Below are 71,075 nucleotides of genomic sequence, written 5' to 3'. Positions count from 1 at the left end.
CTACTCATTTTTCTTCCAATGACTTGAGTTTGTAGTCGAGTCCTTTCATGGGTTTGACTCCTATTGCTTTTGCACCCTATAAAGGTTAACTCCTTTCTCTATTTAAAAACTTTTTGTTAGGTGGATTTGAATCTCTTTTTTTTTTTTTTTTCACGCAGATGGGTCGAATCCTCATATGTAGCCAATTCCTATTGCGTGTACTTTAGTACAAAGGGTCAAATCCTTTTTTTCTCTTTTATTTCTGAAGTTTTTGTAGTTCTGATTGTCTTATGGGTTCAACTCCTATGCCTGGGGCTGGGGTTGACCTTTTTATTTTTAGGAATTTTCCATTATTAGGATTTGTCTCCTATTTCATGGTGGGATCCACTCCAAGTGAGGGTTTGACTCCTTTTTTATTTATTTTAAAACTCATTGTAATTGAGGTTCAATTCCTTTTTCTTTTCCTTCATGTTGGAGGGCTTGAATGCTCTCTATGGATTCAACTCTCTTTTCAAAAAAGTCTGAAATCCCTCTTCAAAAATTTCACTCAAGACTAATGTAAATGGTAGAGTTTATTATCATCAAAATTTAGGTACTTAGAGGTATCTTGAGTCTTTCAAATAAATCTTAGCTGATAATAGTACTCTCTTCAGCACATGTTGAGGGATAAATACATTACTCACGGTGTGCTAAACTATGGGAAACCACTACCTCCAAATATAAAAGCCCTTAACTTACACAATTAATAGCCCAAAATAAGGAAAAGGAAAACACTAATCTTCACCAAGAGATTGTTTGTGCTACTATAGGAAAAACAAAATGATGGGAAGATCATTTTCCTTTGACCAATTTTCCATTGAAATTTTTTCTTATTGAAAACAATTCCCATTGACAAGTTTTTATACCTTTCTACCGCCATATTAGAAATGATAATGAAAGTGTTTGTGTTTACATTGACATAAAATATAGTTTTTAATAAATAAAAATAAGGTTGCAGTATGAGGTAAGTGATTAGGAACCACTTTAGTACTTCTTGGTTTATTTTTCCTATAGTTTCCCATTAGTGAAATAGGAAACTCATTCTATCAATTTTTTAATTTCTTAAAGACAAGAAAAATCAAGAAGAATCAAGTGAAAAAGTTTGTCGTCCCTAAAATGGTAGAAACACCAAATTTTTAAAACACCCTTAGACAACTGTTCCAATCCCCAACATAAGAAAAAAAAAATATCGAATGGAGTTGAAAGGGGAAGGGAAAGTTGGACCAATAAAGCTTGCACAAGTGGCAGTCGTACACTTGGGTTGATGTAGAACTCAACATGTTGCTTTGTATCACCACAACAAGCTCAAAACTATTAAAAAGTAAAGACACTTCAAAACCTTACAAAAACATAACAACATACCAAAATAATGTAATAAATGCTCCAATTGCATAAACGCTTCATTACAAAATCCCCATAGCATTATGCATAGTTACTTAAGATAGGATAACATTTGGGAGTGAGAGGGAGAACGGAGCCATGCTTGTTGTTAGGTTTGTGGGGGAGGTGTGTGGGGGTATTGAATAGGTGTGTGAACATTTGTTCTTTACTTTAACTCCTTTGGCTTAATTCTTATGTGAGTGTTTTGGTTATTTTAATTAATTCAAAGTAGAAGGTTGGTTTTATAGTTTACACGTATTCATGGACAATGATCAAGGTACAAGTTGAAGCAATTACATACAAACTACACATTTAGGTGGTTCATAATCCTTCTGTAGATTGCTAGTCCACCCCCATGATGTTTTAGCACCTTGAGGCTCCAATAAGCTTGGGTTAAGCTTGGGTTGCCCTCTGATATTTATGTGAAATTGCCTCTAAGGCTAATTAAAATGGTACCCTCATATGGACCTATGCCACTCAATTTCCTATAACAATCAACTTACACATCACACTTTTAATTAGATTTACAATAGCTAACTAGGTTGCCTAACCTAGACCCACAAAGGGGTATTCCAATAGCTCATTAGACTACACAAGCCTAGACCCACATAGGTATTTTTAGTAGCTCACTAGGCACACTAGCCTAGGTCCACAAAGGGATTTTCAACATCACCTATCTACACAAGGTCTTCTTGCTCACCAATGGCAAACACAACTTCCTATTTTCTACTCCTCCGACGCAACAAATTCTCTCAAACACTTTGGGTTGAGGATTATCTTGCCTACTCAAGGCATGCCACAAATTGCAAGGATTACTTGCTTGTAATACAATAAAATTGCCTCAATGCTGATTTAAGAATCCAAGTATAAACAAATAGGTGCACCAATGTTAATTACCTACTCAATTTAATCAACAACTCAAAATAGTCCTTAATGTGATTTGAAAATATAAATAGCTCATAATAGTCCTTAATGACTTGATTAAAAATATAGGCTGAATGTAAATCTTAGATTGGTTTTTCAAATTAGGGAATGCACACAAAAGCAACTCAATGTAATAATTGATTTCAAAGTATAGTCCACAAATAGTAATATGAACTTTAGTAAATGGTTTCAAAGTCTACTAGTACCGATTCACAGTACTTGACCATGTATCATTAATATATTTCAAAGTTATGCATGTAGATATTTGGGTTTAAAATCTTATCCCCAAATTTCAATAATTTTCAAAGGCCCTTTCAAATGCCTCAATAAATCAATTTATTAGCATGTATCGATACCATTTGAAATTAAAAGAGGTTCCAAAATTGATTCTAAGTGGTTGCCAATCACACAACTACTTAAAATGCAATTATTGAATCAAATATTATATTAAAAACACTTGGTACATTTTAAACACACTTATATTTAAGTATTCAATCACGATTTAAGAGAATAACCACTGTAATAATTAGCTCAATGAAAAAAATTATCAAATTTGACTTCAATTAAAGCTTTGGAGAAGGAAAAAAACCTTTCAAATTGTGAGTGTTTAATCCTCTCAGAGTTGTATACAAAGATTTCTACCTCAACCTATAGTGAGAAAAGGTCTTCATCGACCACCATTTTGCCCCATGCATGGGGAATTGGATCAAGATCAAATGCTTCTTAAGCTTCTTGATTTGGCTATGCCATGCTCATTGATTATTCTAGCCCAACGAAGCCTTCCAACTTTTGTTGAGAAAGGTAGTTGACTGAGACTTGACAAATGCCTAATAAAGCTAGTTTGGGCATTTAACCAAAACAAGTGAAAACAAGGTGTAAAAAATAATTAATAAATGCTTTTTTACTACTAAATATGTTGGTAGGTCACTCAAAAATTTTGAAAGCCTACCATATTTGAATTTGGTATGACATTCAAAAACTTTAAATTTCTATAGCATGAGGTTCTACTCCTTTTTCCTTCAGATAGGGGTGTGTGTGTGTGTGGGTGTGGGTGTGTGTGTGTGTGTGTGTGTGTGTGTGTGTGTGTGTGGGGGGGGGGGGGGGGGGGGGCGCTCAAATGGACATTGGGTTTGTCTCCTTAGATTTCTCCTTCCTATAGTGGTCAAATCCAACATTTTTCCAAAAAAAATAAAATAATTGTAACTAGGGTTCACATCTATTTTTTGTTGATTTCTAAGGACAATGGATCTCAAAGGAATGAGAGAAGAGAATAAACCAAGGGAGAGAAGGAATAGGAAACGAGAGAAAGGAGTATGGACGAATTTGAGCTAAAAGAAAGAGGCATGAATGCTCTACCTCTTGCCTTGAGGTTGTATTTATAGTTATCTGAAAATGTATTTAGTTTGAAAGTATTTGTAGATGGTAGCATAACATTTCTTATTGGGACTGCAAGCAATGTCAAGAGGGAGAAGGACGTCGGCCAAACTGCAGCTGCCCATAGAACAAAGCCAAGTTTATACAAAACCAGTAGGGATGATGAAAATGCTTTGCACTACTGACTGATGGACTAGAATTAATTAATGTGTCCCAAACCAGTTCCAAATAAAAATGTATCCTTGTCTTCTTATATTGCGTAATCATTCATTTTAGCAGAAACTGCATTTCCTCACATTTTCCACTAGTCCAGTCTATGAACTTTTCTTGACAAAATTAAATTTCATAGAAAAAAGTTTCCAATTTCACATATAGAGAAAGATAAAAAGGACCAAAGAGATTTGAAAGAAAAAAACTAATTGCCTGGGCCTTTCTTGCTGGGACCTGAAGCAATCTCGATGAGCAGACCCCGAGAGAGGAGGATACCCGAGTGGTTGATAGGAAGGAATCGTGTATCCACCTCCCCTCCAGCAGACTGGCCAGAGGACTCTGTATCCTTCACGCCCTGAGCTCTCGAATGCACTGAAGGAAGCAAAGTTGACAACACCAAAATGGTGACTAACGCCATTAAAGACAATGTTAAGCCCTTTCTGGTTGCCATCTTCCTCACTCTCAGCAGACAGCACCTTCTGCTTTGCTCTCTCTCACCAACAAAATAAGATAATCCAGTATCTTCTTCTGCTTCTGCTTCTGCTTTGCTCTCTCTCTCTCTCTCTCTCTCTCTCTCTCTCGTGTATATATGGTTGTGGGTCTCTCTTTGTGAGTGTTTTGGTCAGCCTGTTGAAGCATAATTTTTCACATGGTCTTCAGTCTCTGAGAGAGTTTGTTTGAATGCCTTTTGCTTATCCGATGGTGGCAGTATAGTTTAGTTTTTAATTCAATGATTCGCATAAAATATTCTTGGAGTTTTAGGCTTGAGTTCTTTTATTATACTTTCCAATGTTTTGCCTCTACTTGTAAATACAAGCACCGGCCAACTTTCTGTTTTTATCTACTCCAAAGTCTCGTTTCCTGATTGGATTGAAAGAAAATGTCTTCATACTTTAATGAATTCTTAAAATTCAAATCATGTGATTTACGTGAACTGCATTAGTGGCAGCTCCTTCGACAACTAAAGAATGCCAGAAATATATCTTATGTAGAAATAAAGAACCTAATTTATTATAGAAAGATGTGCTTTACCACCTAGGAGAGATTTTTGCTTTGATTTGCCATGAGAGCTGCCTTTGGCGAGGGTTTGATTTGGTTCAGGCTCTTGCTCTGATTTTGGTTGTCAACTAGATGGAAATGTTTCAAACACTTTCCTTCCTTGGGTTAGAGTTGAGAAGATTTAAAAATCTTTGAAATCACCACAAATTAAATGGTGAGATTTACATTTATTTATACAGAATTTACAAAAGAATTTACAATGGTTTTTCTACTACATCTCGCGATTTGGTCTTCGACTGCTGTTATGGTGTATCCTTCACAGCTCCCCCAAAAGTTGAGCGTTGGATTGGAACAAACGTGAAGTTTGGAACAAAAAAAATTTCAAAAAGTGGGTGTGGAGTACTTTTGGTGAAAATATCTACAACCTGCAAGTGAGATGACACATACTGCGTGTGAATTTTGTCAGCAACAACAAGTTCTCGAAAGAAATAACAATCTAATTCAACATGCTTGGCTCGCTTATGAAAAACTAGATTGGAGCTCTGGAATATTGCACTTTTGCTGTCACATAAGAGAAGAGGTTGATGTGGCATAGGAACATGTAGATCGCAAAGGAGATACGTAAGCCAAAGAAGTTTAGATGCAGTGTGCGCAAGAACACGATATTCAAATTCACTGTTGGAACGTGATACCGTAAGTTGCTTTTTAGCACTCCAAGAAATCAAACTTTCTCCAAGATAAAAGAAGTAACCAAAGGTAGAGCAACGAGTGTCAGAACAACCTGCCCAGTCAGCATTAGAGTAAGTAATTAAAGCACCAGGAGTAGCAGATGGACGAAAGCTAAGGCCAAAGAATGGTGTGTTTGACATAGCGAGGCATAGACTTAACAACAAGAAAATGATCTTCAATGGGAGCAAGCAAAAATTGGCCAACAGAGTTGATCGCATGGGCAATATCAAGGCATGTGATGGTCAAGTATTGAAATGCGCCAACGAGAGACCTGTAAACAGTAGGATCCAAAAATAGATAACCACCAATGGACAAATATTGGGAAATGACCATAGGCATATGGACATGTTTGCTATCAAGTAACTCAGCTATAGTCAAGATATCCCGCGCATATTTGAGTTGACTTATAAATAGTCCATCGGTAGTTGGCAAAGCCTTAAGGCCAAGAAAGTAACTAAGAAGACCCAATCCTTAATGGCATACTCAGAATTGATCTTACGAGTGAAGTTGGTGATAAGAGCGGAGTTGTTGCCAGTAACAATGATGTCATCAACATAAAGGAGCAGATAAATAATGTCTGAATACTTATGAAAAAACAAATAAAGAAATATCAGCACGGCTACAAGATAAACCAAGTTGAGTGATAAAAGACCTGAAGTATTGGAACCAAGCACGAGGAGCTTGCTTGAGACCATAGAGAGCTTGCTGCAACTGACAAACGTGATAAAGATTTTTCCATATAAACATTTTCAGTGAGAGTATTGTTGAGGAATGCATTCTTGACATTAAGTTGAGTGATAGAATAACTGAATCACTGGAACAAGGCACAAGGAGCTTGCTTGCAATCATAAAAAGCTTTCTGCAACTGACAAACGTGATGAGAAAAATGAGGGTCAATTTACCCAGAAGGTTGTTTCATATAAATATTTTCAGTGAGAGCACTATTAAGGAACACATTCTTGACATCAAGTTGGCAAATAGGCCATTTGTTAGTCATAGCAACAGAGATCACAACTCTAACAATGGTAGCCTTAACAATAGGATTAAAGGTTTCAGTGTAGTCAAGAAGGTACCTAAGTGTAACCCTTGGTAAAGAGGTGTGCTTTGAGACGCTCAATGGATCCATTAGGTAGATATTTGGTCTAAAACACCCATTTGGAGCCCACGATGTTGGTGTTGGTAGGTCGAGGGACTAAAATCAAGGTTCGATTATTTTACAGAGTTTGAAGTTCTTCATCCATGGCAGCAAGCCAAGCAAGATTCTTAGTGGAGGATTTGAATCCTTTAGGCCCAGTAGAGACAAGAAGAGCAGAGAGAAGTCCAGACGATCCCACAATACCAAGGTTGGTCGGATGGAGAGTTTTAAAAATATCAGCTTTAGCTCGTGTAAGCATAGGGTGAGAACCCAATGGTAGTGCAGAAGCAGGTGTAGGAGGAGTGATTCATGTCTCACTAGGTTCTAAACTGGAAGCCTAGTGCAGCGAGGAGGAATCTACGAAAGAATCAGTGGCTTGCATGAAATCATCGACTGAATCAGTATAAATAGCACATGGGATAAATCCGGATCGAGTAATGGGGAGATAATGGTGTGCAGAAGAAGGAGGTGGTTTTGTATAGAGAAGACTAGGTTCCAGAAAAAGTTGAAAAAATGGAGATATGAAGGGGTTTGAGCCTGAGATGTTTTGATGAAAGGAAAATTTTGTTCACCAAATTGAGCATGGAGTTTCTTTTTCAAATCTTTGTGAACCAAGTTGGACATAGGATTGAACCACAAACCGACCAGGGTTCACGTCTGTGGGTTGGCGAAGCCTTGGCACAGAGGAACTTAGCCCTCAGACTCATAAATGTGGGAGAATGATTCTGGTGGTCTCTCCTCCCAAAGTCGAGGAGGTGGGCAAGCCATTCTAATTAAAGTGCGTTGAGGTTAGTGGTGTCAGCAGAAGAGAAGGTAGCATTGCAGGATGCCATGATGATGTAGTTGTTAAGTTGTGGAGCCTAATCATTGCCCTACGCGGATCGATATATTAATTATTGTTTCATTAAGGGTAATTTAAAAATTTTACTCTTGTATCGCAGTTGCCCTATTTTTCTCTTTATAATTGAGGGGTGTCATTATTAGGGTTTAATCATCATTCGAGAAGCATCTTGAGTTGTAGCCCGAGAGGTTAGAGAAAACACCTGTAAGTGTGTGTGATTTCCCTTGTAAACTATTTCATCTTTATAGTGGATTACTGTAGCGGCGAACGACAAGACGTAGTCTCATGTTGAGGCGAACCTGTATAAATCTTGTTACATTTTTGTGCTTGTTTCTCCTCTCCTCCGCGATTATTATTGTTGTTATCATTTAGTTTGGAATTAGGGCGTCTAATTCCTAACAAGTAGTATAAGAGTTTTGGTTCATGATTGAGAGCAATGACTAACGGAGAAGGATGGGCACTTGGAATCAACAAGTTCGATGGTATAGACTTTGCGTTATGGAGGATGCAAATTGAAGACTATCTAAACAATAAAAAGTTGCACACACCACTTTTGGATATGAAGCCAAAAGGTATGAAAGATTATGGGTCGAATCTCCTTGATAGACAGGTGTTGGGAGTAGTCTGGTTAACACTGCCAAAGACTGTTACTCACAATGTGGTGTCAGAGAAAACTATAGCGGGGGTGATGAAGATTATATCCGACATGTATGAGAAGCCTTCTGCAAATAATAAAGTACATCTCATGAAAAAACTCTTCAATTTAAAGAAGGCAGAAAATACAATATTGGCGTCGCATTTGAATGAATTTAACACGATTGTCAATCAATTGACCTCCATTCAAATTAAATTTGATGATGAGGTTCATGCTTTAATTATTTTGGTGTCTATGCCAAATTGTTAGGAGCCTATGAGGGTTGTGGCCAGCAACTCTATAGGCAACGAGAAGTTGATTTTTAATGATGTTTGGGATGTCATTCTCGTGGAGGAAGTTCATAGAAAGAACTCCGTAGAATCATCGACTTCTAATTCTGCCCTAAGTGTCGATACTAGGGGTAGGAACTTCGAGAGGAATTCCAAAAAGAAAAATGGTAGAAGCAAGTCCAAATTCGAAAGGAATGTGGAATGTTGGAATTGTGGCAAGTCTAGTCACATAAAAAAGAACTGCAGAGCACCAAAGAAGGATGAAAAGAAAAGTGATGTTGTAAATGCGGTGACTGAAGAGGTACAAGATGTTTTACTCTTGTTAATTGATAGTCCTATTGACTAATGGGTGTTAGATTCAGGAGCTTCTTTTCACACCACCGCACACCATGAGATCACCGAGAATTAGGTTGTTGGAGATCACAGGAAGGTGTATCTTGCTGATGAAAAACCTTTGGATATTGTCAATTTGAGGATGTCAAATGGGACAGTGTGGAAAATTCACAAGGTGAGACATGTACCAAAACTGATCTGTAATCTGATCTCAGTAGGGCAGCTTGATGATGAAGGTCATAATGTGATTTTTAAGGGTGTTGCCTGGAAAGTCACAAAGGGAGCTATGGTTGTTGCACGAAGAGTTAAAACTGAAACTTTTTATATCACTTCAAATTGCGGAGACTCGGTTGCAATTGTTGATGTTGTTACTTATGAAAAAGAGAGATACTTCATTAACTTTATTAACTTATTATAATCAGAGTACATAAACTTCTATTTATAATAGAGGAAGGTAGTAGAACCAAATTACAATAAAACTACCTTTGTCCCAATTACACCAAAACTGTAACACTTAAAGATAAGTCCTAACATAATTAAATAACTCAATATAGATAAAAGACAAACATAACTCAAATTATAACTCTTCTAGGACGTGACCATAAGTTAAAGATGTAATTGTGAGTCCTTCTTGATCTTCCAACTTATGTGATAAGGATGCCAATTTGTGGTAATCATGGTGGGTCCTACTTCTTATATGCTTGGGCCCATTTTGTGGGCCTTCCTTGGTCGTGTGGCCCATCTTATAATATTCTTAGATATGTGGGTCTTCCTTGGTTGTGTGGGCTTGGGCCCTATCTTCCAACATTACTGATTCTGACTTGTCCCATTATAGGCTCAGTCACATGAGTGAGAAGAGAATGAAAGTGCTTTAGTCCGAAGGAAAACTACTAGGGTTGAAAATTGTAAATAATAGTTTGTGTGAAGGTTGTATTTTTTGGCAAGAAAAAAAGGTTAGCTTTTCTAAGGCTGGAAAGAAGCAAAAAATAACAAAATTGGAGTTGGTTCACACTAAAGTGTGGGGGCCTTCAGTTATTACCTCCCTTGGTGGTTCAAATTATTATGTGACATTCATTGATGATGCAAGTAAAAAGGTATGGGTTTATTTCTTGAAAAATAAATCTGATGCCTTTGATACCTTCAAGAGATGGAGAGCAATGGTTGAGAATGAGACAAATTTGAAGGTGAAGTTATTGCAGTCAAATAATGGGAGAGAATACATAGATGATGATTTTTAGCGCTACTGTACTGATAATGGAATCAAGATGAAGAAGACCGTTCTTAGAAAACCTCAACAAAATGGTCTCATTGAGAGAATGAACATGACCTTGAACGAGCGTGCTAGAGCATGAGTTTACATGCGGGATTGCCAAAGACATTTTTTTCTAAGGCTATTAGCACCATTGCCTATTTGATCAACAGAGGTCCCTCAACACCATTGGATTACAAGATACCAAAAGAGGTTTGGAGCAGCAAAGAGGTAAATCTTTATTTCTTGAAAGTTTTTGGTTGTGTTTCTTATATTCATATTGATTCTGCTATTAGAAATAAACTTGATGCTAATTGTTCTAAGGCTATTAGCACCATTGCCTATTTGATCAATAGAGGTCCCTCAACACCATTGGGTTACAAAATACCAAAAGAGGTCTGGAGCGGCAAAGAGGTAAATCTTTATTTCTTGAAAATTTTTTGTTGTGTTTCTTATATTCATATTGATTTTTCTATTAGAAATAAACTTGATGCTAAATCTGTATGGTGGTACCAAGTTTGGTTATCGCTTTTGGGATGACCAAAGTCGTAAGCTTATTAGGAGCAAGGACATGATCTTCAATGAAGGTGTCATGTATAAAGACAGGTTGAGAACAAAGTCTGAGAGCACAAGTGATGAAGTGATTCAGTTGAGAGATCTTCTAGTTATTGAGATGGAGAATATTGCTCAGGAAGGCATGGAAAACATACCTCCAGAAGTCAGAACTTTCCTATGACAGAACTCAGGAGATCTATCAAAACTAAAGACCACCACAAAGGTACCCCCTGATCTGAATTATATTTTATTGACTGATAAAGGTGAACCAAAGAGTTTTGAGGAAGCTATACAAGTTGATGAATCAACCAAGTGGGAGTTGGCCATGAGGGATGAGATGGATTCCCTGTTATCCAATCATAGATGGCAATTGACCATGAGGGATGAGATGGATTCCCTGTTATCCAATCATAGATGGCAATTGACCGAGTTACCAAAAGAGAAGGCCTTGCTGAATAAATGGGTCAACCAAATAAAAGATGAACATGATGGCAGCAAGCAGTACAAGGCGAGATTGGTGGTAAAATGCTTTCAACAAAAAGAAGGTATTGACTACACTGAGATTTTCTCTCCAATAGTGAAGTTGACTACTATTAGAACAGTGCTTGGACTAGTGGCAAATGAAGACTTGTACTTAAAGCAGTTGGATGTAAAGACAACCTTTCTTCATGGTGATTTGAAGGAAAAAATTTACATGATATAACCACAGGGTTTCAAAGCACATGAAAAGTAGAAAATGGTGTGCAAACTTCAAAAGAGCTTGTATGGTCATAAATAGGTTCCAAGACAATGGTATAAGAAATTTGACACCTTTAAGAGTAGTAATAGTTTATTGAGGTGTCAAACAAATCATTGTTGTTATGTGAAGAAGCTTGATGACTCCTCCATCATTTTATTGCTATATGTTGATAGTAGGTGTTTGCAAATAGATAAGTTGAAAAGAGAGTTGTCCAAGAAGTTTGCAATGAAGGATTTAAGTGTTGCAAACCAAATCCTTGGAATAATGATTATTAGAGATATAGATATCTTAAAACTCTCACAAGAAGAATATGTGAAGAAGATGTTGAGCAGGTTCAACATGAATGATGCAAAACCAGTGAATACTCCTTTGGCTAGTCACTTTAGGCTATCTAAAGAGCAGTCACCTTCTATAGAGCAAGAGTGAGCCAACATGGCCAATATGCCTTATGCTTCTGCTATTGGCAGTCTCATGTATGCCATGGTGTGCACTAGACCAGACATAGTTCATGCAGTGGGAGTTGTAAGCAAATATATGAATAATCCGTGTAAACAATATTGAGAGCAGTGAAGTGGATTCTCGAGTATTTGAGAGGCACTGCAGACTCAACCTTATGTTTTAAAAAGTCAGACTTAGGATTACAGGGTTATGTAGATGCTGACATAGCTAGAGACATTGATGGCAGGAAGAGTACTACTGGATATTTATACACATTGGGTGATACAAAAGTTAGTTAGGTCTCTAAGTTGCAGAAGATAGTTATTATTTCCACTACTGAACTTGAATATGTCGTTGTGACCGAAGCCACCAAAGAGATGGTATGGTTGCAGTCCTTCTGGGAAGAATATGTTGTATTGTGATAGTCAGAGTGTTATTCATTTAGCAAAGAATCTCATTTATCATGCCAGAACAAAGTACATATAGGTGCATTATCACTTCATCAGATCGGCTCTGGAGGATGGAGTCATAGGACTTGAGAAGATTCAAGGAAGTTAGAATCCGGTCGATATGTCGACAAAGACTGTTACTATTGAGAAATTGAAGTTGTCTTCAACTTCAGTTGGACTTCTCTCTGAGGATTGAGAAGTTGTTACCGCTACAGAGGAAATATTGATGATGGATTAGTCTCCAAGTGGGAGATTGTTAAGTTGTGGAGCCTAATCGGTACATGGATCGATATATTAATTATTGTTTCATTAAGGAAAATTTAGGAATTTTACTCTTCTATCGTGGTTGCCCTAATTTTCTCTTTATAATTGAGGGACGCTGTTATTAGGGTTTTATCATCATCTGAGGAGCATCTTGAGTTACAGCCCGAGAGGTTAAAGAAAAACACATGTAAGTGTGTGCGATTTCCCGAGAGGTTAAAGAAAAACTCATGTAAGTGTGTGCAATTTCTCTTGTAAACTATTTCATCTTTATAGTGGATTACTGCAACAGCGAAAGACAGGAGGTAGCCTCACCTTGAGGCGAACTTGTATAAATCTTGTTGTATTTTCGTGCTTGCTTTTGCTCTCTTCCGCGATTATTATTATTGCTCTTGTTTAGTTTGGAATTAGGGCATTTAATTCCTAATAGTAGTCAGCAGAGAAAGGGGGAACGCCGGGTGGCCTTCGTGTCAAGACGGATCACCGAACCAATGCTAGCGACTATAATGGTGTAGGGGCCAAAGGCCGATGCCTAGAGTTATTGTGGAAGGGGTTGGCCATTAGCCGCACAGTTCTCGTCAATGATCGAGAAGGTGGTGTTGTGCTGCGTCGGCCTATGCCTGGAGGAGAAGGTCCTAGTGAGGTGGAAGGGATTGACGAGGCTGTTTTGATGCCATGTTAAGTTGGGTCTATGGCCTATCCCAAAATGGGTAGCCAACTTAGGAAACCTCTTTCCCAAATAATAAATTTAAGATCTTTGTACTCACTAATCCATGTGGGATTATTCCTTAACACTTCCCCTCATGTGCAGACCCTCTTTTGTGGCTCTATATGTGGATAATTTATGTGAAAACCCACATATGAGTACCTGTTCTGATACCCTGAAAATATTTCAATAATCTTCAAAATAACCACAAATTAAATGGTGAGATTTACATTTATTTATACTAACTTTACAACAGAATTTGCAACAGTTTTTCTACATCTCGTAATTTTGTCTTTGGCCTCTGTTTTCTATAATGGTAACTAGTCTTCGATTGTTGTTACAGGGTATCACTCACAAGAGTAAGCATACAATCAACAGTTGCACCACAAATTTTTATAACAATTCTCAACTAATATTTCAAATTACTCCACTTCTAGGAGGCCCTTGCCCTAGTTTTGAAAGCTCCACTATAATTTGTCAAGTGACATTTATAGCAAAGAACCTTAAGAGGTTCAATTATAGCACCAAAGCCAAACATCTTGGGGCTTATGATAAAAAATTCCTAGGTATTAGTACTTAAACCCAATCAAAGGATTTTTCACTAGTTTCCGATCAGCTTAAACATGTCTTGATCAATTTATATGCAAGGGTGGCTCGTTTTTTTCTAGTTGAAGCATACTTAAGCTTCTCCATAAGACAATATAATAATCAAGCTCATGAAAATGATTACACTCAATCTTAAGATGAATCTACAAGAAATTCAGTGGCTCTTACTATATTAGATTTTAAAAAAAAATGTATTCAAGAACTATGCTCAAACTAGGCTATATAGGAAGTTTTCTAAATCAAATAATTGATGAGAAAATGAAGGGCTTTATAGATGTGACAATTTTTTATAAAACTTCCACTAATCAAAAACTAAGTATTCAAAATGATATTCAAATTAATGCACAAAAATACTTAACTTTGAGTGAAACACTCTGTCAAACGCACCTCTTCTTAAGCTCTTAATGGCACTAGCACTTAAAAAAACACTAAGGGAGCAAATTGGGAGCTATGAAATTTATGTAGGCTAGGATACCTTGAACTTGAAGTTTAGGACAAGTTTGATATATATAGCTCTTTTCTCAACGTTCTAAAAACTAGTTGTTGTGAATGAATAAGGTTGTTTTTGGTATTTTAAAAAATAGGTGAAAACATGCTCCAAAAAATTTAAAATAATAATCAATAAATTCTATTTTTGTTGTTGCACATGTTCTTAGGTCACTTACAAAATTTGGAGACCTACAACATCTAGATTTTGATCTAACATTATGAAACTTTGACTTTCTATGTCATGGGCTCAAATCCATTTCTTTCAACAATATGAATTTGTAGTAGAATCCTCCCCTGGATTCGACTCCTTTGGGTCGGTTGGGTTAGAAAATGTGATTGACTCATCTTGTCTGATTTACTTTTCTTACCTCTTTTGGGTTGGCTGTTATACAAGATTATTTTTTCTCTTTTTTTTGGTCAACCGATGTTGCTAACCTCTACAGCCAATATGATTAGTATGTTTATTCAAGCTTAATGAACCCAATATGATTAGTATTATTTTGGAAAAATGGACATGTACAATCAATAGAAGTGCTTCCAATTTCAATTTCGAACAACTGATTAGTATAAGCTTACATGTATCTGTATATTTATTCAAGCCAACTCAAGCTTAATGAACCCATCTCAACCTTGGCTTAATCCAATTTCGATGGTCAAATTGGTAATTCTGGCCGGAATTGTCAATAGGAACTTCAAATATGATATTCAAACCCAGAGATTGATACTATAACTGAGACCTGTTTAAAATATATTAGCTTCTAAACTTGATTAGGTGACTAGAATTTTACATAAACATAGTCGAGTTCCAAAAGACTTGGGCAATTGGAGACTACTGTCACCTCATGAAAGATGCATTCGGTCAGATAAGAGTTATCTGTTTGCCCTGGTTTTTCTCCTACACAATCCATCGAACGTGAACGTCAGAAGGAAGTGAAGTCAAAAAAATGTGCCTAAGGAAGAAGACTGGGCTGTATTTGTAGATATTAATTAGATTTTCCTAAGACTGCAAATGAAGGTAACAAAGAGAATCAAGGAGCACATTTTGTCACTTTGATAGTAAAAGATCTTCATAATTTTCAGTCGTTCTTGAACGAAGTGAGATCATATAAACATATTTCCAGGAACTTCCTCTCATGCATATCTGAGATTGCTTTGTGGGCATTGCGTATTTGGAGAAAAGCTTACAAAGTGATTCTGGAGAATCACATTTCAGAACGAAACCAAAGCAAAGGCCGATTTGATGAAGTGATGAAGACAAAAACTTGTAAGTAGTTGTTCCCGACTTGTTCCTCATTTACAGAGAAAACTGAAAAACAAAAGGAAGCGAGTAAAAAATACATCCGCCGATCAAAGGTTCGGAAATGGCTAATGTCCAGGGCCTTTCTTGCTCGGCCCTGAAGCCAATTTAACGAGAAAACTCTGAAAAAACGGACTGTTGTCGCTGGGGGAGATGACTAGTGGCTGGACTCTGATACAACCATCAAAGCCATCTGACCTGCACCCGTTCTCATCTCTCGCCATTAGATGCCGCGCACGAACCAAAGGAAGACAAGACCACGTTACCAAAACGAGAAAAATCAACCAACGCTTCATCGAATCTGAGCTCTTCCCGCAACTCCTGAAAGAAAACTTTTCTCGTCTGAGCTCTTCTGAGCAGCCCGGTTTCTGGTACATCCAAGCCCAGGCTGGCCACATATTTATACAGAAAAGCCAATTGGGGAGGCGACGGTGAGAAGAGGCATTTTCTATTTCCCTAAAGAGTGCTTTGACTGATGCTTTCGTATTGTTTATAAAAGCAGGCATGGTCGAAAGCGAAGGGAGAGTTTCAAAACTTTCATTTCTTTCTGCTCTTTTGACTTTAAAGCTTTTCAAGCCCAAAAAACAAGAATCCCCACCATTTGCAGAAGAAAAACACGAGGGGAGAGGCAAAAAAGTGTTTAGAGACAGCATGTCTTTGCTGAATAGCGTACCTGTTGAATCTACGCGATCTTCTTTCTTTTGTTTCATTTGCTTCGGTAAGCAGAGAGACTACACCGACCAGTCAGTCCACCATTGCTTGTCTGTAAATATGGGAAAGACCGAGGGGATAGAAAGTACAGACGGGCTCTCTTCCTCCCCTTTTTTACCCAGAAATTGGTTTAAGAGAAATGCCTTATTCTGTTTCATATTAAGAGAAATGCAAGCCTATTATTTAAAAGTAATTTCTCAACCTCTCTGAAGTATTTTACAAACTACGGAAGAGTTGCATGGACCATGCAGACATTAGTAAATCATGGCTGTGTGATTATGGACGCCCTCCTGCCCACATGAGATCATCGCCATTATAGCTCAAAAGAAGGAATAGATAACAAAAGTTTTAAGATTGCTGAGGGAGGATCAGATGCAGATACAGATCCCACATTTATTGCATCAAATCATTCTGATGGTGAATAAATATTATACCTGGGTCCTCTCCCATCCTTGGGTATTTTCGAGTTAGACCAAATCCAGATGATGAAAAGCAAATAAAATAGTTAGGTGTGTGATTAAACGAAGAAGGTAACGGAAGTCTGCGGATACCCTGGGATTGAATTTTGTCACATGAAGCTTAAGCAATTATGAGAATTGAATATCAGTCAGAAAAACAACTGGGCAAAACAGTTTTTCCTCAGCCGCAAATTTTCAAGCACCTCGAGAGCCTGAAACTTACATGGGAACACCTCGTGGGAGGCAAAGCTGCGGCTAAAATATTGAACATGGAGTTCACGCTCTGACTTGAATATTTCCGTGTCTTCTTCCACAGAGATATGGCGAATCAGAATAGTCTTCCCACTTGAAAGACGGACTTTTAGGTGAAGAAAACTGAGTATTTTGTTTCAGAGATTCCAACAACTTCAAAGTCGTCAAATAGCAGATATCTTTTGCAGAGTTCGATCGTTCTAAACACAAAAAAAAATTGGTTGGTAGCCGAGAATGTTAAAATGGATTTTGTTGAGATCAAGCAATCTTGACATTGCTTTTTTCCTTCAAATAATATTTTTGGTCAAAATGATTGAAGTATTGGTGAATCAAAGAACGAAGTTCTTGATGTTTGTGTTCAATCTTCTGTTCCAGTACCAAACCCTGATAAAGGAAAAAATTAATATTTTTGACTGCAAATGTAGATTTGACTTGGGTTTTTGGAGCTGCTTCCCATCATGGGACGGAATTAGATCATTTAATTATGCAAGCTCAACAAGAATGAATAAGGTTGGCAGATTTATTGTTATATATCTGAACCCTTCAGGAGGAAATTAATTTGCATGACCAAACACTACTGTATCTCATAAAACATCAACGGTCAGGTTTCAATTTCGCTTAAAACATCTCTTACTCCCTCCCTCCTCCTCCACATACACCTTCCTGCCCTTTGTCAAATCGTTCCTCTGTGTTCGCCGAGCCCTTCCTCACCGCTTGCCATCTTTTGTCGAGTTGAGCTCCCATTTACAGTTGTCATTCCTCCCCATGTGTTTGTGCTATCTCCTTCCTCCTGTTTGTCGAATCATTCCTATTTGAATCTCAATGCGCCGCATTTGAATCTGAAGCAATAGTAGAGAAGACTAGCTAGTTCGAATTTGCATATGCCCAATCTCAGGCATAGACGAGCCAGTCCAACGACACACACGAGCCACTGAGGGAGGTTTATTAGTAGTGGACCCACTAATTATAGTTAAAATTATTTTTAATTTTTAGTTTATTTTTCCTGATTTTACTAGATTTGATCATATAGTGATTTTATCTAGTTTGAATTTTAAATTTTAATTTTATTTTTAGTTTATCTTTCTTGATTATATTGGATATGATCATATAGTGATCTTATCTATTTTGAATTTTGAATTTGAATTTTAGTTAGTTATAGGCTGTAACAGAATGTTGAAGGTAGTTTTGAAGATTAATTAATAAAATTCATGCTTCTGGTCCTCCCTCCTTTGTCTTCTCTATTCTTTTCTTCTAAATTATAGTTCTCAATTCTCCTATTTCTCATTTCTAATTCTTCTTTCTTCTTCTCTATTTCTCTCCCTTTTTCCTCTCTAATCCAATAGCTAATCGACATCACATAAGTCAATTAAAAATCCACGCCTTGTCTTGCATCAATTTGGTATCCGAGCAAAAATCTCGCCTCTTCCTTTCTCCTCTTTGTCTTTTTTGTCGTCTCTCTTCCGACGGCTCAACTGTACCCCGCCCCTTCCTCAACTGCCATTGAAACGTGTTCCCCTCAAATCAGAGCATTGTCCCCTTCTTTGCTTTGTCCTTCTGTCAAGTCACCTCCCACCGAGACTCGATCCACCATCACTGACCCAACCACCAATCCCATCGACTAGACTGTCTAACCACCTCCTGACTCCAACACTCCCCTTGTCATCCAAACTTGTGGGACAGTCCAAGCTTCGAACTTGATGCCAGAATCGTAGCAGAACAAGAAAAAAAAAAATCAAAAACTTGTGTGTCAACCCGATTTTCTACCTCCAGCCATTGTCGTCCATCGTCGGTCACTCAGTAACTTCCGCCCGCCGACACTACAACTCGCTACCGTCAAAAAAAGAAGATGGAGCAAAAAAAGGAAACATCTTCATTGTCTACTCAAGCATCTTGCCATAAAAAAATTGTTCCCCAAAGCATCTTGTTGTCGTCGAAACTACCATTCGCACCTTCCAGTCCTCTAGAAACCGCCACCACCGACTGCTAGCTGACCCTGTCGTCGCCTTATTCCTCCCTCCAATTTGTTAAGAGAGAAATTAAATTCAAAATTAAATTATGTAATATAATCAAAATATTGATTTTTCATGATTTCCAAAAATAAAGAGAAAATTTTGATTGTTTTTTATTTCTTAAATTAAGGATATTTTTATCGTTAATTCAAGTATAGAATAATCCTTCATTGACCTATAACAAGGCTTTTATTAATTATAAAATTCATTTTGATTCAATAAAATTTCTCTCTTTCTCACTTCGTCCTAGGCCTAGGGCTAAACCACGTAAAATTGTTGTTGCTTTTTATTCCTTTCATCTTCAATTTTATTTTCTTTAAGGAGTATGGACACTACATTTCTCCACATTGGTATGATATTGTCTACTTTGGGTATAAGCTCTTATGGATTTGCTCTTGGGCTTTACCCCCAAAAGGCCTCATTCCAATGGAGATAGTGTCCACACTTATATATCCATGATCCTCCCCACTTCTAGCCAATGTGGGACTTTTGTCATATACTCAACAATCCTCGCCTCAAACAAAGGACCACTGAGCCTCCCCTCAAACAATCATCCATCCGTCCATTCTCTATCAACCAGGATTCTCCATTTCAATGCGTTAGAAGCACACACCTTACGTGGAGTGCCACCATTCTCGAGAGCTTGATCTATCCAGATCAACTCCTCTTCACCTTGTTGGGACCAGGACACGTCTATGAAAAATTCGGAGCACACCACCTATCCAATAGAGCTCATCCACGGATCCCATCGCGATCTAATCGAAGCCCACCACCTTTGTTCTACATTCAGAGGATTCATTCACCATGGCTAACTCCGGGGCATAGCTCTGATACCATTTGTAAGAACTATGGACACTACCTTTCTCGACATTGGTATGATATTGTCCACTTTGGGCCTAAGCCATCATGGATTTGCTCTAGGAAAGGCCTCATACCAATAGAGATAGTGTCCACACTTATATATCTATGATCTTCCCCACTTGTAGCCAATGTGGGACTTTGGTCGTATACCCAACATTTCCACATAGAAATTTCTCATGGTATCAGAGCCGAATGTTTGATTTTAGGTATTTTTTTTGCAATTAATTTTTGCATAATTTTTTTTTATTATTTATTTTGTTTTTTCATTTAAATTGACTTATCCATTAGATAGATCGGCTTACTACCAATATTTTGCCTCTTTCATCAAAATCCATTAAGAAATGGATTTTAATTTCCTATTTTTCATCGACAATCACCGTGTTTTAGAACCACTTTTTTTGTTGTAATATAGTTTTTTATTTAAATTGAAGCATTAGTTTGAAAGAGGACTCAAATCTGGGTTTTTTTTCTCTTGTTTCGTCGAAATCCATCAAGAAATGATGGTGCAATTGTGATTTCAAATCTCTGGTTCATTTTGCGTCGAGAGAAAGGCGACGAGTTAGCGTGGCTCGCCCTAATAGGGATGTTGGTTTGCTCATCCGGTTTCAAAAATTGGCTCCAACGTTGGAACCATGTGCAAACCTGATAGATTGGTACGAAATCCGCAATGCTTAACCAAGTCTCTATCCGAGACGCGAGTTCGATTCCGACTCGGGGATTCATTGCACAATCTGATGCATAGTTTTGGGATTCATGTTGGAAAACCGACAAAGAATCCGCCTAAACACACTGCATCTGCTTCAGTATCTGCATTGCATTCTGCTTCTTATATCCATATCCGGCGCGCGATCAGAATAGAAGATCCGACCCGTTCTGCTTTCTATTTACTATTTTATGTTGGTTTTCTCATTTTTTTAACCAATTTTGGGTTCAAACAAAAAACTGATATTTTTCATTCAAAATTTCTGAAATTTTCACTATAATTTTACTAAAAAAATACTTTATTTTAAATAAAGGGGAAGAATTGATAAGGGATTCACTTATTGAATCAGTAGGGAGACATTTTTTTTCTTTTTGGTATTAGGAATAGGGGTTGTGTGACGGATACAATCTCATATCCTAAACTATTTTCAAATATCATATTAATATTATTTTTCATACACCATCTACCACTACTTGATCTCATTTTTATCACATTATTTGCTTGTATAATTTTTCTTTTTATAGCATGGATTTAGGACATGCTAATCAGATGGCCCCCTCCATAGCCATTACCATGTCATCAAGATTTTCGCCATCCCATATGACACTTCATTGCACCATCAATTACACCAAGTACAAAGAAAACCTCCTTCACAAGATGGATGTTCAATCCTGCAAGACAACAAGTTGTATTTCCTCTTACCCCCAATACAACTTGAGGGGGAATGTTAAAAGAGAAATTAAATTCAAAACTAAATTATGTAAAAATTTAGAAAATTAATGGCAAATCAATCAAGAAATTGATTTGTCGCGATTTCCTAAAATCAAGAGAAAATCTTAATTGATTTTGATTTCTTAAATTAAGAAAATTTGAATCCTTAATTAATGAATAAAATAATCCTTCATTATCCTATAAATAGATTTGTGCTAATTGTAAAATTCATTCTGATTCAATAAATTTCTCCCTTTCTCTCTCCATAAGTGGATTAGGTTCCTAGGATTGAACCACATAAAATTAGTTTGTTTTTTGTTTCTTTCATCTTTAATTTCATTTTTTATAGAAAATTTTCACAATCATCGTCATAGCACCACTTCACAGAATAAACACAGAGGCCCACGCTACCATCGTCGTCGACCTCGCCACCACCGTCGTTGACCTTTGATGCCACCACTGGAAGCCCCTCCCCTCACATCCACCACCTGCCTCCCTTCATCCCCAAATTTTGTCTAAACCTAAGTTCTGGAAATTAAACCCCGATGTCCCAACCAAAAAAGCCAACGCATGCGTGGTACTCGTACATGTGTGATTCACACGTGCGAAAAAAAAATCCCTCCCCCTTTTTAAAAATTTTGTTTGTATTTGAATAAATTTGGGACCCCGTTTGTTGAGGTATTATCCAAACCCCCCACACCGAACTCAACGGGGTCAAGTTCTCCAACAACAGGAGAATTGGGGTCTAGAAAAGAATATGTAGAATTTTTAACACCAATAGATTTGAAATTCCTTTCCTTCTTCTTCTTTTTTTTAAAAAAAATCCCTTGAGTCTAACATGGCTAAATACCTTGTAATTGTCAACTGTCCTTTGAAGCATCACAAAGACAAGGCATTGGTATTGTATTATAATCTCCTAGAAGTACTCAAATGTATTAGGTAAAGGTTTTTATGTTGCAATAAATTGAGAAACATTTCCACCTGAATCAAATCAGGATCCAAAATAAACTAAGCCAAAAGAGAAACAAATCATAACACCTTAATCAAGCTTGCATTGATTTATCCGGTCCCCAAAGGTACATAATCCTAAGAAAATTTGAGAACAATTCTTGTATCATCAACTGAGAATGAAAAAAAATAAGACAATTAATTAATTAAATACTTCTGCATCTGATTGTTAATAGTGATGACAATAATAACAAAATAATACAATAGAAGCAACCAAAACAACAATAAAAGAAATCAAAAGAAAAATGGTTGGATGAAAGATCAGGGTTGCAACTGTCAACTACAAGAATTAGGTTGGAACAAAAGGTACATGGAAAGACATCTATGTAGCGATTTTCAGCCTATTGGCATCTGCAACAATCACCCTGAAATCTGAATTTGTGGATGTAAATATTGAAATGAATTGGTTTACATATATACCCAATTAGAGATCCCACTATGGAATAAGAAATTTGAGCTTGCTATGGTTTTATCGACTGACTTGCCACTACAATATCTTGAGATTGTTGGGAAATGTTCTTCCTCCTCCAGCATCAAGGGAAGGTTTATCTCATCGGAATATGAAGCCATAACTAAGAAAGATGAATAGAGGAATATCTAATGGGAGTTTGATCATTACTTGAGCAAGGAAACCAATGGTCAATATCCCAAGCAAGGGGGGAACCCATATCTTCATGGAAATAAAGAACAATTTCATATGGATCTCCTCGAAATAAATCATTTAATGTCAAATTCGATTTTATGGAGAATTTGATGACCAATGTAAGCGCTCACCCTAGATGGTTGAGTTGCTTCCACAAAAGGTTGACACAAAGCCTGAGATTCATCGAGGGTTGTTTGTTATGATCAATAATGGGGAATACCTCATTCAAATCCATTGCCATCAAACTTTGAAGAAAAAACCACAACAACAAACATCAAACTTTGAACTTAGGAGATCCCCTAGAATTTTTAAACACTTCATTTATCTTTGTGACCATTTCTTATGTTAGTAGCATTTGACCCATATCTTGAAAGAGCATTGTTTTATGAGACCCTCTCTTCTCCAGAAAACATGAAGCGAACCTATCTAATTCAGTAAATATGTTTACCAGTAATTGGAAAAGTGAGAAGAAAGGTGTTGAAGGTGGGAGGATAAGGAGTTCAATTGCAAATCCATTTCAACTAGTACTGGAAATCAATTAGAAGAAAAGGGAAAAGCACAAAGTTCTTGAATTTAAAAGAATTTTCCTTTACTTCCCCACTGAACTCTAATACCAAAATCTGATTCCTCCAAATTTAGCTTCTTATATCATATTTATCTAAAAGGAGACAAGCAAGTCCAAATTAGCTAAAAGACCTAGTTGAGAACAATCTTATCTACATCCTTACGAAAACCCAATTATGAAGAAAAGCCAAGTTAAAAAATAATTGACAGAGTTCAATTCTCATTTAATCCATTGGCATCATGAAATAGATGCACGAAGACAAAAAATACCCTAGAAAAGAAAACCATTCACGACATTTCTCTCAAACCAAACCAACCAAGGAAATTCATAGTTGTAAAGAAAAATATTTCCCCTATGGGAACTAGCATTTCCCCCTAAGGGTACTAGGAAGCAAAAGATGAAAATTTAGAAAAATGAAAGGTGAAAAGACGATAAACAGATCCTACATCTTGAGGAAATGAGTGGTGATGGCAAAGAAGAGGAAGAGGAGATTGGACGACAGCAAGGCTCGATGGAAGGGCAGACTGGAAGACGGCGAGACTCGGTGGAAGGGAATGAAGCGAGGCGAGGCTACGGGGCTTAGGGACAACGAGGAGACATCGATGGCGAGGCGATGGCATGCGAATGGGAACGAGGTGAGTAAGGGGTTAGGGTAAAACCATTCGATGGTTGTTTTAATGTCCACAAATCTGTTATGGCCTCAGTCTATGGCATAAGGTCTATTCAAACACAATGAACATAAGTTCTATAATAGTTTCCTCAGAGAACATGAAACATATATTGCATCTCAATTATGTGATTTGAAAATATGAGTGCTTGGATTCTTCAAATCCTTTACAATTCGGTCTCATCTTCAAAATAGATGGGTGTAGGGTAAAATTGTTAGATATTGAAATGAATCGCATTAAAGGATGAACTGACCTTTACAATTAAGTAAGGGTGGTGTTTAGACAATTTAGAATAGAGAAGATAAGCTTTATATGATAAGATAAATACACCATGGGATAAATCCAATGAGATTTTATCCGATAACTAAATGGATTATGTTTATCCCTTATCTTGCCTCCTCAAGATAGGTCAATCTTGTCTCATAGTAACTGAAACTGTGAACTTGGCATTGGCTATGTAAGATCGACTGGGAAGAGCAGCAATACTGGTAGAGGCTGGTAGGGGTGTTATAAAACCGAGCCAGTTCACAAGCGGCTCGAGCTCAGTTCGATTCGGTTTATCTGGATCTTGAATCAAGCTGGAGATCCAGATTGGGCTCGTTTAAGTTAATGACCCGAGCTCAAATGAACCATGGTTCGGTTCAGAAGCTCACAAGTCTGCTCGTTAACTTAACGAGGGCCCGAGTGACTTCATCTAGTTTCATTCTTCGGAATCGGGAATACGGGGTAGTCGGGATTCGACAGCAACGAGTTCCGAGAGAGTGGAAATGGAGATTTGGGGCTCGGGAAGATCAGAAGAAATCGACTACTGGCGAGAAAAATCGGAGTGCAATCTGCTTCTTTAGGTAAGTTTTGGTTTTTTTATTCAATTTCGTCTTCTTATTCTTCGTTGTTCCTCTCTGTTTTCTTCCTCTTCGATTTCTTCCTCCAATCTTCTTCCTCACTAACAATTACCTCGATGGAAGAGGAGGAAATTTCCTGGAGAACGATAAAAGCGATCACAATTGGCAAAACCCATCTTCCCATTTTCTTGACAAAAGACCGAAGCCAGAGAAGATAGAAAGATCGACTTTTTAGTTTGAATTTTTTTCTTGAGAACTCAATTAAAAGGGTCTAACAAATAAAAAAGAAGTGGACTGGTCTCTATGACCGTGAGTTTGTCCCAAGGCTAGGAGAGAACAACAGTCCACACTTTAGTCCAAACAAGTCAATCCTACCCAGGGCTGAGATGATGCAGGCGAGTGAGGGCTGACGGCCCGCGGTAGTGGGGAAGGTGGACTGCGACGACGGAGGTGAAGTTCAATGGCGATGGTAGAGGATGGTCTTCGGCAATGGCATCAAGAGAGCTGAGTGAAGGGCGGAGGCTCTAGCTGGGGGCGATGACTGTGACAGTGATCTTGGCGGAGGTAGACTCGGGATGGAGGTGACAGTGATGTCTAGTGATGGGAGAGGAGTTACTTTGGAGGTGCCATGGGAGAAGGTTGGGTGACTTTGGAAACAATAGAAGTATGATGAAGAAGAGGGTACCAACGGTGACAACGACAAGAGAGAGGAGTCAAAAGAACGAGGGGCTTTGCGGTGATGGCTCGGTGCAGGACAAGTCTGCGGCGTCGAGTGATGGACGGAGGTCGGGCCCAGTGCAACGGTGGAAGAGGGTGAGGCAGAGAATGGGAAGAGAAAGCTTTTTTTTTTCAATATCAGCGAAGAGCTGGGTAGACAGAATTGAGAGTGAATCATTCGAGTAGTTCAACTTGGGAGAGTGTGGCAGAGAGTGAATTACGAGTGAAGAGACAGTGGAAGCGGGAAAAAAAGGGAGGACGACAAATACTAAGGGATCAATCTACTTTGATACCATGTTAGATATTGAAATGAATCACATTAGAGGACGAATTGAACCACACATTTACAATTGAATAAGAATGGTATTTATATAATTTAGAATAGAGAAAATAAGTTTTACATGATAAGATACATACAATATGGGATCAATCTAATATATTCTTATCCTGAGGGAATTATGTTTATCCTTTATCAAAAACCTCTTCAGGTACTTTTCGAACCCAAAGTGTCTCATCCCAGACATAGAGTAGTAGTTGAGTGAAGGAACATTAGCCTCCATTACTGCATCTACAAAGTGGTTGTGGTTAGTGTTAGCATTCCAAAAGTGGCTCTCCTCATGGTTGGTCCCAAATTATTGACTATTTCATCAAGTTTTTGGATATTAAAATGCTTTCACTTGATCCATTATGCAATCTAGAGTGTATGCTGATCGTATAATTTTCTTTCAATTATAGTGTCTGTGCATCCAATAACTTGGAAGCTAGTTCAAATAGTTTCCCATTTTGGTGGGTTTTTGGTGAGTCACGGAGAGAATTTCCTTAGCTTAGATGTCTAAACACATCATTAAGACCTGCACGATTTGGGTTGTTTCCAAACCTCAATGTGCTCTCACCTTTTGCCATTCCATTGGGATTGTGATAGGAGGCTGCAGAGTACATAAATTGTGGATTATATTGAATTTGGCGATGCTCAATCGAATTAAGGAGCAATTTTACTCGCACACATGACACTGTGACAAAGTTCATGTTTTGTCCACAAATCTGACGGGTGGATGACCCTTCCTGTTCCATGTTCATCCCATAAAGGCGCTGCTATCTTCCTGTCTCTGATGATTTTCTCTACATTTCTGAAACTTGACGGGGAAGGAAGGCCAAGAGACCAGAGTGCCACTACGATGGCAGTCGAATCCGACCAAGAAAGCCTCAATGATACCAAGCCTGTCAAGGATTCCAACTTGAGTTTCTCCTTCAGCATCTGGCCTCCCAGCCAGCGCACCCGCGACGCCGTCGTCAACCGCCTCGTCGAGACCCTTTCCGCCCCTTCCGTCCTCTCCAAGCGCTACGGTTCCCTTCCTCCCGACGAGGCCGCCGCCGCTGCCCGGATCATCGAGGACGAGGCGTTTGCTGCTGCTGCGTCGCGCTTCGACAGTACCCGCGCCGGCGGCACCCCTGATTCGGATGACGCGGGGATCGAGGTTTTGCAGTTTTACTCCAAGGAGATCAGTAAGAGAATGTTGGATGCGGTCAAAGCCAGGGCTAATGCCTCGTCTCCAGCGGACAATGTGCAGACTCCGCCTGCCGCGGCTACCAGTGAGGAAATCTCGTCTCTCGAATCCGAATCATCTCAAGCGTAATACTGCTTTTCTTGATGTTCTTATGGACCTTGGCTTATGGTTTATCTAATCTTTGTTTGTATTTGTGGAATATGTCTGTAATACTCTCGGATCGTGATAGTGATTTTTTATATCGTTATTTCTAGGTAATACTAGTGCTCCATCTCCTTTTGGGTTTCGATTTGCTTTCTCTGATTTGATGCATCGGCTATGTTGATTTTGCGTGTTGCTCTGAAAATATGCAGAAAATTAAAATATTAACTGGAACTTTTGTTTTCTCTCCTTGTTCTTCTGAATGTGCTCCTTTTCCTCCTCCTTCATTTGAATATCTTAAATTACATTAGTAGTTCTAGGTTTAGATCTTTTTTTTTTTTTTTGTGATTTTGAGATCTTTTAGATAGATGTGGCCGAGCCAATGAAATAAGAGATAATTTTAGTTTATCAGAAATGATTTGCATTATAAGGAAAACAGAGAAATATACATAAATAAGTGTCTGGGAGGCAAGTGTTTTTGCTTTGACCTTACCAATTTTATTATTTCTCTTCCTCTTTAATTGGATGCTCTCTCTATAAAGTTCATTTTCTTGCACAGTGACTCAATGAATTTCTAGGATGGATTTTCTTTTCCACTGATACCATCCATAGTTGATAACCAACTGCACCATTACTTTGAATTTTCATAAGGAAACTGGATGGTACTGTTGCAGTTCTTTAAGTTAACTTCTTTGAGAACCCTGAGTAGCCTTCCATACCAGGAACTTGAAATGAGTGAAGATCAAAGTGGTGCTTCTCTTTAACAAGAGTTGCAGCAATGTGGTCAATGGGTTAGGTGGATGAGAAAATCTCTCATAGCAGGTTCCCTTTTTCTTCCTTTCAAAGACTCCTTGCAGGACTTCAGTTTTTTATGTATCAATGAAAATACAATATGCTGGTGAGAAATTGGGACCAACAACGTTAACGTTTCGGATTACCAGCTTTGCAGCTTTTGATTCATGTTAGTTATCTAGGTTAGATATTGTGACCTTGTAGACTGAGGCATTCAGTTACATAACAGTAGACTGAGGCATTCAGTTACATAACAGAAGGCTTGATTTAACTTCACAACCTCAATATCTACTCATATTATGGTCTCTAAAAATGTCAAGGACAGGTTTCAGCCTTGAAGGGTCTGGGACTTCCTGGTGAGCGTAAACACAGTCACTTTTCTTGTTCTTCCCTTCTCTATTTCTTTGATCAAGACATGCCCACAAGTTTGTTGCATTTTTGTCAGTGTTTCCCATTTAACTTTCTCCAGTTTCTCTTTAAGCACCTCCAAGCGTCTATACCGAGCGTCTAATCCAAATTTAATGCAGCAACTAGGCTTCTATTTATGTCGTAATTCCAATCCCAGTTGGAATTCCTAGAATTTTTTATTTTTACATTGAAAGAACTTGGTTGCTCCTGTACAAAAGTCTGTGAACTCATTCTTGGAAACAAGGGGTGCATCGTCCAAATTTAAGCAGGAATGTCTCCAACCTTAATCATTTCTTTCCATGACATTTTTTAATACCATATACATATCTTTATATCTCATTCTAAAAAATAAAAATCCACCGAGTTTCTCATTTAGGTAGAAAGGATACAAGAAAAAAATTCCCCTACACCTTATTTGGTCATTTACTTATGTACCCCAAGGCAGACCTCCTTACTTGGGGGATAGTTTCTAGAATCTCTGTAAGCCCTCACTTTCTATTCTCTAGTTTCTGTTGTCTCCAGAAGCCCTCCCTGTCTTTGCTCTGCACCAGAGTATCCTCAAGAGCTTTCCTTCTCATGCACTGTATTGGAATTTTAGTTGTCATCAGTACAAATGTTTTTGTCCCATGTCAATAATCTTCTGCATCTCCTCAGATAAATTTGACCCCTCTGATCTGCTCTAAATGCTTAAGCTAGAGGTGGTATATCATTAGATGGAGGAATGAGAAACCCCTTTCTGTTTTCTTGAGCTAAGAACAGGGGAAAGAGGAGAGAGTTTAGGTGGATTTACCTGATTATGTCAATGAAGTTGATTAGGCAACAGCAGAATGGTTCCCAATATCCTATTGCACTGCAATAGTTCATTGCCTCTAAAGAACTGCAGAAGGACTCTTATGATGGCATTTGGCATCTTTATCTTTGGCACAGTGCATTTCGTCTCCATAAGCTGCTGACACAAAGTATGTGGATTGCATTCTGCAGCAAGAGGTGCCTGGAGAGTGATCACTTGAATCCTAGAGGCCTTTAGTTGTGGAAGCCCCTCAAAATCCTCGTATATGTTAGTGGCAAAAAGGTGTACACCTGAAAGCGCATTAACTCTGTCATCTTTGTTTCTTCTCCCTTGCAAGGATGATAGGCTTATTTTATTTGATCATCTTCGTCATTAGATTTTATCGGAGTTACTTGTTTCATTTTGCATCCCCACTTCCCAAAACAAAAGAATCATTCTCTAAACCATGTCTTTGTGCTGATTCTTCCTTTTAAAAGTACATTACATCAAACTCCGTTTGGAAGCTTAGAGGAGCAGACAAGATCATTAAGCCTTTGTGTACTGGATGCAACTCTTTCGTGTTTGTGCTCTTTTGAGAGCCGTGATGTCTACTTTACGAGCACTTCAAAGTTTAGATACCCATAGGACTTTGGAAATCTTCTCTTCCAAGAATTTTTTTGTGACAGAACTCATATTTCCAGCCGACAGGAAATATAAAAAACACACCGGGTGAAAGGATTAGGCACCCACTATCAAATTCAGTATTATTATAATTGAAGTTGGTGGTAGAAATTCATCAACATCTTGTCTATTCTTTCCATAAGAGACAGATTACAACCCATCTTCCAAATAAAAAATTGGAGAGAGAACCAGATGGAATACAGGGAAAAGGAGAGAAGTTTCTCCTCACTGCCTCCAGAAACGTTGAAAATATCAGGGGTATGAGCCCTCGCTCCGAGCAGGTTTTGAAGAAACGAAAACGGCCTGAAACGATTTACATATGCAGCTCATTTTGTTCAGATTGCAAGAACATGATCTACGTACTTGGATAGTCGTAAATCCAGTTATCAATATACCTCTTCTTCATCGATTCTCGGGATCCAATCGTTGGTTGCAGGGTTGCTTTTCATTACCAAAACAGTCCTTCCACGCCATCCATCGATTCCCTGTAGCCGAAAAGAGGAACTACCTTCATCTTCTTTGGCTTCAACCGCTCCCTTTATGAACCCACTTCCCGTCTGCGCAGAAAAAAACACAGTAGGATGAACCCTGAAGTAGAGAAGGCGATCCGGAAACTCAGGGAATCTGATACGTACTCACCGTGTGATGTTGCTTATCGATGGAATTCAGCTCTTGGTAGTATTGGGTCTCGACGAACTCTTCTAGTGCAGGATTGGAAGTCCCGTCCCAAAATACCGCCGCCTGGGGATGGTAGATTTTAAGAAATAACCCATAATGAAAAAGCCAATGGATAGTTGAAAAGACGAGAAGATACTCACTTGGGTTTGAGATTCAAGGGCCTGGAGCTTATGAAACTCGGGGATGTCTTCGTCGTGAAGGAGGGATGAGGCATCGCCCTCCTCTGTGAGGGTGGCTTCGCTTCTGTTCGGCTTCTTTGGTCGTTTTGGGGCGAGAGAATCGAAATGAAGCCGTACCTCCTCTGCTATCTTCTGCTGCTGCTCAGCGTCCAGGATCTCATCGCTGCGGCTTGGTTTAGGTCTCGCAGATTCGTCGCCCATGGAGAAACCCCGATCGATTTTCTTCTGCTTGACGCTTCTTCGTCTAGGCTTGATGTACGGCGGCCATTCGCCAATATCAGAGACGTTCTATTATTTATAGTCAAAAGTGTCGTCTGTTATTATGATTCAATGATTCAAACCTAATTTTTTTACAAGAAAAATTCATTATTGTTACAACTCTTAGTTGGCAAACGTATTTATCTTACATTTACAAGACCTAATGTTATTCATCAATTCATGCATCAGCCTCGTCAGTCCCATTGGCTAGCCTTAGAAAGAATCTAATACATTTGAAGAAACGGCCAAATGAAATGAAGAAACAATCTGAAACTCCGTAAACGAAAAAAAAAAAATGAGATCGGGCACGAACTGAGAGATTGAGCGGAAGCAATTAAATGATGAGTGAATTGGATCAATCTTTAGTTACTGAATCCTAGTTTTCTCTTCAGAGAAATCAAACGGAAAAATGGTAATTCATAGCAGAAACCTCACTATGAACAGAGGGGTTTTTGTTTCTTAATGATAACGCGTTACGGTGAAAAGAACAATAATTCAATCCCACAGAAGAAGCTTCAAATGTCATAAAGAAAAGATTCCTTGATTGAGAAAGAAAAATTCTCCGTCCAAGTCACCCCTATTTCTCTTTTATCTACTCCTCGAACGAATCCCGTTCCAATTTTCTCCTCTGCAATTCTTCTTGAGTAGATCGAAACCACAAATCAGAACGAACCCTAAAAAACAATCAAGGTTCAGAGAAAAGCTGCAAATTGCCCTGAGAGAAGAGAACTGAGCTCATCTTCAGGTTTTCTCGGTTTCCAGTTTTCATACGTGACAAAACGTGATCTAGAAGACGAAAAAAGTACCGTGGGCTCCATTAACAAAAAACGCGAACGGATTCCGATGCAGATGTCCGGCACCGGGACGATTTGTCGCCGCCAACACATCTCATTCCCCTCCTTCCAGCAAAGATTCATCCCATTCACGCGCCAGCGCCAGTCGCGACTAGGATTTGCCACACTGAGCGGACAACGCCCGAGGAGTCGCTCTCGCTCTCGCTCTCGCTTTGCCTCGGTTCCCGACCGTCGTTTTCTCCGCCCCTTCCCGAAACTGAAGATTCATTGCTCGATTCGGTTTATTACTCGGATCCTTAAACGGATCCGTAGCGCTTCTAAGTCGGTTGATTATTGGTAACTTGAACTGGCGTATGTGGAGAATAGGAATCGGTGATAGAGGAGGTGGGGAAGAGGAAGCAGCCGGACCCACATGCCCGGTTATTCTCTCCGCATGCATCCGATTTTTGTCTGGGAGTCTAGTGGGGCCTACCCGGCACATGAAACCGGAAACCGCGTTCAAAAACGGAAAGCGGTTTTCCTCGCTTCGGTGGCCGTGTCGGAAACCAGAAATGAGAAGAGGCGCGAGCGATCAATTTGCGGATAACAAAAAGGCCAAACAAAACTAAAGTGTCTAGCGACTGCGCTTCCCCATTTTAAGCCAGAACCTCCTCTTTCTCGTTCTCTCTTCGCTTTCAGGTGCTCTCAGGGGTTTCGTTTTATTCGCCTCTCGCGAAGAGCCACGCTGGATACGCTGTTTCTAGCGGGAGGAGTGGAGAAACAGTGAAGGAGATTCTAATCTCTGATCTGCTTTTCCTTCTGGTTTCCGAGTTTGAGTAGTTTAATGGCGACGCGGGAAGACTTCGCCAGGGACAGGGGGTTTGTGCAGTTATTGGAGTCCGGCGACGTAGGATTTGGAATGGCCGCGGAAGATTTTATGCATACTTCTTCTTTCTCGGCCGAGGACCCGCAGAGGTTGTTGAGTTTTGGTGAGGGGGGGAGCGGGAGCGAGATCGTTTTGCCGGAAACGGTTGGTGCGCCGCAGAAATCTGGAGTTACGGGCAGCGATTCGTCGTCGACTTCGTCGAGCAGCGGGAGGAGTTTCTCCCAGTTGAGGGTGAGTTGAAGTGAATTAATAGAAAGAGAATTTTTATTGCATGCAGTAGAAATGCTTGTGTTGATGCTTTGTACTTTTATGAGTAGAAACCAGGGAAAGGGGGTGATGGGAAGGTGGTACCAAAATTACGAAGCGCGTCGGAAGCTGCTACTGTTTCGATATCAGGCAACACTGCTGCGATTCGGAAAACGAATAAAAAGCCTAAAAGTGAACCCCAATTAAAGGTCTGTATGGCAAAAGATGAAGCAACCGAGAAAAAATTCTTCTCCCTTGTTTTGATTTTGTCCAATATCATTTCTTTCATTTTTTTCGACGATGTTTCTATGGCGTCTGCACAAATTTGACAGGTGAGGAAAGAGAAGCTTGGAGAAAGAATTACCGCGCTGCAGCTGCTGGTTTCTCCCTTTGGCAAGGTTTGGTCTGGATGAAGAAACCAAAATATCCAGAAACGAAAAAATTCTTTGAAAAAACTGAAAAGCATTTGGCTTTTTTGTCTGGTTTTTAAAGTTTAAAACAAGAATTGCTTGTCTGTGCTCACTTCAGTAACGCCTGGGTCTCCGTTTATGTTTGACTTTGACTGCTGCAGACTGACACCGCTTCCGTTCTTCACGAAGCGATGGGATACATCAGATTTCTCCACGAACAGGTTCAGGTATTACTTATCCGAACATCAAAAGAGAAAGAGGCTCCGAATTCACTATTCAGATTATTTTCTGTTTTTCTCATCTTTCTTCCCCAATTTCTATTCCTTGAAAATGATTTTCTTAACAGGTACTGAGCTGTCCGTACCTGCAACGACTGCCATCATCTGGATCATTGCCGGTGAGACGACTTTCCTCCTCTGTCTTGATTCTCGCGCTCTGTATTCCATTGTCACGGTGTTTTATCCAACTCTTCAGGGAGGAGGAAACGACGAGGTGCCCGGGTACGACCTGAGGAGTCGGGGCCTCTGCCTGGTCCCGGTCGCCTTCACCGAGAACGTAGCGAACAGCAACGGCGCCGATTTCTGGTCCCCTGCCATGGGAAGCCACTCATCAAACTGCTAAGTCTCGTGCTTCCTTCCCCTCCTCTTCAATCTTTCTCTCTTCTTTTCGAGTTCTTGGTTCCTGCAGCCGGATCCTTTTTTTGTTCATCCAAATACCCAAAAAGGAATGTCAAAAGAAGTAAACAAGAAATGATACAGAAAACCAAGAGAACTCGTGTACATTTTTTTTCGTTCAGAATTTTGTGGAGGTTCTTCTTCTTCCTGTTATATACAGTTACCTCAGGTTCCGGTCGTAGAACTGTAACATCGACATTCATGCATAGAGGCTGGATTTGGGTTCTGACGGGCGGTGATGATGCCTACATCTGAACGATGCTGTGCAGTTTTTGTCCCTTGTTAGTGGCTGAACACAAAACCCGGAGATACCCAGAAGTTTGACTGTCGATATGGGAGGTGATGGAGAGAGAGATAGGAGATTTCGTCATATTGGGCTCAGGTAATAATGATATGGCCACCTAGTCTTGGTGAGCCCTCGTCGCTGATCCATCAGGCCTCTGTAGGGTACACGTCCTTGAAGATGCTATTGGGGAAAGGGCAAGCGTCTTCCGACCCTTTTCAACCAAAGGCTGGGAATGGTGCTCTGCGTCTCGTATGGTGGGGGGGTGCCTTCCTCGTCCCTCTCCTTAGGCTGGGAATGGTGCGTCTCGTATGGTGGGACTAGATTTCCGATGAAGATATACTTATAAATAATGTAATTCTTAGGTTTAGTGAGAAACAAATTGAGAGGGGAGTGAATAAGTTTGTTAATTTTTTTCTTAATTTTAGCTTTTTTTTCTTAATTCTTATGTGGAGGTAGTTACATACAAAGTAAACATAGGGATTTTAGGTGGTTCACAATCTTTTTTGCAGATTATTTGTCCGTCCCTCAACGTAAATAGTCACTAACATTTACAACAAATAGCCTCTAATGCCAATACGAAAAACCATTTGGTGCGAAAGATGTGAAATGTTATCTCAACCATTCGATCTTGATTAATTACTATTTCAGTCGTCCAATCATGAGCGGACGGCTTAGACCTTTCGCATGTTTCACACAAAATGGTTTTTTGTATTGGATCTACCATGTATATATATGTAGCTCACCATTACAATCTCCTTCTTATTACCGTTATGATTATTTTCTCTTCCTTTCATTCTCACATAAGTTTTCTTGTCGATTACATTTCTCTTACCATGATTTTTTACTCTCATTTACCCCTTCGGACCAACTTCTTGTGTGTTTCTTCAGTTAGTTCTTTTTTTATAAATATGAGTATTGTTAATTCTATGAAGACCTTTTTTCTATTAGTACCTCAATTTTTGTTGTCGTCTTTTGAGTGACAAACATTACCCATTTTAGTAATTATCATCACTTTTGTTCGAAATCCTACAAGGTTGGTTTCAACTTTATATATATCTCCTATCTATTTTGAGAGTCTTTGTCTGGTTGATTGTTTATCATCGGGACACCATAATGGCAGAAATCATTACTACAACTATTTATTTTGTTTCAAGCTTGGATTACTACTGATACCTCCCAGGTTGAGGGGGAGATAGAAGGAGAAGTATGAAGGATTCTACAAGATAAACCAAGCCTTGTCATTTTCATTAAATTAATTTGATGCACGTTTTCATAAATTTTAATACGCATAAGAATTCGTGTGCTACAGTGGTTTCACCTCCTTCCGATTTTTTTTATTTTTACATGTCAGAGTTTCATTTGAAAGTTCAGTGCTACAATGGTTGCACTTTCCCCCGGAATTGAAGTGTGGGTGTTGCTATCACTTGAGAGAAGAAATACACTCTACAATGAAGAATTCTATGGATTTTAGTAATCAAACTTTATGTGACCAGAATATCTACACAAATATGAAGAATTTCTTCTTGAAGACTACGGATTTTTTTATTATTGCAAACTGAAGTTATAAACTCTAGTTTGAGGAGTATTCAAGAACATGTACGAGATAGTCTTACATGACCCTCACTAAAGAGGTTCAGTTTAAAAGTGTTTTAGTTATGTTAGTATTTTATTTATATTTAGTTCTTCAATTGTTCTAGGGCTTAACTTTTAGTGTTTGACTTTGGGTGTAAATGGAATATGTGTAGTTTAATTATTTTATGATTCTACTTGTTTTCTCTAGTATAAATTGGAGGTTGAGTGTATTCAGTTATAATCAAGTTAATGAATTATTTCTCTTTTTCATAAATTAAAAAAAAATACAAAAGACTAGCACACTTAAATGGAATCAACCCCTTGTAGTTGGTGAAAAGGGAAATTGAGTAGACACCGACTTACAATAAGTTTTGGTTTAAAAGTTGTAGTCTACCCCATTATTTTGAAACATGAAGGGCGAGCACACTTAGATGAAGTCAACCCCTTACAATTGGTAAGAAAGAGAATGAAATTGACACTGACTTATAGTAAACAATAGACAAAAGGTGGAGTCAATTCTCGTACAAAAGATTCAAATGGATTTAAGTGCTTAGAGATGAAATTCACCTCATATGTGATTGTTGAAATCAATTAGATTCAATTTCAAAATCGATAGTTGGAGCAAATGGATTCAACCCTCATGCAATGGAATCAACCCCATAGTGAAGATTTTCAAATTGTCAGAATGTCAGGTGATGATTCAAAAGGCTATAGGTTTCCATATTTGCAAGTGTCCTACCAACATATTCAACAAGAAAAATAGGATTTATTGATGATTATTGTGAATTTTTTGGAGCATATTTTTGCCTATTTGACAAAATACCAAAATAAACCTTTCTACTATAATGGCTAGTTTTTTGAATGTTTGCTCACGCAAATTTCCAAGCTCCTAGTACTCTCACGAGATTTCTCAAAGTATTAGTGTCATCAAAAGCCAGAAAAGGTGTTTCAAGAGAAGTTTGTCATTGAGAGCTAAGTATTTATGTGTATTGTGTTTTAAATTTGTTTTAAAAACTTGTTCGACTTGTGGCAAGTGATTTCATTAGTGATCTAGATTTTCATATCATTTTACCAGAATTTAAAAACTTCTCCCATATTGCCTGCCTTTCTTTAGCATTCAAGATCTTTGATTTTTTAAAAACATAGTGTTCTTGAAATTTCTTGTGGATTCACCATAAGAGTTGTGTAATCAATTTGTGATACATTTTTATATTTTCCTTGCAAGTAACTCTTTCAAATACTTAAACTTCAATTGAATGTTGTAAAATCCCTTAATTGGAATCTAGGTACTTGTACCTATGCGTTGCTAACTATAAGTCCCAAAATGTTTCGATTGGTGGTGTAAATTGAGTCTCTTGAGGGCTCTATGTTATTGATGTCATTTGGCTGACTATAGTGAAACTCTTCATTCCTAGGTCAGGGCTCCCTGGGAGTGAATTTGCAATTTGAAATATCTATTGTGAACCACTATAAAAAATCTTGATATTGTGGTTAATTATCTTGTTTTATATTTTAATTATTATTTGTGCAATCAAGTAACAAAGTGGTCATAAAATATGATAAATCTATTCACCTACTCCTCTAGGTTTGTCTTTGTGGGAACATGACAAACCAAGGTCCAAATTTTGTAAAAAAATATCGATGAATTTTATTTTTGCTACTAAGCATCTTAGTGGGTCACTTACAAGATATGAAGACATAGAACTCTCAGATCTAGGTCTGACATTCAGAATTTTGAATTTTTGTTGCATGGGGTTGACTCCTTTCCTTGTGGTCAACTCCTTTTGTCATTTTCTTCATGATTCTGCTTCTATGGGGAACAATTCCTTTTTCTCTAACAAAATATTCTATTTTTCATAATCGACTCTTTGTGTTCTTTCATCTTGACAAAGGGGTTGACTCCTATGCTAAGGGGTGGACTCCTTTTTTTCTTTTCAAAACTTTCTACTTTTCATAATTGATTCCTTTTTCTCCATCTTAATAAAGGAGTGGACTCCTGTGCTCAAAGGTTGACAACTTTGATGGGATCAACTCCTTTTCACCTTCAAAACTCTTTGTTCTCTATACTTAGCTCCCTTTATCTCTCTACCTTAAAAAGGAGACCTTAAAAAGGGGCCAACTACTTTTCCTCCTTTTTTACTATATGTTTAAGTATGCCTTTTTTTTTTACTTCAGGGTTTCATTTTTTCACTAATGTGCTTGACTTATATTCATGGACTTAAACTCTTTTAGCTCTTGGCCGTTCAATTCTTCTATCTTCTAACTAAAGTAGTTGACTTCTTGCTATGTGATCGACTCTTTTTTTCCCTATTTTACTCCTCTTGGCTCTTCTCGGTTGGCTATTTATGTAAAAAAAAAATTCCTTTCTTGTGTTTTGTCAACGATGTTTCTAGGTTACTTGGATGGTGTGTTTTCTTGCATGAGTTGTTTGCTTCCTTTTTGTATGGACCATTGGGATAGGTCATGGTTAGTCGAAAAAATATGCGAATAGAAATTTCCTCTGAGGTTTTTTTTAACTACACAACATACTTAATACACATCATTAGTAACTTCAGTGTTTATTATCATAAAAATTATCTCATGGAGATCTTGAGACCAACAAACATTACTCCTAGCACAAACTATACTTATAAACATGCTTTTATTTTATATGAACTTATCTACTTATAATGATCTCTTCTTAATTTTAGTGATAACACATCTCAAGAGAAAAACTAGTGATTAGGATGGTGGTAATGGATCCGATTAAAATTTGGGTAATCAGAACATGTTCTTAATATGTTCACTCGAACTAAACTCATTCATTAATTTATTCAATAACATAGATTCCACATGTTCTAATTGCGTCTAGGTTAACCTGCCAACAAAAGTAAACTTTTTAAAATTCATAAAATCTAAAAAAATTATAAAAATGTGAAGTTAGGGTATAGTTCTTTAATAGTTTTTATTACATAGATTCTATGATGCAAATTTAATTAATATATACATGATAATTTAGTGTTTATGTAGCAAAGTTGTTATTATTTAATCAACAAAAATGATATAAGTAACATGGCAAAGACATGTCAAATAAACTTGTCAATTTACAAGTTTGTATAGTTAGTTGTTATGACTTGCCTCATAAACCTAGCTTAACCATGGACTGCATTGGTGGGCTTTATTATGTCATAAATTAATAGCACTTTAAAGTTTAGATCTTGACAGTTTTTTTCCCTAGCCATTGTTATTAAACTTGACTTGAGTATTGACTCGCAAAGTAATTGGGACCAATATGATGTCATTGATCAATCAGGTTTGACTACCAATAGTGTTAATGGTGTCATCATCTAATATCATAATTAATTTAATATTTTAAAAATAGATTCATCAACGAAGAGTCTTTTTGTTGATGTACATGTGGGAGAGGAGTAAAGGCTCACTCTTTATTCTTTTATTTGATTATATGGAAGAGGCCCTCCGTAAGATCCAATGAGGAATTAACCTAGGGGTGACTAGATTTGTTAAATTTTGCTGCTAATTTTAACTTCTTTTGGTTAATCCTTGTTTATGTGTATTTATCTTTTCAATTAATCAAAGTGCAAGGCGAATCTTATAATTTAAGTTTGTGTACAATAATCAAAGTATAAGCAACAGTAATCACATATCAAGTACACACAAGATTTTTAGGTGGTTCATAATCCTTTTGGAGATTGCTAGTCTACCCCCAAGATGTTTTTAGCACCTTGATGCCCCTCTAAGTTTAGGTTGACCTACAACATCTACAACAAATTACATACTAAGGCCAATTATAGTGGGGACTTATACCACTCCATTGACCTCAACAATCAATTTACATAACACACCCTCACTTAGGTTTAAAACAATCAACTAGGAACACTAGCCTAGACCGACAAAGGGATTTTTTAGCAGTTCACTTGGGTAGACAAGCCTAGGCCTAAACAGGGATTTTTTAGAAGTTCACTAGGGTAGACAAGCCTAGACCCACACAGGGATTTTTACCAACTCAATAGGTACACTAGCCTAGACCCACAAGGGATTTTTAGCACCACATGTCTACACAAAGTCTTATGGCATACCCAATCTCTACTTTTGAACCACAATAGCTTCTCTAAAATTCTTTGGAGAGTAAAGGGTCTTGCCTACTCAAGGTTTGACTCAAATTGCAAGGATTACTTGCTTATAATGTAGTCGCCTTTTAATAGGATGATTTGATAATTCAAATACAAACAAATAGGTATACCAATCCTTAGTACCTACCAATGTAATCAACAACTTAAACTAGTCCTTAATGTGATATTCCTTAATATAGGCAGTTGAAGACACTCCTTAATGATTCAACTTGAAAATGTTGGCTCAATGTAAATCTAGGATTTATTTTTTGAAACGGAGAATGCACATAAAATAATGTAATGTGACATTTGATTCGAAAGTGTAGCCCATGAGTAATAATCTGAACTTTAACAAATGATCTCACTATGGGCCAAGTTCAACGTACTTGATCAAGTATAGTTAATTTGTCTCAAATTTTTAGCATGCAATTGAAATCTTATCTCCAAACTTCAATATTATGTGAAACCAATTTCAAATTGCTCCACCAAATTAAAATAGTTGCATATATGAAATGATTTTAAAGTAAAAGATCAAGTAAGTTTCATTTCAAATAGAAGTCAATCACACAAACACTTAAAATGCAATTGTTGAATCAAATATGATTTCTAAATCACAAGGCACATATTTAGCAAACATGTATCTTTGTATTCAATCAAGATTTGAAAGAACAAATGTTGGAATACTTAGCTCAATGGAGAGAAATATCAATTTTGATTTTCTTTGGAGCTTGGGAGAAGGAAAAATCTTCTCAAATCATGTTTGAAGGCTTAGAAGGCTTGGAAAATTCTTTGACCAACAAAGAAATTTGTTTGGGCCAAGATTGGCTTAAATAAAAGGCTCTTCAATGTTTCAAAAACTAGCAATTAAAGCTAGAAAATCATGTTTTGTCATCTAGCAAAACTGGGTCAAAAGTAGGTAAAAAAATCTGTATTAAATCCTAATTTTATTTTGAATACAAAGGTAGGTCACTTGTAAAATTTGGAGACCTATAGCTTCTAAAATTGAGCATGAAAGATTACATATTTAATTTTTTATACAAAGGGTTTGAATCCTGTGCTAAGGATCTGAATCCTATGCTAATGGTTCGAATCCTGCTCATGGGTTTGAACCCACTTTTAATTCCAATTTTGTTTAAGTTCACATTCTTTTTATTTTCTTTGCTTTGTTGGGGATTCTCATCTTGTAACTTGGGTTACTCCTAGTAGGTTTCACACCTCCCAGCATCGGTTCTACACCTCTTTTTCTGTCGAACTTTCTATTTCTCCATATGCTACTCTTTTACTCTCTTTGTCATGACAAGTGTTCGAATCCTTCCATAGTGGTAGATTCATTTTGCTAATTTTTCACCATATATTTGACTCCTTTTGTCTTTTCACTTCAAGACTTCATCTTTTTCACTGATGTGCTTGACTTTTATGTATGAGTTTGACTCCATCGATCTTTGATCATTTGATGGTCTTCCTTTACTTTATTTACTTTTCTTCCCTTTTCTTGGTCGGTATGCTTCCTTCTCTTGTAAAAAACATTCTTCCTGTTGTTTGGGCAAATAATGCTACAAGGCTTTTGGGCTAGTGTACTTTTTGACATGAGCTACTTATTCCATTTCAATGTATGAGGACTAAACTATGTATTATACTTTAACACACACCATTAGTACTTAGGTATTTGTTATCATCAAAATTATCTCAATGGGGATCTTGAAACCAACATTTTTATCCTCCCCTTCGTGGTGCTTAAGGTCCACAGGATATAGGGGAGAGTATAAATAGAAAGGGAAGTCATAGAGCTATGCCCCTCTCCCACACTATTTTTTTTCATCATCAAAGAAGTTGAGGGATACCTTTTCCTATTATTGTCAAAGAAAAAGGGGGAGGAAAAGGGCCACATCGACCTTCCCCTTTTCGATGCCGCCCCATCCTCCTCCACTCTTTCCCTTTTTCTTGGCATTGTTTGAAAGGGGGCCTCCACATCCTTCATTATTTTTCTATCGAATGAGAGGACTCTCGAGGTGCTCATTCAATTTACCATTTGAACCACTATTATGTTGACCCAATTTTGGCTCTTATATTGTTCTAACCAAATGGAAGGACTTGGAGCATGTCCTAATTCAGTCGACCAGTCCAATCTAGTCTAATAACATTATCCCCAGTATTTGAATTTCAAAATGGTAGTTTCTTACAAGCTTTATTGAGAACTAGTTTGGCTTAGTAGTTGATATGTGACCACATCAGCTTGTTCAACCAAGTTTTTGGGTGAATGCCAAGTTCATCCATGTTAGACCTAAGTCGGAATGATCGATTCACCACTAGTCAGTAGATTCAAATCAGTCTATCTTGGTTTTTGAAATATTGATACCAGAACCATCAGGTAATTATCATTAAAAAAATAGAACAAAATGGCATAAAAATTCTAATCCAATTATATATTTAGATAATTTTATCTGATTACCCATTTATCATTTATAAAAAAAATAGAAATGACTAAGGGTTATTCCATACCCAGTTGCCAATATTTTCCGATTATATATAAGCTAGGTAGCTCAGTAAAGTTTTGAGTCAACATATGTATATTTATGACATTTTATCATTGTAGCTAGTGACTTATTTCATTATTCTCATATACATTATAGTGTCATTATTATAGGTTTTTCAATTATGATTATACAACTTTTTATCTTTTATAATTTTATGGATTTTAAAGTATTTTTTGTTATTATTTCGTTTGTTCCTATTTTCCTGTTTGATAAATGTGTAAATAAACAATATACAATATATAAAAGTATAAGATAATTATTCTCAGTCACCTGTCCCTCACACAGGACATGGAGCTCCCATTAAGAATTTGAAGCCCACATTTTATTAAGGGGGGGGGGGGGGGGGGGGGGGGGGGGGGGGGGGGGGTGGTGGTTAGTCAACAAAATGAAAATTTGATCTTCATCTTCATCTTATGCATCGACATGATCTTCATCTTTGAAATGGGTGTTAGTGTGGACAGCTTCATCTTCAAAATCTTTGAAATAGGGTGTTAGTGTGGACAACTTCATCTTCATCTTCATCTTAGAAATTTAAAATAATTGATTTTATTAATTATAAAAATGAACTAATTAAACCAAAGTGTTTGGGTTAACAATATTTTAATTACCACTATTAAATCACTAATACAATAGAGTAAATAAAAAAATATGATTAATGAATAAAAAATATTATATTAATAACATAAGATAGATTTGCATTGTATTAATTAATAAAATATTTTGACAAAATTAAAATTAATTAATTAATCAAATGCATACTTTAATTATATTTTATTTACCAGAGACTTAAATATGAAGTTTAATATGGTAATAAAATTTTAAAAAATAATAAATAAATACATATACAACTTTGAAAATAACCTAAAAAAAATTATTCAAATAACGAGTTCGTGCCTTTAATATTACAATCAACGAGTTACAAGTTTAGTACATATAAATTATGCATGTTCAAAAGTAATAAGAGTAAACCATCATTTATCGTTCCACATGGATGTCGATATGGTATCTCGAAATTGTGCGGCTTTTGTGGATTCTAATGCACTCTGCCTCCGAATGCTTGTTACTTGGCTACCCACATCCTCAAGATCATCGCAATTATCACTGTCTGTATCATCCATTGCACCTAATTGGACCGCATCACCTCCTCCACCGAGCTTGCCACCCGAATTATCATCTTCATCTTCAAATATATCATCCTAATCTTCTGCTCGTATATAATTGTGCAATATGCAACAAGCATGTACAATTTTCACCTGGATCTTAAAAGAAAATGGAGGAGTGCCTTTTAACATTTGAAATCGAGCTTTTAAAGCACCAAAAGTTCGCTCAATAATATTCCATAAAGATGAATGTCTTCGGTTCAATAATTCTTTTTCATTTCTAGGAATATTATCTCCAAATTCTTGTGGATGATATCGGGTTCCTAGATATGGAGCCAAAAATCCCGAAAGATTTGCATAACCAGCATCGACTAGATAACATTGTCCTCTAATAAAAATTATATACCACATAAAATAATTGAACATAAAATAGATAAAAAATTACTGAAAAATATATTACTTACCTTCAGGTACAAAAATTTATCTCGACGAGTCAATGCATCCTTCAGTACACGGGAATCGGCTGCTGACCCCTCCCATCCAGCAAGTACATAAGTGAATTTCATATCAAATGAACATGCTGCTATCACATTTTGTGAGAGATAACCTTTTCTATTCCAAAACCTTGGTTGATCTTCAAGTGGAATGTTGGCTTTGATATGAGTTCCATCAATAGCTCCAATACAATCTTAATTATACATTTTCAATTAATATTTACTAACTTTGTATATTAATGTAAAATTATTTAGTTATAGGAAGTGATGTTACCTTGAAGTAGGGATAAAACATTGAATTTGTTAAAATCTTCGAGTGAGTGCGTTCCGAAGGCCGTTTGATGTAATCAGAGTGAAGTTTGAGGATTGCATCCAACACCTTATTGAAATACTTACTTATCGTCCAGTTTGATCTATCAAACATCTCTGCTGTGACACTATACACTTATCCTTGACCAACAGTTTGGAGGAAATATGCAAGTTGTTCTTCAACTGAGATGGTCTTTGTGGCTGATAAAAACCCTTTACTAGTAAGTATATCTGCGAATTTGTGAAATACCAGTTGGTTCATCCTGTACACTTTCCGAAATTTAACTGGAGATTTGTCTAGTGCCTTTTGCAAATACAATGGACCATTCATCCCACAAGAACGTGGTACACGTCTGTTGCAATGGTACAGATAGTATCTTTCCATGGCGATCAACAAAGTTGTGAATGCAACCATAGTTGCAACCTTTTCATCGTCTGTCATAGTATCCATGGAAATCCACAAATTCAATCGCCTAAAATTCATAAACACATGTAAACATCAATCTTCAATCATAACCTATTTGCAATCACACCTATAAACAACCATATTCATCCACATTCCCACATCCTACATTCATCCACATTCACACATCCTACATTCAATCACATCCTACATTCATCCACATTCCCACATCCTACATTCAATCACATCCTACATTCATCCACATTCCGCATCCTACATTCATCCACATTCCACATCCATACTCAAAACACCATATTCATCTATGCAATATATAAACACAACAACATATCAAATTTAAATACAAACCATACTAATAAGTCTTACAACGTCATAATTCAAATATCATGTCTACTACATAATAATATTCCAAAAAAACAGTGTATTTATAACGCATTACAATTAGTTTTCAAAACAAAATTTAAGCCACTCGACCCGCTCTTCCACTGTCATTTCCATAAACATGACCTGCTTAGTTGGTGTATCCAACCATGAAGGAGCGCGATACTTCAATTCTGTAGGCAAGTCCGGGATTTCCCTGAGGGCTTTGACACAATCTCTTACAATATCGTCTTTCATCATGAAATTCTCAAATGTCTTAGCAATTCGATCTATTGCATCAAAGATTCTGCTACTAGTGTCATTATCGGGCATTTCGATTCTCTTTCTACGATGACTTGAAGATGACCGTTTACTTCTTTCAGATTGATTACTTAGAGACTCATCCATGCTTAATAATGGTGATGGAGTATCCCTAACTATATCAACATCCTCTGGCTCATCCATCGGGACATGTTCCGATTCACGGATCACCTCATCGCCCTGATCTACAAAGGTTGCAGCTCCTGACCCTACCGCTATTGTGTTTCCCACCACCACAGCTAATTTGTCGTACAGGGGGCAGCCTTCACGTCTGTACTTCTCAGCATCTTTATGCTCCTACAAGAATAAAACATCATTTAGACGTCTTGGAATAGAGTTATACTAACGCCAAAAACATAAAAAATATTTTATAGTACATCATATAGTCGAGCCATACAAATTTACTGACCTTTATGTAATCAAGCCATACAGAATTACATGCAGTAACTCGTTGTGTGGTTGCATCCCAACCAAACCCACAAGTGTTGATACAGCTCGTTACCGTTTGATATGTTTTCTTCCATGCTCTTGTTCGATTCTTCACCTGCTCAACAGTTTTTTTCATGATTATGTCTTCATTGAACTTATTTACATAGTCCATGTATACCTCATGCTTCCACACCCCGTTAGGCAACTTGTTCCCTAGATTGACCTGCTCGACTAAGAGATCGAGCATTTTGCTATCATCATCGAATGTCCAAATATCATATGTTCGACCACTTGGTTGTCTTCTTGCAGGCATGTATAATCTAAATCTGAGATGGTCCTCACGAAAAAAACTTTATTAAACAACTTTTACTCGTCACGAAAACACAAACCATAAAAAAAAATACCAACACAAACCATAAAAAAATACCATGTGGTGGATATGTATAATACCCGAATCTCCTCACCACATGGCAAAAACATTCCATAGCACTTCAAAAATTCTCAACAACATTCTCACACATTTCAAAATTAATTAAATTATTTTCACTAATGCATATGCACTAAACAATGAAAACACACACACATCAAGTCCAAATTCACCGAAGACCCTGGTAGAGCCCCATATAACTTCGCAGTTTCTATGAACTGTACCTCGTCAGTGATGGGGGTCGGGTTTCATTGGCTAATGGACGCCCGTGTAGGCGACTCAACCATGTTAGAATTGGACTAAAAACCCCTAAACACTAATTCTAGCACTTAATACCTTAAAAGCCCAAAACCCTAAACCCTAATTCCAAACCCAAAACGTAAAAAACCCTAGAGCTTAAAAACACAAAACCCCCAAAACCTTAAAAACCATAAACCCCCTAAACCTAAAAAATCCAAATCCCTAAAATACCCTAAACCCTTAACCTAAACCCTAAACCCTAAACCCGAAACACAAACCATAAAAAAAAAAACTAAACCATCAAACCCTAAACCCTATCACCTACTAAACTCTAAACCCTAAACACTAATTCCATGACTTAATACATTAAAAGCCCTAAACCCTAAACCCTACACCCTAATTCCAAACCCTAAACCCAAAAAACCTTATAGCTTAAAAACCCTAAACCCCCTAAACCTTAAAAACCCTAATCCCTAAAATACCCTAAATCTTTAACCATAAACCCTAAACCCTAATTACTGGACCCTTAAATACCGAGCAGCAAACCCTAAAAATAATCCATACACGAATCAAGAATTTAGACTATAAACTGTAACCCTAAATCCCAAAATAATGCACAAATAACCCCCAATTACGCACTGAAAATAAATTTAAATCAAATAAAACACTAATTTAATGAAAAAAATTAGGGTTTAGGATTACCTTCTAAAATTTGGGAAAATCCGAAGCCGAAGGGTGAAATCAATGCCTAATCAAAGTAGATATTAAGCAAGCAATGCCCAAATGTCCAAAATCGAAGAAAATCAAAATGAAATTGGGGAAATCGAACGAAATCGGAAGGTATTTTCGGGGGAAAGGAGACTAGCCAGAGAGAGAAGGGAGTGGGAGGCCGAAAGGGAGAAGAGAGGGAGAAGACATAGAAGAAAGGGAGGTCGGGAGGGAATAGAGAGAGAGAAGCGAGAGAGAGCGAGTCCGAGAGAAGAGAGGGAGTCACGGAGACGAGAGAGGGGGTGCGAGAGAGAGGACGAGGCCGAGAGAAGACCGAGAGTTGAGGCCGAAGACAAAGGACGAGATCAACGTCGGGGCGCAGGGAGACGAGAGAGGGAAGGGAGTGCGGGAGAGAGGAAGAAAAAATGATAAATGACGACGCGCGATGGGGGGTGCGAGGAGAGAGAGGGAAAAATGTGAGCGTCGCCTGTCCTTCAATTCAAAGAAGATCAAAAAGGGTCTTCTTCCACATGATCGAAATTAAACCGTGGAGATGAAGGACCCCTTCTTCCCCTGCATCGAGATGAAGTTTCAACTGCGCTCCACTAACGACTTCAAGTGTTGAAGGGGGTTATGTGGTTGAAGATCATCTCGTCCTTCAAGTTGACTAACCCCCCCTAAGAGCTAGAGAATCTTTTTACAGTTGAAGTGGGTCTTTCTTGAAGAGCTGCGTTAGTAACCATTATTGCACTTAGTATTTTTCTGAATATTGACAGCAAATTAGTATGGCATGACTTCAATTATCTTTCTACTCTAAATAAATAGCATTAACTGAGTGAGAGATGATCTCCATTAAAACTACACCTGGAATACTAGGAACAACCAGGAATACAAAAGAAAGAGAAGAACTAGAAACAAAAATCTTGAAAAGAAATTTTCTATTTTTAAAATAAATGAAAAAATCCCCACAAAAAAATAGTTTTAAATATCTTCTTTGTCGTAGTAAAAATGGCACGAAAATATTACTGTTCTTTCTTTCTTCCTTCTTTTTATCTATTTTCTATCCTTTTAACATTTTTCTATTTGTGATGATAGTAAAAATGTCGCGAAAGTATTACCGTTCTTTTTTCTTTCTTTCTTTCTTCGTTCTTGGTTCTAATTGTGATTTGAGCAGCGTTACACTTGTGATTACAATTTTTCCAAGAAAAATGTATTCTTCTCTTACAGACGGCATTCATGCAAGGTAGTGAAATGGTTGCAAATGCTTATAAACCGAGAATATATCGATGTAAGGCAGTGGACATCCTGGATTTTTTTGACATGTAAAATAAACATAGTTTATCTCTAGATCTTCAGCAACAAACATAGATTCCACTCCAATGGGTAAAATTATTCTTAAACAGAAGCCGCAAAACCTGATTTCAGTTGCCCTAAAAGCATTCTGATATCTGAAATCTGAAAAGACTTGAAAAGATAAACATGAATGGAGACTGAGACCCATAATACCAAGGGATGATAGAATGGGTTCGGTTCCATAGGGCTGAAAGATCAGATCATCCATGGCTGGTTGAGGGCACAGGAACCGGTGCCGTACCCTGGGTAAGGCGGACCCAGTGGTGTAGCATCGTTAAAGCTCGGGTTAATCCCCCCAAGAGCGTTCAGATCGAAGCCACTAACTCCGATGGCAGGTGGAGGCTGTAGAGGGGGAAGGTGAAGGAAAAGGAAAGTTTCACGTTGGTCTTTCACCTGCTCCCGGAGACGAGCCAAGTCAGCTTTGTGCTGCTCGAGCTCCTGCAAGTTCATCTCTTCGATCTTCGTCTTCCACCAGAAAATCGTATTCTTTTCCTTCATGGCTACCTCCTGCAACCTCTTCCTCTTCAGCTTCTCCTCCTCCACTCGAGCCATCGTCTGCGCGTGCTTGTGATGAAGCTCCTGCAGCAGCATTTGGCGCTGGGCAGGATCGGTTGGAACTTTGGTAATCCGTGACGAGGGCCTCGGACGGAAGGTCGGCTGGTACCCGAGAAACCGATCGAGGACGCTGTCGACGGTCGGGTGGCCGAACGAGTAGGCCTTTCCGCTAGGAGAGAAGACGATGATGGCAATCTCGACTCCACAGAGAATGCTGAGTTCGCTTGCCTTCTTGAAAATACCGTTACGTCTCTTGGAGAAGCACACATGGAGCGCGTCCTCCTTCTCGATCTTTTGAATCAGAATCTTCTTGCGACCAGTGGAAGTTTTGGTTGCCATTGTCGCTGAAGAGAAGGAAGCAACGGAAAAGCTAGCAATGGCGATGGAAGACCACCACGGGAGGGGGTTTTAATGGAGGTCTCTGGAGTGAAAAATAGCTGTACTGGTACCTTGGCGTTAATGGTAGAATCCCTATTGGCCCCACTACGTGTGCTAAATCAAATGATGACAGAGACTAAATGGGGGATTCTCGGTCCCACCTGCAGTTTTCCCTTTGACCAACTTTGAAAATGGTTAAGTAGGATTTGCTGGACTTCTCTCATTGTCTTTCACGTAAAAATTCAGGCCCACTCAGGAGTGTTTGAAGTTTAACGGCTAATTATAAAAAATACAAGTTGATCAAGCATCAGAGCTTAATCTTCAAATGCAGGCCCCACCTTAATTTTCATTTCTATCTATGGATACAAGACTCAAATATCAATTTTACAAGCTATAAATATATTGTCACCTTATATCTAGCAAAAGCATCCATTTGACACTCTAAACTTTCTTTGAAGTAGAGATAAGGTTAAACTCCAACTTCACTTACAACTTCAATAGCCCCTTCAAACCAATTTTAGAGAACTTATTATTCATACCTCTACCAAGAACGAATTTGAGCAATAGAAAACAAAAGCATCTAACACCTTTCCTCTACACCAGTTCTTCCCATCATTTTTTTTTTTTGCCCAGGCTTGCAGTGGCAAGTGTTAGATTCAGACGGTTAGTCGCTTTGATAGAACATAAAATACCTAATAAATTACTAGATGGACTCATTGAGTAAATTTGTTATCTATGAAACGACTAGGAGCAACTGTCTCAATAAATGCTCAAGAATAATGAGCACCTAGGGCGTTAAACGCAAGATTTTGATTTTCATACTACTTGTAGGATCTAAGTACAATCACTTAATTACGACATTGTCTGAAGTAATCATTGTGTAATCCGTGCACTATCCAATGAAATGGATGTAATCCATCTGTTGTTCCAGAGATTCCGCCCCTAGGTTATTTCTAATTATGAGGACAACAACGGAACTTTCTACTTTTCCTACTTGTGTATTGTTATTCCCAACCCAATGGAAACATGTCCTACTTATTTGTAAGGATGTGATCAAAACTAAAAACTTACCTTTTTTTTTCAAAGTAGTTAAAGCTGGAATGTAAGGTTCCACTTTGAATTGCTACTTTAAGCTCTCTCAAACATTTAGGCACCGCATCTTCAATAGTAATTTTTTGTAGGATCCATCAACATACAATTGTCATCATCTAAATGCATTAATAAGAGAATAATTTATTCTCTCAATTATCATGTCACCGTGAGAAAGAGAGTGGTGAAATTCTCCCTGCAATGTGATTTCAATTATTTCTCCCTGATTTAATTGAACATGGGCCCCATATGAGGTTTGTCATTCATTAGTTTGATCCAAAATTTTCACTCTACAGATCCTCTCCTCATGATTAAGCGAACATATTTGCATGGACTTCTTTCTTTCTCTTTCACGTAAACTTCAAGCTACAATGATAGTTTGAAGTTCAAGTGTGATGATAAATAGAAATTGATTGGCGTCAAATCTTAAGCTTCAAATGAAGGCATGAAAGAGTCATTGGGATCTAAAACCTAGCTTAAGTTTCATTTCATGTACTTGTGAACTTTTTTGGCAAATTTGTCTAGATATCTTTATGAATTTTTTATTTAATTTTTTAAAATATTTCTTATTTATTTTTCTTATTTAATTACTAATGAAAAATGGGAAAGCACAAAGGAGTCGTTTACTGTCAATAATTGTAGTACTCTTGCTAATAGATTACACCATCATAGGAAAGAAAAATATTGGAAAATTAATTTTCCTTTGACCTATTTTTTAGATTGGTTTTCTTGTGCTTGTTCCTTCTCAGTTTATTTTTCTCCAGATTTTTAATTAGTATAAATATTTATTTTTCTATCTCCTCTTAACTATATGTGGAAGAAGAGGAATTAGGGGGGGAAATTATCCCCTAAAATTGGCAAGAATTTTGGTTAAAGTATAGTTTTTTACTTGCAATTTTTTCCTATTTATTGGGTCAAATGCCCTAAATGAAATTACTTTTAATATCCATTCAAACACAAAAAAAAAAAAAATTAATGAGAAAAAATACTTCTTGTTGCACTTTTTTTAATGAATAATCCACTATGTAGTTAGTTTTGATTTTCAACTATTTGTTCTTTGTCAAGTTTATTAGGATCATTGTAGGTTTTTATTTGTGGATATACAACTCAAACATTATTTTGAAGGAAATCCAAACTAGAAAGTATAAATTATTGTCACCTTGTATCTCCCAATGAAGTCGTCATTGACATGCCTTGGATGAGAGATAAGGTCATACTATGATTTATGTTATTAAGTCTTTGAATAATTTTCTTTGTTTATAGAGCATTCAGTATTTTTCTGAATCTAAACTTTCTTTGCACTAGAGATAAGGTTATACTCCACTTTCAATTCTTAGTTAGAATCTAACTTCACCTACAACTTCAATAGTCCCTTGAAACATATTTTAGAGAACTTATTATTCACACCTCTACCAAGAACAAACTTGAACAATAGAAAACAAAAGCATCTAACGCTCTTCCACTATGCCAGTTTCTTCCCATCATTTTGTTTTTGCTCAGGCTTGCAGTGTCAAGTGTTAGATTGAGACACTTAATCGCTTTGATAGAATATAAAATACCTAATAAATTACTAGTTGGACTCATTTAGGGAATTTGTGAACTATGAAAGGAAAGATACGGACTAGTAGCAATTGTTTCAATAAATGCTCAAAAGTAATGAGCATCTAGGGCGCTAAACACAAGATTTTGATTTTCATACCACTTGTAGGATCTAAGTACAACCACTTAATTATGACATTGTCTGAAGTAATCATTGTGTAATCCATGCGCTATCCAATGTAATGGATGTAATTCATCTGTTGTTCCAGAGATTCCGCCCCTAGGTTATTTCTAATTATGAGGACAACAACAAAACTTTCTACTTTTTTCCACTTGTGTATTGTTCGCAACCCAATGAAAACATGTCCAACTTATTTGTAAGGATGTGATCAAAACTAAAACTTATCTTTTTTTTCGAAGTAGTTAAAGCAGGAATGTCAAGTTCCACTTTGAATTGCTAGTTCTCCCAAACATTTAGGCATCACATCTTTAATAATAATTTTTTGTAGGATTCATCAACATACAATTATCATCACCTAAATGCATTTATAAGAGAATAATTTTTTTTCTCAATTATCATGTCACCATGAGAAAGAGGGTGGTGGAATTCTCCGTGCAATGTGGTTTCATTTATATCACCTTGATTTAATTAAACATGGGACCCATATGAGGTTTGTCATTCATTAGTTTGATCCAAATTTTTCACTTTACAAATCCGTTCCTCATGATTAAGCAAACAGATTTGCATGGATTTCTCTCTCTCTCTTTCACGTGAAATTTAGGCTCAAATGGTAGTTTGAAGTTCAAGTGTGATGATGATAAATAGAAGTTGATTGGCGTTAAATCTTAAGCTTCAAATGGAGGCATGAAAGAGGCATTGGGATCTAAACCCTAGCTTGAGTTTAATTTCATGTAGTTGTGACTTTTTTGGCTAGTCTGTCTAGATATGTTTGTAAAAATTTTATTTAATTTTTAAAAATATTTTTTTATTTAATTTTCTTATTCAATTACTAATGAATAATAGGAAAAATAAAGGAGCTGCTTACTTTCAATAATTGTAGTACTCTTGCTAATGGATTACACCATCATAGGAAAGAAAAAGATTGAAAAATTACTTTTCCTTTGACCAATTTTTTAGTTTTTCTATTAGAAAGATATCATTTGATTGGTTTTCTTGTGCTTGTGCCTTCTCAGTTTATTTTTCTCAAGATTTTTAACTAGAATAAATATTTATTTTTCTATCTCCTCTTAACTATATGTGGAAGAAAAGGAATTAGAGGAAAAATTTATCTCCTAAAATTGGCAAGAATTTTGGTCAAAGTATAGTTTTTTCACTTGCACTTTTTTCTTATTTATTGGTTTGAATGCCCTATATGAAATGACTTTTAATATCCATTCGAACACAAAAAAAATTAATGAGAAAAAAATACTTCTTGTTACACTTTTTTTTATGAATAATCCACAATGTAGCTAGTTTTGATTTTCAATTATCTGTTCTTTAAAATACGTCAAGTTGTTAGGATCATTATAGGTTTTTATTTGTGGATATACAACTCGAGCATTATTTTGAAGAAAATCCAAACTAGAAAGTATAAATTATTGTCACCTTGTATCTCGCAATAAAGCAGTCATTGACATGCCTTGGATTACAAATAAGGTCATACTATGATTTGTGTTATCGAGCCTTTGAATAATTTTTTACTAGAATATTTAGTATTACTAGAATCTAAATTTTCTTTGCACTAATTAGAATCTAACCTACAAACTACAATAGCTAGCCTCTTTGAACTAATTTAAGAGAAATTATTTATCAAACTACTATAAAAAAAAACTCAAGCAATAAAAAGTGAAACTATCTTGCCTTCGATAGTACCCTTCCTCTACCCCAAGTTTTCCTATCATTTTGTTTTTGTTGAGGCTCTCATTGGTTAAAGTTAAATTGAAACAAACAATCGGTTTGATAAAACATTGAAGTGTGTAATAAAATTTATGGTCATAGATAGATTTAATGAGAGAATTTGTTAAATATCAAATAAAAAAATAGGGTCCATCACCAACTATCCAACCACTTAAACACAAGATTTTCGTTTTGATACCACTTGTAGGATCAATGCACAACCACTTAATTGAAACATTGTTTAGGGTATCATTATGAAATTCATATAATTCATCTATTATATTGATTATGCCCCTTTGTTATATCCAAGTACGAGGACATCAACAATACTTTCTATGTTTCCCATTAGTCTATTACTATTTTCTACCCCAATGGAAACATGCTCACCTTTTTTTAAGGATGTGCATAAAATTGGAAAATTTTCTTTTTTTGAGGCAGTTAAAGTGTTCACAATTGTCATATTCCTCTCTGAATTGCTATTTTCACCTCTCTCCAAATATTTGGGCCCCACATCTTCTTTAACAATTTCTATAGGACCCATCAATGGTCAGTTGTCATCACCATAACAAATTAATAAGAGAAAAATTTATCCTCGCAATTTATCATGTCTCTGTGAGAAAGAAGGTGGTGGAATCCCCCTGCTTGGTGGTCCCAGTTCTACCATTTGAATTTAATTAATTGAATATACACTCCACTTGATGTTTGTAATTCATTAGTTTGATCCAAAATTTTCTCTTTACAAATCTGACCCTTATAACTTAGCAAATTGATGTGTTTTCACCATGCACTTGTTTTGCAATCACCAATCATGATTAATTCAACTAGATTAGACAACTCAATTGCATTATCTTACTCGAGTTTTCTTTAGGCCCCCCTTGTCATCTAATCACCCCTTTGTTCAAGACCCATACATTGTCCTCTACCACAAACACCATCATTTTTGTCATCTCACATATGTAAGTCCTTAAATGCTGTGAGGTAAAAAATGAAGGCACAAAACTTCCTCAAGACTCCATTGAATTAAATTGGACCATATCTCTCTCCATTAGAAATAACGTGCTCCAAATGATCACAATCGGTTTGTGACTCTACCTGACCTATTCAGGATAGTGATTGTTTAACATTGTACAAATACAGTTTAAGATGACTGCCAAAATTTTGACAACAACTTCCTATATCCTTCATGTTCTATAATTGTAGTTTGTTAACAATGTTTTATTGCTAAAGAACAATCCATGTAGCTCAACAAAGAGGAAATTAAGATAGGCAACCAAACAAAACCGACAACTGCATTAAATCATAACATCAATAATATTTATATAATATTTTTATCTCTTGTTAAATTATTTGTTTGTATCGACCGGACCAATCCTTATATAAGATCTGTGGATGCTTTCCTAAAAGGTTCGAGCCTTTTAGCACACTAGTTTCAACATCTCTTCTACCAACAAAAATGATTTCATCAGCCGAAATTCATGGTCAAAACTATTTTTTTTTAGTGATTTTGTATAAAAAATGTCTTATTTTCTAATAATCTTTTAGTTGGAGAATGGATGGAGATACGATACAGGTCTACCAATACGTATGAGATACTACTGGCGACTGCTCCGTTCATACTAGTCTCCCCGCCTTTTTAATGCTTCCTCTGACTCCTGCTAGAAAGCCTCGATGATGAAGCGTCTGGTGTCCTCCTTTCTGTGAGGTTTTCTCCCCTCAAAATGAGCTTCGATTCCTCTCGGTCCTCCAATTCCAAGAGGAGCCGCGATTCCAGAGCTTCAAACAAATCCAGAGACAAGAAAAGGATCGGCCAAAAACCGCTTGGGGTGGCTTGGGGTGCCAATTCTCTTTCCGCTTCCAAATGCTCATCCGGAAATTCCCGTTACTCAGATATCACTAGGTAATTTTCCGCATTGGGGTTCAAGAAATTCTCTGGGCTTTCGGAATTTCGTCTTCTTAGCGGTTATTTGTTGCAGGTACATGGAAGTGAAGAATCGGAAACTTCGGGAGCAGTTTGATGCCGATGCTGAAGCTTCTACTTCCCAAGATGCACTTTTTAGTGGAATTTCAATTTTTGTGGATGGATATACTGTTCCATCAAATCAGGTCTGCAATTTTATGATTTGCGTTTCAACTGCGACGATGTGAATGGTTGTTAATCACGCCATCTTGCAGGAGCTTCGAGCGTATATGCTGAAGTATGGGGGGCGGTTCGAGAATTATTTTTCAAGACATCGGGTTACTCATATTATTTGCAGCAATTTGCCTGATAGTAAGCTGAGGAATCTGAGGTTCTCTTTCCATCCCTCTTATTTTTTTTACTTCGTAGTCTATTTTTATTGTTGCTCATGTTTTCAAATGATGAATTTGGAGTTTATCTTATCTTCTAGCTGACTCCCACTTGTTGAAGTTTGCTTTTCTGTTTCTTTTTTCCTTTATGTGTGTTTGTTTCTAGTTTTCTAGATCCTGGTTACTTGTCTAATATGAAAATTGAATTTTCAAACAGATCCTTCAGTGCAGGGCTTCCAGTTGTTAACCCGACTTGGATTCTTGACTCAGTCGCTGCTAATAGAGTAATGAACTGTAAGTTTCTTGCTTGGTGAAAGTATCTGTCCTTTTGCAGTCCTTGGGAGTATCTGGATTAGTAGACCTGCACAAGTAAAAAAAATGAAAAAAGCCGGAACTGATTATATTGTGGTTTTTGCTTGTAGGGGTCCCCTACCAACTGGATCAAATTGCAAAAGAGGCTCAAAACCAGCAAAAGTTATCCCATTTCTTTGCCTGCAAAGGCAAGTCTAAATCTGAGGATTTTGATGGTCAAGAAAAATGTAAAACTGAGGTGGGAGATATTGCACAAGCAGCCTTTTCTGATGAAAAATCTCCTGAAACTAGAGGGGAAGAACCAATGGTGCATATTGACAATCAACATGAGGAAGGTGATGACTTTACCCATTGTGGGCTTTTAAAACCTTATGAAGAGAGAGTGGACAAACCTGGTTCACCTTACTCAAAAGAGGAGCATAAGCACTATGAAGCTGTTGAATCTAGTGAAAACAGGCCATCAGATGCAGTGAGTAGTTGCTACTTAGATAATGAAAAGGAAAAAGCATCAACTAGCTTGAGAAGTACTAGACCAGAAAATATCCGTCATTCTACGCTTTGGGACCCAAATTTTGTTGAGAACTATTTCAAGGTAATAAAGTAAGAGACTTGTTTGGTGGTTGTTCAATGAACTGTATTCTGGATATCCTTTTCGTAATGAGTGTTTGTGAAAGCTATGGAAATTAATTTATGAATTTTACTTCTTCAGAGCTCAAGGTTGCATTTTATAGGAACCTGGAGGAATCGGTACCGTAAACGTTTCCGGCACTTGTTGCATGGTGCTAAACGTAGCAGTGGCAATGTCAATGCCGATACTGCTTCCAAGAGGACAACTGTTATTCATATTGATATGGTAATTTGCTTTCTCAATATGCTCATATAGTTCTCTGATTATGCCTTATGAAAGCACTACGTCGTAATTGAAGGTTGAACAGATTAGTTGATCTCTGGTTGGTGAATTGGTTTACGTTAATTTTGACATACTTCATATTGATTTCTGTGTTGTTTTCCTAAATATAAAGTTTTCCAGTAACCAGTAATTATTGCAGGACTGCTTTTTTGTTGCTGTTATTATTAGAGACCATCCTGAGTTACTGGATAAGCCTGTAGCAATTTGCCATTCAGATAATCCCAAAGGAACTGCTGAAATATCTTCTGCAAATTATCCTGCACGGGATTTTGGTCAGTAATTCTCGAGGTCAATTGGAGTAATACTCCTTGACTAAGCCTTCTCAAGATATGTGTTACTTGCTTTATGTCATTGACAACAAAATAGTAATGTGTTTCAGGAGTAAGAGCTGGCATGTTTGTCAGAGATGCCAAGGCTCTTTGTCCTCATCTTGTTATTTTCCCTTACAATTTTGAAGCATATGCAGAGGTAATTATGCTTATTGTCCTCCTCAACCAGGACTTTCTGGTTTGCAACAAAAAAATTATTGTGCCCTACTTGTTCTTCTTTCTTACTTATTTTAGTTTCACTTTTTTTTTACTCATTGCAGGTAGCTGATCAATTCTATGACATACTTCACAACTACTGCAACAAAGTTCAGGTTAGTGTGTGCTATGTATTGCACATCACAATGAAGCATCGTTGTTGAGCATTACCTTAATTTGTTTGGGGAATTAGAATCTATATGTTTGCAAGCTTTGGTGGACTATATTATTTGATGAGTTTGGCTTGCTTTCTTAAGTTCTCTAGTTGTCTTCAACCGAAATGGAATAAAATAATTGACTGTTCTGTAAATTGTCATAGGGTAGCTTACAATATCTCTTTGCTATTTGTGATATTTTTATGAGGTAATGATAGTGCTTTAATAAAATTGCAACTTTCTGTGACATTCAGGCAGTAAGTTGTGATGAAGCATTTATAGATGTCACAGAATTGGAAGTTGATCCTCAGGAGGTGGCTTTGAAAATTAGGCAAGAAATAGAAGAGACCACAAGATGTACTGCTAGTGCTGGGATTTCTGGAAATTTGCTTCTGGCACGCCTAGCAACAAAAAAAGCTAAGCCAAATGGTCAATATTATATTCCTTCTGATAAGGTACTGCCACTTGGTCTAGGCATGGTATCTACATTCTGTTAAAATTCCTTTTTTACTTTTGACTAGTATAATCCATGTTAACCATTTGATGGATGTTGTGTCTAAGCATTCTTAGGTAAGAGGTATTCCCAAAAATGTCTTCCACGGTTTCACTACTGGCAATTAGTTTACACTTTTACTGCCTTTACCAGTTGAACATGCTTTTAGATGTCCTTTTGTACTTCAAGGAGGAAAATAATATTTTAAAGCACAAAGTGCCAAAAGTTTTTGATGCGAAGTTCCTAACAGTTCCAACAAATATTGTTGGAACCGGACTTGACTGATTGGCTGAACCGCGAGGGAAGGAGTGACGAAGGGAGGGAAGGAGGAAGGGAGCGAGGGAGCTGTCTACCTTTCAGCTCACATTATGAATACCATAGATTTGGTAGTTTGGAAAAAAAAAACAGCTAACAGTGTCTTGAATGATCCCTTAAGAGCGGAACGATATCAACATATTTTCACCGTCTTAGGAACTGGATGTTTTATTTCTTTCTTCCCTTCTGGAGTGTTGTTGAAAACCATGTCAGTACTGTTGTAGCTGTGGAAATCATTTGAGTCATTGATTAGGCAATGTGATTTTATAATGTTAAAAGCTTCTTACGTAAACCAGCTAAATTATTCTTAAATAACTATTGGAGAAAAGAGGTCCAGATGAAGCTAGCACTTTCGGTGAGTATCTTTATGACGTATTTTTGTTGGCCGAATCAGTGAAAAGTTCACATTAAAATTATAAAATACCATAGGTTTAACAGTTTGTTATATGCAATACTGGTTTATCTTTTTATTTCCTATTTTTCTCCTTAATGTCTCATGGATTAATAGAGCTGCCTTAATCATTTCCAGTCCAAATTGTTGCTTAACATATAGCAGCATTGGCTGTGCGTGTCCAAGGAATCACTCATATACGTATTTTTAATCACTTGGTCCAAATTGATTGCCAGGTGGAAGAGTACTTGGACAACCTCCAAATCAAGGCACTTCCAGGCATTGGACATGTACTGGCAGAAAAGTTGAAAAAGAGACATATTCATACATGTGGCGAGCTTCGTTCTATTTCAAAGGTCACTTGAAGCTACATTTCAGAGGCTAACTTTTTCATGATCAACTGTTCAAACTTTTTGAATCTTCATCGTTTGAACGACTTCCACTCTCTCTCTCTCTCTCTCTCTCTCTCTCTCTTTCTCTCTCTCTCTAAGGCTGTCAGCCTGTATTATAAATTAAATCTGTACATTTATCTGCTTTATTATGCTGTTTGACCTGTTGTGTAGCAGGTAAATTTCTAATTTGTTGATGTTCTTGTCACATGCTATGCAGGAAGCTCTTCAAAAGGATTTTGGTGCCAAAACCGGTGATATGTTGTGGAATTTTAGCAGAGGAATTGACAACCGTCCAGTTGAAGTTGTACAGGTTTTTGAAAGATTAAAGTAGTTTCAATTTGTGTGAGGCTCCTGGTGTATGTATAATCTGTTTTACAATTTGTATAGTGTCTTCTGGGAGGTGGTTTTGTATGTGTTTTGCATGTAAAAGCATGATGGTTTGCTTTGTTAAACAGTTTGTGCTTTTCTTCTCCTCCATCTGCAATAAATTTTGGAAAGACAAGTTTAACGAGAATAAAATATTTATCTATACTGAATCACTGCAGTGCTGCTGTCAATAACAACTGTGCTATTTAAAACAGTTCTAGTCACCGAATGCTGAGCTAAGGAGATTTACAGAATGTTACTCTGATTGGTCTTTAATCTGTATTATAAATTTGAGTTTTGCAGTGCAAAACATTTTTAGTCATAACTGAACTGCCCTTAGCATTTTCAGTTCAAGACTATGCTGCATTGCTCCTTCAAAGAAACTCTTGAAGGATCTGTTATGAAGTAACTTTTTAAGTGTGAAAATATTGCTGCCTATCCCATTGAATGCCTTTTAGCACCAAGTTTTAGGCACATTCTAGCTTATGCCTAAGCATAGTGGATTCCATTAATGAATATGTGTCCAAAGGGAATGTTAAAATTCCAGGCAAACTCTGTTCAGATTCTCTTTTCTTTGTGTCTGCATGTATCACAAACAGATGGCTAATACAGTATTTAAAATATATATGTTTTCTTTTCTAGGCAAATGTCCACCATGTAGTGACCCATTAGCTTTGGTCATTGTGCATTCATTTTGGTATAAAAGCGAATAAGTAGCTGCATAACATAATTTAATTGTTGTTTTCCACCTTTTCATAAATAAATCTTTTGCTATGGTTTATGAGTATGGTCCATGTCTGTCATCTGATCCGTGAATACTTTTTCCTAACCATCCTCTTGTGGAAGTATCTAACACACATTTAATTAATATAAAGAAACTGAAGTATTCTGTAATATGCTCCCAGGGTGGTGGTTCTTGTTTGGTTTTTAAATTTTCCTAATACCATTGTTTATAGTTGGTTGTTTTATAGATTGTGCCCTACTACTTCTAACTTTTGTAGAAACCTCTCTGACCTGTGACAAATTTGAATCAGGAGACCAAATCTATTGGTGCTGAAGTGAATTGGGGTGTGAGGTTCAATGATTTAAATGATGTAAGGGGACTTTCCGATTTAAATAGCCTTTTCATATTCTAGTACAAGAACTACTTTCTGATTTTTCTGTATTCCTTCATAAATTGCTGGGCAGGCTCAAGAATTTTTGTTGAACTTGTGCAAAGAAGTTTCCTTTCGATTACAGGATTGTGGAATGCTTGGTCATACTATTACACTGAAGGCATGTATTAATTCAGTTGCTTCTGTCAAATAGTTGTTCATTATGGTGCCCGATTTTGTTATAGATTAAGACATGCAAAGTTGTGGAATGGTCTGCCCAAGTGGTTTCTTATTACGACTTTGGAAAAATATTGCATTATTAACATAGCAAATGCATTCAGGTTAAAAAGAGGAAAAAAGATGCTGAGGAGCCAAAGAAGTACATGGGATGTGGTGATTGTGAAAATTTAAGTCACTCAATGACGGTAATTATGATTTATGTGCTTAGAGGAATTTCATTGGTATAAAATTTTTTCTCAAGCGCTTATGTTAGTTTTTTAGTTTTCGATAGCCTGTCCTTTAGTTTGAATACTATGTTACAGTTGTCAGGTTCCAATTGCAATTGATGAGGTAGATGTGCTTCAAAGGATAAGTAAACAGCTTTTTGCTACCTTCCACGTAGGTAAGGGTGATTAGTTATGTCAACTTTTATTTTTTATACATTAAATTATTTGAAATGTGTATGACCTGTTTCAACTCTTTTGATGATAGATGTGAAGGAGGTTCGTGGTGTTGGATTGCAAATCTCAAGGTTAGAAAGTGCAGATCAAGATAAACAAGGTATCCTAATTTTCCTTTTTATTAAAAACTGTCCTTTGAATCTTCTGTCTACTACTGCCTAAATATAATGGGCTCATCCTACCTAATATAAAGTTTATTTTGTCTTTAATATTTAGCTTTGTTAGTTTACAGTTCTCTTGGGAATCTGCTTTTGGGTGGTGGCCCTTCTCTTGTATTTTTCTGCAGTCCCCAAAAGAACTCCTATTCTTTTCTTCCTTAATCTTCTAATTGGTACGAAAGAAAAGGAACTGTAAAATACTGTTAATGATCCTGGTTTCTTGCTGAGCAATAAGTTGGGACCCTTGGCTCTGGTTTCAAGTGGGGAAAGAGGGTACCTTGAATGGAGGTTTGGCTGGCTGGCTGGAAGAATGGTTTCGATTTTACAATTTGGGTTAAGGTAGGCTGGCGAGGGAGAGTAATGTGGGAAGACTTGGGTATAAGATAGAGGATATGGAGAGAGTTTAGAGAGGTTAGATTTGTGGTTTACGGGCATGCGAGGGAAGAGAAGAGGTGGCTGGAAGGGAATGGTATGGCTCAAGTAGGTGATTGGGTAAGGGACTTGTGGGTATTAGATGGTGGTGGGGTGGAATGACTCGGATGGAGGGATGGATGGATAAGTGGGACTCGCAGGTGAATGGGGAGGTGTGTGAGTAGCTCAAGGGTTGGTGGGACTATAGGTTGGGAAAGGTGGCTAGACTTAGTGATGGGGGAAGGGTTAAGATAAAAGATAGAATGAGTGGATAGTAGAACTACAGATAAATACCTTTGCTAGAGAGCTCTTCTCCTTTTGTGAATGGCATAGGAGATTCAACTGGGCGGAGAGTACTACCAAGGACTCATGCCTTTGCCAGGGGCTGCCCTCCTTGGGCGAGCACTTGAGCTGGTGAGACTCGATTCACTGGATCAAAACCCTTGGGTCAATCGTCTGGGGTTAGTTGAGGCTTAGATAATGAGGATTTTATATTGATGGATGATTCAAAGACTTATAAAGCTTACAATTTATAGACTGAATACTAGAGCTACTTCTACTCTCTATTACATTATTGCCCCCTGCTTAGTTGGCGCCCCCTCCTAAACCCTTCTCTAGACATTTCTGCCTTTGCATGGTTGGCATCACTTCCTAAGCCTCCGCTGCACTTGCTTCTTACTGCTTGTCAAATTATGCAGCCTTCTAACATCTTCTTTGCTTCCTCTGCATGTGTTCAATGTTTTGGATGGAACTCTTGGTGTGTTTACTGGACTTGGGCTGGACTCTAAAACTATGACTTGACTATATTTAGACCCGACTCTACTTGGACATATTCTCTTCTACTGACTCAATTCTACTTTATTGGCCCATGCAGGGGCACTTCTCTCTTATTATTTCAGCCTATCCCTTGTGGCCAACGTGCATGTTCATTTATTTCTTAGACAGTAATCTTGCAGTCTTGAATTTTTTAGCATTATGAGCATAATATTGCACATACACATGTAAGCCACTTTGTTATTAGTTTTTAGGGATGACTCTGAAGATGGGTGTTGGTCCAAAATTATTACAATTGGGGAAGTTGTTGCTGTCCAGCATTACCTACTTACTAGTTGGATGTCAACTGTCACTGGCTGCTCTGGTCTCAAGTGAATTCTATGACTAATTTCAAAATAGTATCAGTTTTTGTGCATCCTTGTAGGACAAGTTTGTTAAGGTTGAATGTTATATGTTTCAGTTTGCAATTATACTATTTTTATTTTAATTCTTATTTATTTCTACTTTTTCTATGTCCAAGTACAAGTTATTTAAGCACATGCAACATTTATTCCATGTTTGCACTTATACTGTTTTTAATTATAAATGTTGTTTATTTCTATTTTCTGCATCTCTGCTGCATCTTTATTTTGCAGATTGGCCTTTTTTGTTTTGTTTTAAGCGATTCTCTTTGCATGACTGACTTGTGTTTTATTCTAGTAGGGAATGAAAAAAATTCACTCAAGTCATGGTTGGCTTCTGGCTCAAAAATTATTGCTCAAGCAAAAGAGGGATCCGATAAAGGTACATTCTCATATTTCTTGTTAGTTTAATGAAAGACCATGTTTTATGCGTTGGTTTGGCCTGTGATTCTGGCATCGACTCTTGGCCTGGAAAGAAAATGAATAGACATGAAGCCGAGCTGTATTTTCATTTTATTTGAGAACGGCAATTGAAGTTTGCTTAAAAAGTTTAAATCTCAAATTGTCTGAGAAGCAAATATATATTGAATTGGTATTCATTGAGTGTAAAAGTTGGAAAACATTGTAACATAAGTTGAACGAGAAAATAGAAAAATTTACATTAAGTATGAGTAAGTAATGGAGAGAAATCTTTTTACCTTAAAATGAGTATATGCTACTAGAGAGGGCAGAGGTATTCCGGTCTGAAAGGCATTCTTTCACTGCAATCATCTCCTAAGCTGCATGATCAAGCACTCCCTGGAAACTTGGTGGATAAAGAAGTAAAATAGTTTTTCTTTTTCTTTTGAGTGTTGATTACACGTGAACAGACTCTAATCCCCTGTTCAGGGCTGAACCCAAGACCTCACACTAGAAATCAACCCCCCATGTGACCATTGAGCCAAAGGCCGAAGTCAAATATAAGGGCTCTTTTTGAGGAATCTGCATTTTTCTACTTGTTTTGTGAACATTACCCGGCCTCATTTGGTCTAGTGAGGACGCATCAAACTATATGGCAAAATATCAGATAATTCACTTAAGGTGAGTTTACTCTCATGCCTTAAGTATGGATATATTTGGGGATTACAGAGTTCTTTCATAGAAAAATTTTATTCTCTTATAGTAAAGCATGGGGAAATTGAGTTACTTTCTACAGGAAGTTGCCTAGAGATGTAGATTATTTTTCTTTTTAATTTCCTTAAAAAATTTGGACTTTATTATTCTATTTGTTAGACATAGGGAAGCCAGAAGTTGTAATGGGATGGTTACCATGAGGTGACAAAGGCAGCTCTCTTGATTGGGATGTTTATCTTTGACAACCTTCTAGCCCATGTCTAACATTGAAGTTGACATTGTAGAGTTTATTCAATGAGCCAAGAAGCTGAAATCTGTCCCAATGCTGTCCTGGAATCGTGAACAAGTGTTTATGGAATGGATAAGCTGATGGAAAGTCTTCTTGTTTCATGGAGCCATGTTCCTGGAACTGAAAACTCAATGTTGATAGATCTACTAGCTATTGAGTCGGATCCGTATGTACAGTTAGTCTTTATTTCTAAACTGGTTAATGTTTTGATATACTTCTTATAGAGTTAAAGCTGTTGTATCAATCTGAAAGAAAAAAGGAAATGGCAGACATCTCCAATGATAGCATGTGACTCAATTTTTCTGAAACCTATTTTAACATTTACCATGTTGCTTGTGTTCACCGTATATGATAAGAACAGCCCTCATAAAGAGATAGATTCTTGGAAGGCAACAGCATCATTTCCTTGTGAATGTTGTGGGTTTCTCAGACCCATCTCATCTACTATTTAAATAATTGGCTGTTTATTTAAGTTGTCTGTTGACTTCTATTTGCATTTCAGACACTTCTGGTCATTGTTATTTGAAGTACTTTTTTTTTTGAAATGTTATTTGAAGTACTTATAAATGGTGGAAACTGCCATTGGTAATACTTTTGGACCATGTTTCATGAAAGTGGCCTACTCGTAAGAGCCATATTTGGTTGTTGAAAACCTGTCTAGTTGAGCTGTAATTAAAGCTTATGTACTTCTATATTTTAGATGTCAAACTTGAAATGTAACACAGAGAATTTGAATCTTGACCTTTAAATAAAGACTAAATTAAAATGTCTAATTGACTCACCTCACTTGAACTTGTGCAGTAACAGGGAGAAGTAAAATTTTAAAGAACAACTATGTTGAAGTACATTTATTTAGCATATATTATAACATTATTCTGGTCCAATCAGTTTTTGAATCTGGTTGAGCCAGAAACAAGCCATATCATTGGTTTGGTCACCATTTGGTTTTTATAACTTTGACTCAAACAGAGATACATGAATACAAATACACATTCATTTGAATAGATTGGAGTATTATAGTTCACTGATACCTTGTGTAAGACTCATTAATGAAAGTGAATTTATTTACTGAATTTACTATTTTGTTGTTTGTGCAGAGGTTCCATTGCTAGTTGGTAGTTCTTCCTGCACAATGAAAACTGACTGTGGAGATCAGATTCCGACTTTGCCAGCTATGTCACAACTTGATTTGACTGTTATTGAAAGTCTTCCTCCAGAAATTATTTCAGAAATAAATGAAATGTATAGAGGAAAGTTAACTGATGTCATGGAGAGAACTAAATTTAAGGACGACAAGTATACATCATCTGGATGTATGATGCTGCAACAGTACATGGATGGTACCTTTTTTTTGCTCATGTGAACTTCCAATTATGATCCATTTAAAAAGGGACCTACGTGAAAAAAAAAAAAAAAAGATGGGCTGCTTTATGCTATCAACTTGGCCACTTATCCGGATACTTTTGTGACTAAAATTGCATTTTGCCAACCTTTGTCTTATTAAGACCAAATATAGTTTATATGGATCAGTAGATGTAGTATAATTCTTGTGTTAGAAATTGTTATTGCGATGTATACTCTTTAGTTTCTAAATCACCCACAGGTTATTGAGGTGGTTCACCTTGTAGGAACAAATGCAGCAGTTCATGCAAAAGGAAAGTGGCCTGTGTGTACTCCAGATGACTTTGATGTTGGTCAAAATGAAGACATGGTGACTCTCTCTCTCCCTCTGTCTCTCATGTATTGTTTTCTTTATGTTGGCCTTTTTTCCTGAAGTGGCAGAAACTGTCACCAAATCAGTTGACCTTTTCTCCCAAACAATGTCACCAGACTCAGCCTGGCTATTGATCTGATCAGGTGATCAGGTATGGGCAAACTGATTCGTCCAAAAAAAAGGGCAATTGAAGCCGTATATGTTATATGCTGTCATAAATAAAAATTAATATACAAAATTTGAAATAAAGCAGCTCAAGGGAGGGGGATTCCAGACTCTGCATAGAGTGGAGAGCATTTTTTTATCCTTTTTTTCACGTGACCAGTCCAACTGACCTGTCAGGTTGAGCGAGTTTCTAATGAAAGTTCATTTTGTGAAAAAAAATTCCTTGTCTATTCAGAATTTAGGCAATCAATGTGACAATTAATAATCTGTTTAACTTTTATGTTATTTATTGGTGGTAACTTTGTTCAGATAAAAATTTATGGGGCTCTAGACTTCCATGAACTGTATTTCCCTTTTGAAGGTGATCTTTTTTTTTTCTTTCAAATGAACAATCTTTTTTTGTTTACAGATGAAATTACTCTGATCTTGATTTTAATTCTTAATTGAGCTCTGGGATGATCAATTAGGGTGTGTGAGATCTTGACTATGTTTATCCTTCTTGCTAGGGAGAAGAAAAAGTGAAAAATGGTCTTGATTCAAAAAGAAAATAGAAAAAATGTGAGAATGGTGGATACTTACATGTTCATCCATAATGAGAATTGCTTTGGGAAGGGAGATTTTGTTTATTATTTATTTTTATAGTTATATTATTACTATATTATTTTTTTTGGAAGGGTGAGGAAGGGGAAGAAAGTTTTTTCAGTAAGGTTTGTTTTAACTTACTCTATTACCATTTTAACTGTAATTGAAGCTCAGTAATGATATTTTCTGATTTCCCAGTGGAATTTTATTTGCAGAAATGTCTGCTGTCCTATAGCTTTCCTCAAGTAGTCAAAAATAGTTATGGAGCTAGCATTGCTCTTCTAATCCTTTGTTTCCTTTGTTGAATAGTTTTTTGCTTTGGGAACTACAAAAGTGTGGAAACCATGAAAAAGGGGAGTAGAAGTTAGAACTTATCATGTTGCAATAAGATTTCTCTTACCTGCTTTTGCACTATGTGAATTCAGAGTACTTAAAATGCTAAGCTTGACAAGAAAACTTATTCTAACATATTTCCTATTAGGCAAGAGAAACTGTGGTTCAAGTTCACGAAGGACCATCCTCTCCATTCGGAGCCAAGAATTTGAGTGTGATGACTTCTGTTTCCAATCGAGTTGATTTCATGCCTTCATCTTTAAGTCAAGTGGATGACTCAGTATTGCAACAGTTACCACAGGAAGTGAAGGCTGATATTCTTGAGACTCTACCCCTCCACAGGGTTAGAGAAAACTCCAGTATTGATGCTAAGCAGTTGATGCATGGTGAAAGCTCCAGTGGTCAAATTGTATCAGAAAGCAACCTATGGGGAGGGAACCCCCCAAAATGGGTTGGCAAGTTCAAACTTAGTAATTGCATGATACTAAACATCTTTGTGGAGTCCTATCACAAGTGTGGGTGCAAAAGCATTTTATCTTCTATACTGCAATGCATAATCTCTTTTCTTCCCTTTTCTTTGGAATTGGGTTCTGAGGACTGGGATGAAGCCATTTCCTGTGTCTGTGAGTTCGTAATGAGCTACGTGGAGCTTAAGATTGAATCAGACATAGAAGAGATTTACATTTGCTTTCGGCTTTTGAAAAGGTAAATGCCTAATGTACTCCTTGCTGCAAGCTGCATGAATTTGTCCATGCTTGGCCTTTTCTGTTTGGGACTAAATTGGATGTGACATGAGACTTGCAATTGTCAATTGAAAACTGATCATCGATGTCTCATTATTTCTGTAGGTTTTCAATGAAGTCAGAGTTTTTCTTACAGGTGTACAGCCTGGTTCTTCCTTCCCTTCATGTAAGTATCATCGCATCGTGCTGGCATGCTTATGATTGGGATTCTTTTCTGGGCAGCACTTTCCAAACCCTTATTGTGTCATATGATGAACATCTGCATAATAAAAGTACCTTAAAAAAATCTGCATACAAGCCTTTCTAGAGAATAACAAGTTCACTACCACAGTTAACATTCCTCTATGTGCATGGACCATGTGGATGAAATTCTATATATTTAATGGTTTCATAAACCACTAAAATTTGGCCTCTGAAATTCTCATACATATTTCTTGGGATGGAAACTATGTGTCTCATGAAATGCAAATGGGGAATCTGACTGAAAAATTTTATGGCATAGAGAAGGGCTCAAATTTTTTGAGTTTGCTGAAGCAAAAGGAATGATAGTTGTCATTTCATTTTTCGCCAACACAGGACTGGGCAATAGTATGATTTCTTGGGTATTGTAAATTGTTTTCCTTGAATAGGTTTCTTATCTACTACCCAAACTGGGTGTGATTTTTGATAGGCTGGTCAATAGGCCAGGAACAAATTGCTCAGTCTTGTGCTCATCAATGACAAAGAGGCAAAAAGGTCAGGCATAGATAAACCAATTTGCAAAATAGAGGAGCTCAGAAAAATTTAATGGAAAGCGGCTATACTTGACTGTGCCAATTGTATTCGTTTCTTACCTCTGTATAGAAAGTTATTTGCCTGCGGTAGTGCCCTTTTCATGTTTCTCAACAATTTAACTAACGTAGTCATTGCTTGATGTATCTTTTTAGGCTCTTTTCAGTGAGAAGTATGGGGGGATTCTACAGCTTTCAGATGCGGAATGAAAGTTCATATGGTTCTTACTGGACACAGCATTTCGAACAGAGCTTAGGAAAAAGATGAAACAAAGATAATTCTGTGATTTGTTTTTCCTTTCCACCCCGCCTCCTGTAATCTTAAGTTCATTACTGTTTGTAGTATCTAATATGTTCAGAGACGAGGATGTAGTTTCAAGTGTACATTTTGTAAATGCTGTTATGTTAATATTCATGTGAATTAGAGCAACCAAGTCTGGGGATTCTTCAAAAAATAAATATATGATAATTCTTTACTACAGGAGATTCTGAAACAAACATTACTTTATGTTCTGTTCTTTTCTCTATCCCTTTATTTCTTTCCAAAACTTTTTCAGCATTGGTTCAAGTTCTCCCTCTTTTCCTTTTCCTTCCCTTATCTCTAATTTCTCCATTTTCTCCCTGTCTCTTCTTCTCGCTCTCACCTGTCCATTGGTTGCCGCTTGGTGCCTCCCTTTCATCAATCATTGGCCACCTTACCAGCGGTGGAAAACTGGTTAAAGGCAGACCTTACCAGCGGTGGAAAACTGGTTAAAGGCAGACCTTACCAGCGGTGGAAAACTGGTTAAAAGCAGAGGAAAAAACTTATTGTATCAGAGCAACTTTGAGTTGACTAGAGGTACTCAAACTAGAGGTAATGAGATCCTTTTTTTATCTATTATATCTATAGCAGTTTTAGGTCTGCTGGTATCTTGCTTTTTGCTTGTTACTGATTTGGCCTGGTATTATTCTGCTGGAAATTTCCAATGGGCATATCTCATGCTGCTTAGTATCCAACTGATTAGCATAAACAACTACCGATTTCATACATCAATGATTTTTTTTCCGACTGTTTATACCACAGATTGCATTAGTTGGCTCGTCTTCATCCCAGTATTTTTCGTTAGTTGAAATATTACCGTAGCTAGCCAGATTATTTTTTTTGATTTTGTTTCGGAAGCGAGGACAATGACTCTACTGATTTCGGAAAGTTCCTTTGTTGATTGATTTATCATCCGTTGCTTCTCCGAAGATGTCGTGATTGTCGTCTGAAGTATTGGTGGTTCTTTGGTTTTTAGAACTGTTCGGAAGCTAGCATCGTCGAAGAAAACGACTCTGCTCCCGAGACTCTGAAAAAATCCCGTTGCAGTTGTCCATCCCAGGTTGGCGAAGATCTTAAA

The 71,075-nt window shown here is 37.2% G+C and overlaps 5 protein-coding genes across 7 annotated transcripts; 3 read left to right on the top strand and 2 right to left on the bottom strand.

The window, feature by feature from the left end:
- The first annotated feature begins 26,727 nt into the window (after nucleotides 1-26,727).
- LOC137953764 (MFP1 attachment factor 1-like) lies at nucleotides 26,728-27,598 on the top strand. The gene has a single exon (XM_068801263.1). The coding sequence runs from the start codon at nucleotides 26,857-26,859 to the stop codon at nucleotides 27,436-27,438; it is 582 nt and encodes a 193-aa protein (XP_068657364.1). The 5' UTR covers nucleotides 26,728-26,856; the 3' UTR covers nucleotides 27,439-27,598.
- Nucleotides 27,599-30,155: 2,557 nt separating this feature from the next.
- Nucleotides 30,156-32,263, bottom strand: LOC137953465 (uncharacterized). 2 transcript variants are annotated; one of them, XM_068800879.1, is made up of 6 exons: nucleotides 32,022-32,112; nucleotides 31,651-31,889; nucleotides 30,919-31,245; nucleotides 30,740-30,841; nucleotides 30,496-30,657; nucleotides 30,156-30,403 (listed from the first exon to the last, which is right to left on the bottom strand). In XM_068800879.1, exons 3-6 carry the CDS (start codon nucleotides 31,156-31,158, stop codon nucleotides 30,353-30,355), a joined length of 555 nt encoding a protein of 184 aa, XP_068656980.1. In that variant the 5' UTR covers nucleotides 31,159-31,245; nucleotides 31,651-31,889; nucleotides 32,022-32,112; the 3' UTR covers nucleotides 30,156-30,352. The 2 variants fall into 2 exon arrangements, with proteins under 2 accessions (XP_068656980.1, XP_068656979.1); XM_068800878.1 differs by lacking the exon at nucleotides 31,651-31,889 and having other exon boundaries at nucleotides 32,022-32,263.
- Nucleotides 32,264-32,646: 383 nt separating this feature from the next.
- Nucleotides 32,647-34,998, top strand: LOC137953120 (transcription factor bHLH113-like). The gene is made up of 6 exons (XM_068800353.1): nucleotides 32,647-33,105; nucleotides 33,192-33,329; nucleotides 33,453-33,518; nucleotides 33,692-33,757; nucleotides 33,877-33,927; nucleotides 34,005-34,998. The coding sequence occupies exons 1-6, from the start codon at nucleotides 32,833-32,835 to the stop codon at nucleotides 34,149-34,151; spliced, it is 741 nt and encodes a 246-aa protein (XP_068656454.1). The 5' UTR covers nucleotides 32,647-32,832; the 3' UTR covers nucleotides 34,152-34,998.
- Nucleotides 34,999-48,894: 13,896 nt separating this feature from the next.
- LOC137954029 (agamous-like MADS-box protein AGL62) lies at nucleotides 48,895-49,772 on the bottom strand. The gene has a single exon (XM_068801611.1). The coding sequence runs from the start codon at nucleotides 49,759-49,761 to the stop codon at nucleotides 49,063-49,065; it is 699 nt and encodes a 232-aa protein (XP_068657712.1). The 5' UTR covers nucleotides 49,762-49,772; the 3' UTR covers nucleotides 48,895-49,062.
- A 6,232-nt stretch (nucleotides 49,773-56,004) lies between these two features.
- Nucleotides 56,005-70,152, top strand: LOC137953281 (DNA repair protein REV1). 2 transcript variants are annotated; one of them, XM_068800604.1, is made up of 23 exons: nucleotides 56,005-56,222; nucleotides 56,299-56,428; nucleotides 56,498-56,613; nucleotides 56,829-56,905; nucleotides 57,034-57,515; nucleotides 57,633-57,776; nucleotides 57,973-58,105; nucleotides 58,213-58,301; nucleotides 58,423-58,473; nucleotides 58,767-58,967; nucleotides 59,948-60,067; nucleotides 60,321-60,413; nucleotides 61,504-61,563; nucleotides 61,658-61,744; nucleotides 61,905-61,988; nucleotides 62,113-62,185; nucleotides 62,275-62,343; nucleotides 64,289-64,369; nucleotides 66,487-66,729; nucleotides 67,018-67,100; nucleotides 68,332-68,888; nucleotides 69,032-69,092; nucleotides 69,853-70,152. In XM_068800604.1, exons 1-23 carry the CDS (start codon nucleotides 56,044-56,046, stop codon nucleotides 69,904-69,906), a joined length of 3,267 nt encoding a protein of 1,088 aa, XP_068656705.1. In that variant the 5' UTR covers nucleotides 56,005-56,043; the 3' UTR covers nucleotides 69,907-70,152. The 2 variants fall into 2 exon arrangements, with proteins under 2 accessions (XP_068656705.1, XP_068656704.1); XM_068800603.1 differs by having other exon boundaries at nucleotides 64,286-64,369.
- Nucleotides 70,153-71,075: the final 923 nt, after the last annotated feature.

This window comes from Aristolochia californica, unplaced genomic scaffold (assembly GCF_029961685.1).
Source record: "Aristolochia californica isolate CCGP_79_NKW_82.1479 unplaced genomic scaffold, dmAriCali1.0.hap1 SCAF_16, whole genome shotgun sequence".
Classification (NCBI taxonomy): Eukaryota; Viridiplantae; Streptophyta; class Magnoliopsida; order Piperales; family Aristolochiaceae; genus Aristolochia; species Aristolochia californica.
This window is presented reverse-complemented; position numbering and strand designations above follow the sequence as displayed.

Excerpts from the sequence above, each read along its gene's own strand:
- LOC137953764 (XM_068801263.1), top strand. The coding sequence starts at position 26,857 with ATGACCCTTCCTGTTCCATGTTCATCCCATAAAGGCGCTGCTATCTTC.
- LOC137953465 (XM_068800878.1), bottom strand. The coding sequence starts at position 32,132 with ATGAATCTTTGCTGGAAGGAGGGGAATGAGATGTGTTGGCGGCGACAA. Across the intron at positions 30,842-30,918 it reads CCCTTGAATCTCAAACCCAA|GCGGCGGTATTTTGGGACGG; the intron begins GTGAGTATCTTC and ends TACCATCCCCAG. Across the intron at positions 30,658-30,739 it reads TCGATAAGCAACATCACACG|ACGGGAAGTGGGTTCATAAA; the intron begins GTGAGTACGTAT and ends TTTTCTGCGCAG.
- LOC137953120 (XM_068800353.1), top strand. The coding sequence starts at position 32,833 with ATGGCGACGCGGGAAGACTTCGCCAGGGACAGGGGGTTTGTGCAGTTA. Across the intron at positions 33,106-33,191 it reads GGAGTTTCTCCCAGTTGAGG|AAACCAGGGAAAGGGGGTGA; the intron begins GTGAGTTGAAGT and ends TTTTATGAGTAG. Across the intron at positions 33,330-33,452 it reads AAAGTGAACCCCAATTAAAG|GTGAGGAAAGAGAAGCTTGG; the intron begins GTCTGTATGGCA and ends CAAATTTGACAG.
- LOC137954029 (XM_068801611.1), bottom strand. The coding sequence starts at position 49,761 with ATGGCAACCAAAACTTCCACTGGTCGCAAGAAGATTCTGATTCAAAAG.
- LOC137953281 (XM_068800603.1), top strand. The coding sequence starts at position 56,044 with ATGAGCTTCGATTCCTCTCGGTCCTCCAATTCCAAGAGGAGCCGCGAT. Across the intron at positions 58,302-58,422 it reads ATTTTGAAGCATATGCAGAG|GTAGCTGATCAATTCTATGA; the intron begins GTAATTATGCTT and ends TACTCATTGCAG. Across the intron at positions 64,370-66,486 it reads AAAAGAGGGATCCGATAAAG|AGGTTCCATTGCTAGTTGGT; the intron begins GTACATTCTCAT and ends TTGTTTGTGCAG.